Raw genomic sequence first — 72,089 nt, forward strand, 5'->3', positions numbered from 1 at the left:
ATACTGCTACATCTCCTGAAGTGGTGATCTTCAAACCTCTTCAACATCAACCTACTGAACTAATGCAGGCATGCACACATGAAAAAAATCAAGACATTCCAAAGAAAGTTCACTATGATCTCCATCTCCTAGGATTTCGCAAGCGATATGTTCACGAGAAGGAAGAGCTTTTTGGCACTTGGGAAAAATTCTTGCGGACAGAGCGACCCAGCATTCCTTTGTAGGCCTGTCCAACTTTAGGAATATCTTCAAAGGGTGAACTCACATCTTTCTGGAACCAGTGGAATTGTAAACTTTCCTTGATAATACCTTTGAGTTGCATATTGTGGAGAGTAGCGATAAACCTGGCTGACTTTGGTAGTATGGTCTTTACTGACATGGCCCACTTCGGCCTTGAGCTCAATAGCATTCCATCTATCTATCTTGTCTACTACTTATCTACTCCCATATCAGATGGGGCCTTGTTCTTTTGTTAAACATCTCTCACACTACTCTGACACAGGGGACCTCTGTGACGGTTGGGCCTTTAGGGGCATATTTACAAGCTTTTGGAACAGAACACCACTGAAAGCCTTCTTACTACGCTGCCCTGCATCAAAAGAAAAGGGCAGGAATGTGCCATGTCTACAAGATACAGCCCTTTTCTGTTCTCTTTCCCAGTGCTGGTGCACAATGGGCTGCCATGCACCACTGCAGGCACCCTTGCACCATGTTGCAAGGGTGTCTGCGATGCAGGTATGATTGTTTTTTTGCAGGATAGTTTTTGTGCACAAAAACAATTATGAGAGGGATTTTTCTCTTTCTATGTGTGCTGCATTTTGCAGCACACATAGAAAAAGGAAACAATTAGGAGAAATAAAGGTATTTCTCCTTGTTGCACCTCCCTTATTCCTCACCTGGGGAGGAGTAAGCTTTTGATGCATTCCCAGGCTTACAAATCCTTTTAAATCTGGGAATGTGTCACAATCCATGGGTGTTGCATGAAAACACCCACCACAACACCCATGGAATGCCTCCCTGTCGTATTGTGAGTCAACACAGTGACTTGCACTACATTGACTTAGTCCATTTTTACAAGGCCATGAGAAGCCACCCAGGGTAAATGTGGCCCTGCAGTGTGCACCACCGGACCATCACTAAAAGTGACATTCCGGCTGCACAAATGGCCTTGTAAATATGGCCCTCTTAATTTCTCAGATGTTTAATGACTTGGTACAGTTTTGCTGTCTTAAAAAACTAGCATGCTATTTTGTTGAAGATTTAAAAGGCTGAGGCTTATCTCCCCTTCCCCCCACCAGCAGACGCTACTGGTTATTTTTGAAGCTATTCTTATTGTTTCATTGATAATTTTGTGTATGTTTAATTCCGTTGACACCTAAGGCTTGTACCAAGCTTCTCTGGTGCAGACTCAATTACCAGGACACATTTGCCACCCAGCGGATGCAACAAGTAGGTATTGCTTATTGTCTCATTGATCATTTAGTGATTTTTCACTTCTCAGTTTTATCAACCTCTTTTTAGAGAATGTATAGTATATTACCCCAAGGTGCTAACTTGTGATCTGGCATCATTCTGACTGTCTGTGCTGGTTGACCTGGATGGGGTGTTCATGGATTCTGGGTGTGGGCATACCAATGTTGATATGTTTTATGGTTTGGTCCTATTCCAGGTTACTTGCTGCATAAGTAGGTGGCCAGCTGCTCTACCATACTGCCTTTTTCTTGATGGGTGTATGTAACATGATAATTACAATTGTTTCACTGTCTTTCATAGGCTTCTGCCCCCTCAACCCAAAATCCTTTCATGGCGCATGAACACTGAAATTCTAAAATGCGAATCTGATGTATGGAAATTAAGCAAGGAGTTCACCTTCTTTCTAAAACACAACCCGTCTTCGGTCTCCCGAACAGTTACTCTTTGGGATACCTTGAAATGTAATTTTTTTTTCAGGGGCAAGTAATAAGCAGAATGGCAAAGAAAAACAAAGAAATAAGATCTTCCCTGGACATATTATCGGCTGATATCAAATAAACAAATTATATTCAGATGCTCAAAAGACACTTCTGCTCTATCAACCCCCCCAAAAAATCTAAAATATGAATATAATAAAATTAGGAGTAAACATGCACACTTGTGGGTGCAGGTGCAGAAATGTAAGAATAATACTGTACCTAAACAAAGCTGCAAAATCATTAGCCACTTATATAAAATTCCAAAATAACGCCACATTTGTGTGGCCCTTCATTATGGGACAAAGCGTATGCCAGATGACCAGAACATTAATTCTCTGATCTCCCTCCCTGTGGATATTGTAACCACGACAAAAGTGTGGTTGAGGCCTTTCCTACCAATATCTTTATGCTTTGTTGTGGATCTATAGTAGGGTTGGTTACTTTTGTTTCACTGGGAATACTACAGGATAAGACCCATGTCATACTAGTTGTGTGATATGGATGACTGCCTTCCCTATACTTTCTAGCCCAATTTTGATCAGCCCAATGGGATATATCCAACTGCCGGAGCCTAAGTAGCATTATCCTGCATGAAATGGTAGGAGAAATAAGCCATCTGGGAACTTGTGTTGTAGCATATTAAAGTATGGTTGGTTAGTGGTTGGTATGTTTAACTGCACCATACTCTTTAGACTAGCTGAAGATGTCGAAGGATGCACAAGTTGTTCATACTGTAACTAGCTTGCCTCGTCAAACTGTACATAAAAAGAAATTCTAAAAACATCCATGACGAGAAATATAAGCAATAGTTGAAATGATGGGAACTGAAATGCCAATAAAGCTGGGCCCAGATTTAAGAGGGCCTAGCGCCTCCTTGTGTCACATTAGTGTAATTTATTATGACGCTAATGTGGCCCAACAAGGCCAAATTCACTGCAACATATTTTCAAAGTGGTGCAAGGCATGCATTGCGCCACTCTGTACCCCTTGCGCCACATTATGCCTGCACTAGGCATAACGTATGCAAGGGTAGCATTTCCCCATTAGGGGGACTGCAAAAATGGCGCAGTGAATTCTAAGAGATTCTACTGTGCCATTTTTGGTAGCTGGTTTTTTTTCAATGGCCCATATGTACTTTGCAGGATTAGCACCAAACTTTTGTTGCTAATTCTGGGCAGTACAGCAATAGCGTAAAATAAATTGATGTTATTGCCCTACCCTGCGGTGTGGTGCGCCATAAATTAAATACTGCACACACGCGGTGGTGGTAGAGGGTGTAAAGGGGTGAAAGAAAAGTGGCACTGCATTGTTTGCAGCGCCACTTTTCTTAAATTCTTGTCAAAGCTTTTTTTTAAAAAATATCCACTAGACTTCATCAAAGTGAAGATGAACGACATTTTTGAAACCTTTCAGAAATTCTATATTGACTTATACTTCCATTCAGTTTCCACCTCCAAAGACACTTGCCCAAGATTTCTTCAGTCTTTGCCGATAAAAGCTATTTCTAGTCAGGATATTATGACACCGAATAAGCTAATAGAGCATAGCGAGATCCAGAAGGCGATTTAGCTCATTTCATCTGGGCAGACCATGGGTCAGGATGGCCTTCCCATAAGTTTCTACAAAACTTTGAGTCCACAATTATGGTTCCCTTGGAAAGCGTGCCAACCAACTTGGCACCCTCAGGGGTAGTCTCTGGCACTGCTGAGGAGGCCACTATCATATTGATCCCAAAAGAGGTGAAGGATCCCCCGATCCAAATAATTTTAAACCAATTTCTTTCATACCCATAAAAATCATAAATTCTGCTATAATCTTAGCATCCCTCTCAGACAGGCTATTTCAAAGGCAGGTTAGCAAGCACTACTATTTGACTGTTCCGCCATGTTATTGAAAAATCGTCCCTTCCGCAAGCAACATCCCCAGCAGCTATAGCTCTGGCTGCTGAGAAGGTCTATGACAAGGTATCCTGGCCCTTTCTGGTGTCTGCATTAATTAGGTAGAGCCTCGGAGACCCCTATATCAAAATGGTTGTGGCCCTTTAGCCAAGCCCACAGCAAGAATCAAAGTCGATGGTAAACTGTTCCACTCCAACAGAACACCTGTCAAGGCTGCCTACTCTTAACATTGTTTTTTTCACTGGCCACGAACCCCTTGATAGTGATGTTGAATATATCCAGAGATTCTGAAGGGCTAAAATTTGGAGATATGGCTTGTACAATAACTGCTTTGGCGGATGACATATTAATCTTCATGGAAAAGATGGCCTTGGCTATACCTACCATACTTTATATAATTAACAAGTTTTCCTTTTTGTCAGGATACTCTTTGAGTCAGGACAATACAGGTTTTGCCCTCAATGTCCTTTGTACTCCCGCTTGTCTAGGAAACTCTCAGCTCCAGTGGCTGTCTAAGTTCATCAGTTACTTGGGAATCTGATTTTGTAACAATTTGGCCGCGTCTATATCATAGAACAAAAGCAGGACAATCACAAAAATCAACAAAATTAAAGACCTCATAATGGCTTGCTCCCCCAAATTTATATCATGGTGGCGCAGATTAGAAACTCTGAAGATGATGCGCCTAATTAAGGGCCAGATGTAGCAAAGGTTTGCGACTCGCAAACGGGCAGAATCGCAATTTGCGACAGTGCAAAATCGGAAATGGGATGCAAAAAGCCCATTTCCGACTCGCAAAAAGCGATGTGCCCCGTTTGCGAGTCGCACCCGTTGCGACCCCCTTTTGCGACCCGCAATGTGCGTGTCGCAATTTGCGACTCGCAAAGCTTATGCAATTGCAACTCGCAAATTGCGACTAGTCGCAAAAAACCCAGTTTGCAAGTCGCATTTACCACTAACTCAGAGCAGGTGGTAACCATTACCAAAGTATAAAAGGAGACCCAGAAGGCATCTGGGTCACTCAAGATGGCGGACATATACCTGATAGCAGTGAGGAGGAGAGTCTACGCAGCCCAGCAGAGGAGGAGGAGGGGCCACAGACAGGAGAAGATATATAGAACAAGGCAGACCCTTTTCCAGCAAACTGAAGAGGAGATCTATGCTAAATACCGCCTTAGCAGCGCTGCCATTCTAGAATTAATAGATTTACTAAAACCACAGCTAGAACACAAGACCCTGCGTGGCTGCGCCATCCCTACGCATGTGCAAGTACTATGCGCACTGCACCTCTTGGCATCAGGGAGCTATCAGGGGGTCATTGCCGTGGCAGGTGGGGTATCCCAAAGTGCAGTGTCAAGGTTCCTCAGGGCATTCCTAGATGCCTTAGTAGCGCACAGGTCTCAGTTCATATACTTACCAAGGAATGAGGCAGAAATTAACAGCACGAAGCTGGACTTTTACCGCATTGCCCACTTCCCCCAGGTCATTGGATGTGTAGATGGGACACACATTCAAATATGCCCCCCGCTAATCTGGAACATATTTTTCGCAACAGAAAGTGTACCCACTCACTCAACATACAGGTTGTTTGTGATGCCCATTACGTCATCACGGACATCGTAGCTAAGTTTCCAGGCAGTACCCATGACTCCTACATTTTTAGACATAGTGGGATCCATCAACGCCTGGAACGTGGGGAGTTTGGAGACGGATACCTCCTAGGTAGAGCTGCATACACCTTGCAGACACACACACAGGTCACTGTGCACGACTATCTGGACTTACTAACAGTGTACTTTTGTGCCCAACAGGTGACAGTGCATATGCTCTAAGGCCATGGATCATGACTCCATTTTTAACACACAGCAATGAATCAGAGAGGCAATACAACAGTGCGCATAAGAGGACCAGGAACCTGATCGAGCGCACCTTCGGACTCCTGAAGGCAAGATTCCGATGCCTCCACCGCAGCGGAGGCGCCCTCCAATACACCCCCATTACCGCCTTCAAAATTGTGGTCGCATGCGCCATCCTCCACAACATAGCCACCAGACGTGGGCTACCTCTCACCCCTGCAGACCCAGATCCTGATGAGGAAGAGCAAGAACAACCACACCGCCATCATGGGGATAGGAGTCTAGCTAATCAAGGCAGACTGAGACGGGAACACATCGCAACGCAATATTTTGGACGGTACGTGTAAACTCCCACCATACTCACCCATTAACCAGACACTCCTTTTGTTAAGTGGAAGAGAAATAACAGTTTTAATAATGTAATGGATGAACTATATACATGATTCAATTGTCCATGGGCAGGGAAATGCCAACCACTCATGTGGCACATTAAAGCCATGTGCCACATTTGTTTGTCCGGGCTGTTGGCTAACTTCTCCTGCCCCTCCTGCCAGCCTGGCTGGTCCCAGCCGCATCTATGGTGCTCTGCCTCCCACTCCTTAGCACCCTACTGTCAGTGGCAGATACACTGCTCACTGTGGAGCCCTCTTCACTATCTTGGGGTGTTTCCCCGGTGGCCCTCGACATCTCACGTGTCTCCATTAGTTCAATGATATGTGTGAGACGTCCCAGGCCCCTGGCAACATCCCCAGCAAAATGGCCCATCTCAATTTGCAGGCCAACTGTCCTCCTCGACAGGCCTGTTGTGTTGATGGCTAGCCTGCCGATTGATGTGGCCATCCTGTCCAGTCTTAACATAATCTGCCTATCCCTGCGCCGCCCAGCCTCTGCCTGACCCAGCAGTCCGGCCGCCAGTTCCCTGATGGCAGAAGCAATGTCCCCAGTGTTCTGGCACATCAGGTCCATCAGCCTGTTGAGGTGCCGCATGCTTGCCTGGTTTTGTCTTTCAATGCGGTGCAGCACCCCACTGATCCTGCCCAATGTTGTGTTTTGCAGGCGCTGACCCCGCAGCAGATGTGCCTCACTGCTGGTTGGAGGATGATTCCGGATATCAGACGCTCTTGCCCTGCGACGCCTGTGCAGTGGTGGCTGCCCTGTCCTCTCACCTGTATCCTCCCTGGCTGTTGCTGGGGCAGCTCCTGGCGTTGCTGTTGCAGCAGGCGTTACAACTGCAGGAATGCTGCTGACTGTGCATGTGGGGGTGCTGGAGGGTCCTGGGGTGTCCTCCTGGGCCTGGGTGCTTGGGGTGTAGGGGGTGTCTTGCTGGAGACCTGTGGGACATGGGGAACACACTGTCAGTGTCTAGTATCTGTTGCACAATTCCTAATAAACATTTGCCTATGCCCTGCCTATTGGACTACATTTCCCATAATGCATCATTCTGGCTTTTTCTACCCTGAAATGGAGCTAATTTGGTTGTGCATGCACATGTGTACATGGTGGGTGGGGTATGACATTGATAGGGGTACAGGCTTATCACATGGTACTCACCGGTTGATGTGCTGGGCTCTGAAGTGTCCAGGTCCCCAAATCCACACACTGCCTCCGGCTCAAAGGTTCGCTCAATCCTGTCTTCAAGGGGTGTGGGTGGTGGCACAGATGATGGTCCCCCTCCAGTGCCTCTCATCTCCCGGAGCCTTTCTGCCACCCTCTCCTTGGTCCGGGAGCGGAGGTCATACCACCTCTTCCTTATGTCCTCAATTGTCCTGTGGCTCACCCCCAGGGCATTGATTTTCTCCTGCATTTCCTGCCAGATTTTTCTTTTGGTGGCCTCTGGAACAGTGAGGGCAGCTCTCCCAAAGAGCTCATCATGGTGCTGACAACATTCTTCGGTCAGCACCTCAAGCTCCCTCTCTGAGAATTTAATTTTCCTTTTTCGGGGGGTTCCCTCCATGGCTGCTGCAGCTAGCTCAGTGTGCAGACTGGCAGTTGTAAAAGGGTGTGGTCCAGCCTCCTCCCAGGTGTATTTGTTAACTTCCTGGCTGTGATGTCATCATCATGTGCCAGGAAGTGTTTCCAGAGTGTTTTGGTGTGCTTTCTGGAGTGTTCTGCTGCATCTGCAAGCAATTTTGAGGGAACTCGCAATTTGCGACACCAACTCGCTAATTGCGAGTTCGTTTTTTGCACACTCGCAAACAGCGACCTCGCAATCTGCGGACTCGCACACAGGTTCGCGAGTCCGGATGCGAGGCGCTAAATCGGACCGGTTTCTTTCCTGGCATACCAATTTGCGAGTCGCATTTTGCGAGTCGCATTGACTCGCAAAATGCGACTCGCAATTTTTTTGTTTCGTACATCTGGCCCTAAGTTCTTATTAAGTATGTCCCAATTTGCCTATCCACATCGTTTTTTCGCAATGGTAGACACAATTTGCACAGAGGTTCTTTAGAGCAACAAGAGGGCCAGAATGGGTCTCAAGAAACCTATTTCTCTCATCCATACATCTGGCTGAAATCTTTCAGACTCGCTCAGTTACAAAACAGCATTCCTAGTGGCTCAGGGTATATGCTGGATGAAACTGAAGTCCATTGATGCTTTGTCTTGGTTTACGATCAAAAAACACATTAGATACCGATTCCCATTGTAGTCAAATTTGACTATGTTCCGACATAATTTTACCCAGTCCCACATCTTTTTACAAGACAAAATTCAAACCCTAATAACGCAGGATAAACTTCTAGCCTTCAACACTATGAAATAACTTTCCCTCTCACTGTGGAATAATAAGATACTTCGAACGTCTAGCCCTTTGGTTTTGGGCATGATCTGGGCCAAAAAGAGAATTGCCCTTATCTCAGATTTGTACATAGAGAAGGAACCCTTGCCATTTGTTGCTTTACAGGAGCTATATGCATTACCAACTTTGATTTTTATGATTTTCTGAAGGTCAAGGCAACAATCTCTAAACTTGCTCCATGGTAAACTTGTCCCTTTGTTGCTAGAAACAAAGGCCCATATTTATGAAAAATGGCGCACAACTGCGCTAACACAGTTGTGCATAATTTTTTTAACGCCAGCTAACGACATTCCTTAAAGCCATCCGTGAGCCATATTTATGAAATGAGGCACGATGGCGCTTAGGACTGGCTAGTGTCACAAAAAAAGACGCTATCTGGTAGGGGATGGCGTCTGGGGAAATGGGGCTAGTGGGTCAGAAATGATGTTAGGCTGGTTAGCGGCAATATTTATGCCGCTATTCAGCCTATCATCATTTATTGATGGACAAGCACCCAAAAAATGACTCCCAAGTATAAACAAGAGTCATTACCAGCACCCCAATGCCCATTACAGGGGACCAGTGTCCCCTGGGCAAGCACTACATACCCAGTGCCAGGCAGGAGGCCCCATGTAAGGGGCCCTCAGTGGCACACAGCACACATACACAGACACTTACCTGCTACGTACCTGGGATGGGCTCCCTCCTCCTGTAGTGTCCCTGTGGTGTGGTTGGTGGTGTTACTGGGGCTTGAAGTGGGCTTCTTTGTGCCCATTCCATGGTGTTTTCACATGGAAACAGGTCTACCTGCACTTTAATGCCATGTCTGACCAGGCATTAAAAATGGAGCGGAGCAGGCTTAGCGCCTTTGTTTAAGCCCGCCTCCTACCCGCACATCGTTTCTGCGCCAGGAGTTAAATAGGGCGCTGGGGGACTAGCATCATTTTTAGGACGGGAGCGCCTACCTTGCATCTCATTGATGCAAGGTGGGTTCACGCATCCCATAAATGGCGCTAATAGCAATATTTTGATGCTAGATGGGTCTAGCACCAAAATATAGATATAGAGTGAAGTTAGCGCCGCTTTAACGCAAAAATAAATGTCGCTAAGGTGACGCTAAGCTTCCAGAAATATGGGTCAAAATTCTTTGTCCTGCACTCTCTCTACTGGTCCCCATGGAAACATTTTAAACTGGAATTGAAGTATAGTGATTCTTGTTGGTCCTGTGGAGCAATGAGAGGTGATCTGGATGTCATGTTTTTTAAATGTCAGCATCTTAGTAGTGGAATAATATAGCAGCTGAATTAGGTAAATTATTCAACACAATTATCTCATTGAACATCCATGCAGCTGGGAAGTCAATTCTGCTTACAGATAACTCATTCTCTGTGATCTGATTTCTACCATTGCAGGTAAAGCTATCTTAGTTGATTGGAAAGATTTCAAACATCTCTCTTATCACCCTTGTAAGTTTGCGTCACATAACATGGAAGCACACACATTGCCAATAGCAGTGCCAGTGGCAATCACTTCCCATCTAGGCACATCTGGGGATCCTTAAACTCCTTTACCAGTAACATATAGTAATAGCCCTTTGGTCTCTCCCTAATTATTGTGCCAGTTAGTGTGGTAAGACTCTGTCCTGACCGTGGCCCTAGCAGCCTACTACTTGGTTCTCTTCTCCCCTTTCCTGTGCATCCTCTTGGATCCCCCTCTCAAACTCTCTTTTCCTACTGTACATCCCTTTCTCTTTACATCTCACATCCCTCGAATCCCATTGTTTACTTTTCCTTTATGTTACCTCCTAGTCAAAAAGGGTGTTTTAAAAATGGTAAGCAGACTCTTGAATATCAAAAGGCTGAAAGCAGATAACCATACGTTTTCTTATCAACATACCCAGATCATATAGTTTGATTCTACGGGTATTAAGCAATGAGTTTAGTAGGATATCAATATTTAGATGCCAGTATACTAGTAATGTGGTTGTCTTCATATTCATGCTCCTCCACACCTAACACTAATCTGTCCTATAGAGAGTTGTTGTGCTAAAAACCAATACAATTTTCAGAACAAAAACAAACCATTGGACTTGGTATCTGCTTACAATCAAGTATGGTTGCATGAAGACCTGTAGGAGCTGACGTTATTGTCCCCCTCCCCTTGAATCATTTTAAATTCAAGCACAAGCCTTTCGGATTGGTAACGGTGGCATCTGGGTCTCGAACTTGAACACAAAGTACTTTGTAGCATACATGCTGTTTGATTGCATGAAATACCTCCACTAGCTAATTGCTGATAATCGTGTTGTAATGAACCAGAATTGTAAACGTCACACTTGACATTCTGACAGACATCTTGAGAAAGCATAGAATCTTCTGGATGCTTTGCTTTACAGAATTGCTGATAAATGTGAGCCTGCGAATCAGAAAAAGGAACCACGCTATCTCTGTTCCACCACCCTTTTCCCTGTAACAAAAGTGTTGTTTTTGTGACTTTTTATACTTTCACAGGACATATAAACTTTGTTTCCCCTTTTTAGAAATTTGTTTGGTTTTTTAATCAAAAGCCAATTATTCACTTCTACTTTAGCCCTGCATACATTATTTTTCTTATCATAATAGTATTTTTGTTTAATTTGCTTGGCCAGAGCACTCCTCTTAATGGTTTCATATTCTACAGTACTATCGGAGTTACCAGAAGCTAATCCCAACCACTGAGGAATAAGTTTAGTTCTAGGATCTCTGCCTCGTAGAACTCTGAAAGGAGAAAAATTAGTAGTGGAATGAGGTGTTGTTACATATGCCCAAATCTTTTCTTTTAGAAAATTCTCTATATTAACATTCAATGAAATGGCTGTCTGTATACCTTCTTTGAGTATGTGATTGATTCGCTCTACTAAGCAATTAGAAGATACACCATAGGGAGTAACCTTTACGTGTGAAACATCTAACTCCGTCAAGAATGTGTTCATTTCTTTTGAGACAAAATGCACTCCATTGTCTGTATCGATGTAGCATGGAGGACCTTCAATTTGAAATATTCTCTTCTAAAATCTAAAGCTGACTTTGTACTGGACGATTAAACTAAATCATAATAGATCCATTTAGAAAAACAATCTACTAGGACAATTAAGTAATGTTGTTGTCTGAGTAGTATAAAAAAAGGACCAGAGTAATCTAAAGCCACTTTTCCCCAAAGGGATTTAGGCACTTCTACCTGAAATAAAGGTTTGTGTGTGGTTTTCCTACTCCTGGTACCAAAAATGTAGCAGTTCAGTGATTAGATTCGAAGCAAGAAGACGAAGATGAAAGACAGGTTTATGTCTTTTATTTCATAGAGTAGACGAACCCACGACCATGAAGCATCCAGCAAGCAGTCCAGCTACCAGTCCTCTTCAAACTGGATATCTAACTGCCTACCCGATGTTTCATAGAACACAATGACACATTTAAAACATGGTGACATAAGTTCACCAAGCAATTAAAGAGGAAATAGATACTACACAAGGGTATGGGGGTGTGTTGTTGCAGGGAGACAAAGGGGGAGGAAAGAAGTATTGCTTTGTCATTACGTGCATTGAGAAAAGCCAAGTTATATTACTCAGTAATTGAAAAGAAGCACTAGCAGTTAAGTATGCTATTAAGAAATTCAGGATATTTTTGTGGGGTGTAAAGTTCACTGTATGAATTGATCACAAACCCCTCTTTGTGATAGTTAGCTCAAAAGATTTGGACAGCATTTCAGTAAAGATAACAAAATGATTATTTCATTGTAGGAGTACTTCTGTCTGTCTTATTTCATTGGTATGCAAAAAAGAACTGCAGATTGAAATGAAGAGGAGGTTAGGCATCAGTGGGCATGTGTTTGTGAGATTAGTAATTTGACTACTGCTCAGGAGGAAAGGAAAGAGAAAGAGTGTAATGATGGGGCTCAAGTAAGACTGATAAATTAGGTGGTGCTTGAGAAGAATGGTAAAAGCAAGTTTCAAGTGTCTTGGAAGCTGTATAAAATAGTTTGTTATGAGATGTCAGAACAAGATGTTTTGTTAATCAGGGGTGTCAGACTGGTAGTACTAATGTCATTTTATTCAGAAGGTTATTCAACCAGCTCAGCTGTGGACATTTGGGAAATGTTAAGATCAGGGAACTGGTTCTAGCTGATTTTTGGTGGCCCGGTACGGATTTGCAGATTGGGAGAGTGGTTAGAGAATGCATGGAGACAAAGACTAGTGACAAGATTTTGAAGACAAAAGTTCCACCTAGCAGGTTAGACCTTTGTTGGATGTTCCATGTCAAGAAATAACAATTGATATTGTAGGATTCTTAAGAGGAGAGAATGTCACACCCTATTTAATGGTTTTGATCCATTTGTTTTCCAGGTGGCCCATTGGTCAGAGTATTAGTGATATCAGCTCAAATACTGTAATTAGATTTTTAAATACTGTATTTGAGAAGTGAAGCTATATCTAGAGATTTATCTAAAGAAGCGGTCTCCAACAGGTAGCTCTACTGATAGCTCGCCAGCATCCTCAAAGTAGCTCTTAGAGGTGACATCAAGTCCAGTATCTTTTACAGTGAGTCTGTTTTATTATAAAACGCAGCACTGCTCACCCTTAGAGTGACAGTTAGTCAATCCAATGGCACGGCATCATGATAGCACTCAAACCCACACTTTGACGGCCTATGTAGTGTAACACATGACCATCTGCATCCACTCTCAATCTAGCTAAGGCATATGGAAATTGGCCAAGTTGTAAGCGCTGCTCTACCAGTTGCATCACATGTGAGAGAACAATGGACCATGAAAGAGGAGCGATAGCAGTAGCCTGAACGCCTCTGCTGACCCACTGTGTGGGACAGCTGGAGCCAGAATGAAAATTTATTAGATGGGTGCATGATCAGCCTAAGAGCTGAGGAGAGGATGGTAGAAATCGAGAGCAAATAAAAGTAAAAACTTCATCTACATTCATTTATGTGTGTGTCTCCGTGACAATGTTTACCTCCTCAATAAACAGTGTTGCTCTCTTGACACTCTGCCTGGTTCGAGGACCACCAAAAGGCTATTCTAGTCCCTATCATAGAGCTGCACCTCTGGCACAAACGTATTTGTTCATGGCATAACAGTGTAAATTCCATTATAATGTCAACCTTGACTATTTAGGCGATTCATTATCTAGATGTGACATATTGGTGGCTATCATTAATATATTACAAGTTTGACTGGCCTATTTTAAGCCATCCCTGGCATAATGGTGTTTGCCCCATGCATAATAATTGCCATGCCTGGACATTTTGGTGCCCATATTTGGCACAGTGGTGGTCCTGGTGTAATGGTAGGCATTATTGGCACAATGCAGGCATCCTTCGTGGTATCCATGGCCTATGATGAGCATCCATGGCCTATGATTGTAATACCTGGGCATTTGAAGCAGGTTTTGTGTATTTCCAAAAATAAAAACTGCTATTTTAAAAGCAAAAATATGTTTTTTCAGAGCCGGTTTTGTTTCTGGGAAGCTGAATTTGATTCCCCAAAATATAAAGTAATAGACAAATATGTGTATTTTCAGAAACTACTAAGCTGATGAATGTAAACAGTAACAATTCCAAACACATTTAAAATTGATAGTTGAATGATAATTCTTGCTGAGTTAGAGACCTACTGCTGTAGTTATGTCATTCATGCCGGAGGGCATGTGATGATTTGAATGTTACTTTATTAGTCATGTATAGACATTTAATACTGATAAGATTATGTTTTTTCCCTAATATTTATTCTGGTAACCTTTCCTGGAATGTCTGGGTGGTCACTGCTGATAATCCTATTTATGGTGGTCATATTGTAGCATTAACAGATGTGTTCACTCTTTTACAGTGATAAAATATGTTGCTAGCTCAGGAGGATTTTCCTTCAGCAGAAGCAGCTCTCACTATAGAAAAGGTTGGAGACCTCTGACTGGAGTGATTTTTTGGGTAATAGTACACAACTGTGTTCTAAAGAAATGGAGCATTCTTTAAAAATGTATGGTATTTCTCAGTAGAACTATTTGTTCTATCATCTGTAAACAAATGGGCTAATAGAGAGATTTAATAGAATACTGACAGAAGGTATTAAACTGGCAAAGGCCGCAAGGCTGGACTGGAAGAAGGAGATGCATGTTGTTTTGAGGTAGGAGGCCTTGTAGTATGTTAGTACCTCCATGGATGGATGGCAAGAACGGCTTGCCAGTTAGTTATGATGATATGTGGAGGGATAAAGAACGAAAAGCAGTTACTGACAGGACAGAAGATATGATACCCGAATGTGTGTTAAGAAACAGGTAGTTCCCAATGGTACTAAGGAAAGCTTGAAATTTACATTTCTTTTAAATGTGGTTGAAGTCTTTTGTAATGCTGTGAAAACATTGGATGGGAAGATTTGGAATTTAGACAGGGTGGCTAAGTTTGAAAAAAAGACATGAAGGGATCGAAATTAAAGGATAGTGTAGGTCTACATAATGAAGTGGGTGAGTTTAAGGATGTTACAAGTAGACCAAAACGACATTCACATTTGCATAACTGTTTAAAATGTATATCATTTAGAGTGAATTCTCTTTGCACGTAACTTTGGTGGCATTGTGTGACTTTTCCTTTATAGTATTTTTTCTGTTTAGTTTTCACAAGTTTTGTTAGTGCTTAGTCATTTTTTTTAATTCTCCTTATTGACACATTTGTTAATTTTAAGTGGGAAGATGTGTTTTCTTGAAATTCTCATAGCCTTTCCATTGCTTTTCAATGTAGAGAGCACTTGAGAGCACCTTATTAACTTCATGGTGCACTACCTGAAAGCTTCTTTTGTGTTTGATTGAATAGACTGTATGGTTGTTCCATCTACTATACTAACATATGCTTAGGGCACAGCAGCTTCCTCATCAATAACGTTTTGCAAAAACCAATACAAAACAAAACAAGCACTGACGAAACCACAAAACTGGTGGCACACTCCAAATCTAATAGCTTTGCTAATGCTTGTTCACTTGCTGGATTGCGTACCTTTCCTATTTCTTCTCTCAAGTGACAACACAGTGGAAGAAGGGAGAGGAAGAAATAGTGGCCCAATTGCCATTTCAGCCTACGCTCAGCTGCTACCGTAGTTAGTAGAACAGCTTATGCACTATAAATTGCATACACATCATCTGTTTATTCTTTGATCTTCACCACTATGAGGAGCATTGCAGTTAAGTAAACAGTAGAATTAATGTTTAAATCATTCATTACAATGCAATATAAAACTCTTATAGGCAATCCAAAAAATAGGTAAAATAACAAGGAAGATGTCAATGGGAAAAAAGTAAGGCACTTATTGAGTGGTTTTGAGTGTTGTCAATCCCGCACAAACTCCAGTTTCCAAAATATCCACACTTTTCGTGCACTTTTGGCAGGTCAAACCCGACAGAATTGTAGGGTATGTATTTTGACATGCAGATCGTGGTCTGGTAAATACCAAAATCCACATTACTCTCCAAAAACTAGGAATAGGTTTAAAATACCTGCACCTGATAAATACCAAACCTTGGCAGGATGTATTTACCTTCCTTCTGACGCGCTCACAACCAGGGCATAACTAACCTGCAGTGACATCATTGTAGATATTCCAGGGTCATTTTCCCAAGCACCGATTTAAAAGCAGAACACTTTAGTGAGATAGTTGTGATCACAATGAAATGAGGATTAAGTGTCATTTCACTACTCGTGACTTTCTTGCCTTATGTTTTTTGTTACTACAGCATACCCTCTGTAAGAGTGTTCAGCACTTTTATCTTGGTTATTTATGTGTCCATCGTAAAGTAGTTGCTTAATGCCATGCATGTTGAATATAAACTCTAGGAAACAATTATTATTATTTTTTTTTTATTTCTGTCAACTTTCTAGTATGTCCCAGTTTGAAAAGGCCCCTCAAAATAATTTATTGAATAGGATCTAATTTTGGCAGTTCATCAGCAACATTCTCTTTCTCAATGGGTTCCACTAGACTTTTCTTTGTCATTCTTTTTTTTTTAGTTATCCAGAAGCAAAGACAGCACACTTTGCAAGAGTCTAGGGCCCGAAATGATACTTTTGGTGCAAAAGTGCAGGAACGTAGTTTTGCACCAAAAAGTGTAGCGCTGACTTGCATCATTTTGCAATGCCAGCTGGGTGCCGTATTAATAGAATGGCACAAGCCGGTGCTAAACTTAGGGTACCATCTTGAAAAAAGACACTAGCCGGGTGGGGGTGGGGGTGGGGGCGGCGGTAGGAAAGGAGGGGGTTGTGAGTCAAAAAATGACGCTAGCCTGGTTAGAGGCCAAAAAATGCCTCTAAGCAGACTAGAGCCATTTCCTGGTGCACAACCACCAAAAACATGACTCCTGTCATAGGAAAGACAAGAGTCATGCCCACCACCCTAATTGCCAGCACAGGGGACAAGACTTCCCTCGGCATGGCCATTGCACCCTGTGCCATGCAGGGGGCCCCAAATTAGAACCCCCGATGACAGAAAAAATATATTAAAAGTGCTTTCCTGGACTTAGCTGGGATGGGGGTCCCCCATCCTCAGGTGTCCCTCTGGTGGGGGTTTTCCTGGGCCTTGGTAGGGCACCTGTGGAACCATTCAATGGTATTTAACTCTGAAAATGGGTCCACAGGTCCCCTTATGCCTGGCCTGACCTACGTGTTAAATAATGGTGCTAAGCAAGTTTAGCACCATTATTTAGCCCTTCCTCCCACCCGTTCATCATTTTAGCAGGGGGGGGATAAATATGGGACTATGAGGATAGCACCATTTTTTGGATGGGAACACCTACCTTGCATCTCATTGACGCAAGGTAGGTTCACTCATCCCAAAAATGGGGCAAACTCCTATATTTTGACATTAGAAGGGTCTAACGTCAAAATTGTAATATGGAGTTAAGTGTGAGCTGAATTTGTGTAAAAAAATGGTGCAAATTCGGCGCAAAAGGAGTATAAATATGGGCCTAGGTTCGTAACCTACGGTAAGAAAACAGTTTCACGCAGCTGGTTAAAGATAAATAGTTGGGTTACTTGCCAGATATCTTCACTATTGAATGGGGGTTAATGCCCCTCCAGTAAGGCATTCCCTACCAAAAACACGTTTTAAAGCAACACAATGTTTCTGTTTAAGAGCCACAAATCTGGAACAACATCCCTTTGCCCATCAAGACCACCTCGTCTATGCACCGATTTAGAAAGAGTTGACTGTCCTCTGGATTTTTAACCTGTACACCGCACTGCTGCTTTTTGGATAGCCTGCACTTTACCAATAATACATACTCACATTTAAATGAACCTTTTGGAAACCTCCATGAACCCCGTGGGCTTGAAACACAAATAGAAATCACACCCAATTTACTTCCTCAAGTTATCAAGCCAAATTTACACTGATCAAAGGCCAGATAATCTTCAGACTGAGAAAAGGGAATTGAATGAATGGAAGAAGGAAAAGGCCCAAGGTGCAATAATGATTACTGGTAAGTAATCCAACAATTACTTCCTGTGGCCACCTAAATTCTGCTTCCTGACTATACGAATTTGTGGCAATCAAATGCCAGTGATCAGACCTTATGAAATTCCAACCAAAATAAACTAAGGCCACAGACATGTTACCACGCATAACACTTTAAAGAAACAATAGTTCAAACATGACTTAAGGAATAATTAAACTATAAAAGACAGAATACAATATCGAAAGCCAAATGTTAGTACCCCACCCTTCCTTGTTTGGTGGCGGTAAAGGAGGAAGAAAACTGACAACATAGCCCATTAAGCAACTTTGCGAAATTCAGTGATAAAGACACTGCTAGTCTATGCCCACGAGGCAGCCATCTCCATTACCTATCTCCCCAGGATGAAAGAAGTAAAGCTTCCGGAGCATCGGCTTATCTGATGACAGAAATACTCCATCTACTAAGAGAAGGAATGAACGGCTTAAGATTTTTCCTGGATGTACCAAAAGTAACGTAAATATCACAGCAGTGAAATTCAGACAGAGCTAGACAGACAGACTAATAACATCAGTTAGTGAAGGGCCTTTCCTTCTTCAGAAGCAATTTCCGGGGGAACAAGAAGAAAGAGAAATGTATTGTTCTAGAACCTTTAGAACAGACTGAGGACCCAACCTGAGCACCACTCAAAAAGAAATCAGGTGAAGCGATGAAGATAAGGGAAAGAATAAAACTCTCCAAATATTTGGCAGAGGTGATTGTCATGAAAAGCAAGACCTAGAGAGATATGAGGTTTATAGAAATCTCTCCTAAAGGTTCAAGTGGAGGTAGCTTCAAAGCTTTCAGAGTCAGAGGTAAGACCCAAGAAGGGGGTGTAGATATGCAAACTAGTTTACAGTAGACCAACCTTTGCATCAATGTAGAACTCAAGGCTGTAAGGCATCGCATATGGCTAAGCACTGAACAAGCATTATAGCAACAGCCAGACCTTTATCAAAACCTTCCAAGACAAATTATAAGGCTAAGCCACTTTCACAGTACCAAGGATGCAATCCTTTTAAAGAATGTCAAAAGTGACATGGTCCAATGACAGTCATTACCTTTTGATCTGGAAACTCTGAGATACTTTTAAACACCAGAAGCAATAGCACAGGAAAATGTTAACAGTTTAAGACCTAAACTCTCAAGAACCAGACAGTTAATCTGAATGTCTGGGGAAAAGCAATATAAAGAAGAGGAGGCTTTAAGAGACACGGGGACATATTTAAGAGCCCCTAGTGCCATCTACCGACACATTAGCATCATTTGTTTTAAGCTCATGTTTCCTTAGATGGCCAAAATCCCAGCGCCATATTTACAGTGGCTCAATGCATACATTGCGCAGTTTGTATCCTTTTGCGCTACATTATGCCTGAGCCATGCACAATGTATGCACAGGGTGCATTCCCCCGTTAGGGGGGTTGAAAAAATGGCACAAGGAAATCTAAGAGATTTCCTTGTGTCATTTTTTTACCCCTTTTATTGCCTGCTCAGAGCAGGCATTAAAAGGGGGCATGCCATTGAATACAATGGGCCCCTATGCACTCAGCAGGAGTAGTGCCAAAAGATTGGCACTACCCCTGCAGAGTACATCAATAGTGTCAACAAAAATGATGCTATTGTCCCTACCCTGCACCATGGTGCACCGTATCTTAGATACGGCACACACATGGTAGCGGAGCGGTAAGGGGTGCACGGAAAGTGGCGCTGCCCTGGGTGCCGCACCACTTTCCTTAAATCTGCCCCTGGAACCAACAGTAAAACATACTCCACCCCTACTTACATTTTTCTGAGAAGTACAAACCAAGACACCTGGACCAAAAAGAAAAGCAATCAAACCCCAGGATTACAGAAAACTGACTCATAGGAGGAACTTTTGGTCAGAGGGTTTCATGAGAGTTCCTCATTTTGGTATTGAAACCAGGAGCTGTTTCTAGGAAGCAAGGTATTTGCTGGGAGACAAAGTGGTCCAATGCAGGTTAACCAAACCTCATTCTTAACCCTAAAAAGATTTGCTGGGATGAATAGAAGCCCTTACAACTGATGGTTGTCAGTGTCCACCTGACAGCTGTCCAGACCACTGGTCTGGTCAGTAGAGACACAACATTAGATTCTACCTACTGACCAGTCATGGAAATGGAATAGGCTACTGAATCTGGAGGTACTCACTTGGTTCTTTTCAATCGTCGGTGGCAGCATTTTTTTAATAATAAGAATTAATGCAATAATGTGTAGAATTAACATGTAGCCTTTAGACAAAATAAGAATGTTTAAACTCTGTGAAATTCACTAGGCTGACACATTTACACATATTAAGTTTCAAAGTCTGAAGTGCCATTTCCTGTGAAACTGATCTAGGTTAAGAATCTGAAATGTTAAAATTTCTAACATGCTGACATGCTGTGACATCAATGACTAAGGCCCTCATTATGACATTGGTGGTAAATTCCATTCACCGCCATGCTGACTGCAGGCAACATACTGCCGCCGCAGCGGATTACCGCCACCCATATTATGACCCACACATAGCAATCCATCACTATATAGCCACACACACAAGTCCGCCAGCCCAAAGGTCAGTGATAAACTGGTAGTACCAAAACCCATACCGTTATGCCAAGAGAACTACACCCACAGCATTATGACCCATGAATCATCACGACGGACATTCAATGGCACTAAACCATTGGTGAAGCATACTGCTGCGCACAAAATACACACACACATACAACACAACACCACATTGGACAATTCAAACTACACACACCTGACACCCATATATACACCACACTTACACACCACTATAAAACACACACACACATTACCCACAACCCTTTACCATTACAAACAAGTGTGACAAGAGAGATAGCAAAACCACAAACAAGACCACAGACACAAATCACCATCACCTATACACCATCCATGCACCCCACATCACACACCCTAACACAGCACCCCCCCCAAAATTAACAACATGGGAGGAGCAAGTCTTGGCAATCATGCATCCTGAGGGCCTGGCAGGAGCAGGAGGAGGACTGGACTCTGGTAAGTCAAATGACTATTACTATTACCCCTCATACCTGCATGCCATCATAAACCCCCACCCTTACCCTCACTCCCATCACTCCACCACCTCACACACACCCCACCATCACAACTCACTCATCCCAATACCAAACCCTGCATGCAACACCAAAGCATGGACACCCCTTACAGACCTGCATGGACACCCATCACTAAAGTATGCACATTACAGAGAATCACCTAGCCCACAAAATCACTACTCACACAAGGCAAAGCTGCCAGGGCAATAACAACCATACAGGGCAACACACCCATGTGCAAAATGACACACACAGAAACAATAACACTGCATTTACATCCCCACATGTCCCAAACCCAACGTTACCAGAGAGGAGGTGCCAGCAACTTCCAGTCCACCCCAAAGGAGGCCTACAATGATGACAGCAGCTCTGGATGCCTGGATGACCAACCTGGCCCATCAGGGATCTCAGGACAGTCAGTAACCCAGGCGCAGTCCCATACCACCACAGAGCATCCCCCCTCAGGAAACACCACCACAGTACCCACCCAGAGGGCCCATACCTCTGTCCCTCTGGACCTGGGGACAGTGGCAGTGTCCACACGGTTCAGGGGACAGAGGCACAGGACAACAGAGAAGCTGAGAGGACTGCTGTGCGACACGGGGAGGACAGGCCCAGGGAACCTACTCTCCAGGAGGCACTCACCAACATCCTGGGAGCATACCATCATTCCCAGGAGACGATGGGCCAGATACTGGCCAAGTTGCAGGAGACCCAGCGGCAGCAGGAGGGACAGTACCTGGGGATCAGGGAGGACTTAAAGTCCATTAACACCACCCTGGTCACCATTGCAGGGGTGCTGGCAGACATGGCCAACACCATAATGGAGGCAGTGGCACACCACCGGGCCCCTGACACTAGCCAAACCGATGAACACCCTTCCACCTCTGCTGCCACTAATGGACAGGAGGCCCCTCCACAGGAACAACAGGCCACCGGCAACCCACCCCCTGCAGAAGGAGAACCACCCCGCAAACGGTCCCTGCGATCCAGGCAGAAGCCAAAGAACATTGCCAAGACCCCCGCCAGGAAATAAGACTCTCCAGAATGTCACCCTTGTGTCCCACTCTGTCTCCCTGTCCACCTTGAACTGCCATTGCTCCCCTTCCTATGCCCCCTTGGACAATGCACCTGTGATACAAATAGTCTGGACTCTATCATGGACTTTCCTCCATCATCACCCCAGTCCATTACACATCCCCCTCTAATCATTAGCACTTAAATAAACAACATTTGAATAAATACAAGTATGGAGTCTGTCAAATCATTTAACCGTGTGTTTGTTTAACAAGCTTTAAACACTGCAATATAACTGTACAGTATTGTATACATAGAAATGACCTGTAGTTGGCTGCAGTCAACACGCCAGGAGCGATAGTGGGACACAAATATCTGAAAATAGAGATGCCAAAGGGTACAATAAGTGGCCTTAGACGTTGGAAAATCAGCCTGCCAGTGACAATGCCAAATACAAAACTGTCAATGTAAAGTGTAATTACAGAGTCTTACCTGTGTGTCATTGGAAGTACTGTCTTATAATAGCACTTCTGTTGTCCTCATCCTCATCCTCTGCCTCCTCATCTTCACTGTCCATAGGGTCCACTGCTGCCACACGCCCATCTCCAGCCTCATCCTCCTGCAGAAAAGGCACCTTGTGATGAAAGGCAAGGGTGTGCAACATACAGCAGGACACGATGATCCGGCACACCTTCTTGGGTGACTGGTACAGAGATCCACCTATTAGATGGAGGCAACAAATCCTGGCCTTCAGGAGGCTGAATGTCCTTTCTATTATTCTTCTTGTTCGCCCATGTGCCTCATTGTAACGTTCCTCTGCCCTTGTCCTGGGATTCCTCACAGGGGTTAGTAGCCATGAAAGGTTGGGGGAACCAGAGTCACCTGCAAATATCGATGGACAACTGTTAGACAGACACTAACCCTTAGGGCCCACACCATACCCATATACGAACAAACCCTGGGTGGGAACCAGGGCACACCTATTAGACATACCCGGTGCCTCTGGAGTTAATCCATCACATATGGGATGCTGCTATTCCTCAGGATAAAGGCATCATGCACAGATCCAGGATACTTTGCATTGACATGGGAGATGCACTGGTCTGCCAGGAACACTATCTGCACATTCATGGAGTGAAAGCACTTTTGATTTCTGAACCTCTGTTCATTTCTCCGGGGGGGTGGGGACAAATGCAATATGTGTACCATCACTCACCCCAATCATTTTGGGGGTATGTCCCATTGCATAGAAATCAGCTTTTACTGTGGCCAAATCCTCCACCTGGGGGAAAATGATGTAGCTGCGCATGTGTTTAATCAGGGCAGACAATACTCGGGTCAGCACTATTGAGAACATTGGCTGAGGCATTCCTGCTGCCAAGCTCACTGTCACTTGGAAGGAGCCACTTGCCAGGAAATGGAGCACAGATAGGACTTGCACAAGAGGGAGGATCCCGGTGGGCTGACGGATAGCAGATATCAGGTGAGGTTTCAATTGGGCACACATCTTTGTGATTGTGCCCCTGTCCAGTCTATAGGTGAGGATAATGTGCCTATCGTTCATTGTTGCCAAGTCCACCAGTGGCCTGTACACGAGGGGATGTCTCATCTCCTATTCATCCACAGCGGTTGCAATCCAGGGGGCAAACGGTGAGTAGCTGGTCAGTATTTCATATTTCCAAACACTACACTGCATTGCATGTTGTGACTGTAACACAATATTGTTGTATAGGCCCAAATGGTGCCTATGTGTACTGTGATGCAGTTAGGTGCCATGGCCTGTCCCCCCTTGAAATGGTGTCCGCCTGTCCTGTATGGAGGGGCATGTGGAAATGAGATAATTCCGCTGACAGTGTGTGCTGTTGCGGGAGGCAGTCAAGAACCGCAGTGCAACTCCTCATTGGATAACATTGGGCCCTATGGGTTGCCATGGTCAATGGTGATGTATGCGGGTGGTGACGGTACGCACCGACGTGGGCGTGACCTCCATTTTCTATCTGTTCACCCACTTGCTAACTGACCTTCAATAGGAGAGGAACTACAGTGCAAGTGCTGCTGTGACCTGTGTCTGGAACTGACCGCGGCTCGTGTCACTGGGGTAAGGGCCCCTGCCTTCACCACTGCGGAGTTGGAGAAACTGGTCGATGGGGTCCTACCCCAGTACCAATTGCTGTATAGGCCTCCTGTCCAACAGGTGAGTACACTGTGAGCACGATGCATGGGGCATGAATGCATGGAGTACTGTGTGGAGGTCCTGTGAGGGGGGGTTGGTGGAAAGGCCCTGGGCTGCATGCTGCATGTATGGTGGGCAATGTCTGTGCGTAAGGGGATGGGAGGGTTATGGCGGGACATAAGTGTAACAGGCAGGACGGTCTGACTGGTCCCTTTTGCTACGTGTGTATTTCTGCAGGTCAGCGCCCATCAGAAAAAGGATATATGGCATGCCATCGCCAAGGACTTGCGGACCCTGGGGGTCCATGGCAGGCAGAGCACCCACTGTCGCAAACGGTGGGAGGACCTGAGACGCAGGGCAAGGAAGACAGTGGAGGCCCAGCTGGGGATGGCCTCCCAATGAGAAAGAGGTGCCCGTTCTACCCTGACCCCTCTGATGCCCGCATACTGGCGGTGGTCTATCCGGAGCTGGATGGGTGCTTAAGAGCATCAAAGCAGCCACAAGGGGGTGAGTACAGTTTCCCAATATACTACTTGCGTGTGGTGGGGTGGTCTCTGGGTGGGGTATGTGGGTGCCCCTAAGCCAGGCCGGAAATTGCAGGGTAGGTCCCATGTTGGGTAGGGTATGATGTGAACCACCTCCAACCAAGCTAGTAGGTATCTACTACTGGGCAGGGGTCTGTGGGTCTCAGGTATGCTGTTATTGGCGTTAGGTATTACTGTACATGGCCTGGTGACTAGCATTGAGACAGGTAGTGCATTGCCTAATGCGTAGGGCTGTTCCCTGTGTGTGTATGTCGTGTACGGCAAAGGTGGTGTTGGAGCAGCTATTGACCAAGTGTATCATATGTCTCTCCCCCCCCCACTTTTTGTTTTGTCACCCTGTCCTTCTGTGCATTAGCATCATCTGGCAGAAGAGCTGAGGCACCGGCAATGGAGGGAGCTGCATCCCACAAGTCCCAGGAGGCCTAATCCACCGACGGTGAGGGCACCAGTGGGACGGAGGGCGAGGGGAGCACCACAGCGGAGACAGGAGGGGACCGTTCGGACAGTGATATCTCCTCCGATGGAAGCTCCCTGGTGGTGGTGGACACCTCTGTGGCTACCCCAACTACAGGTACAGCCACCACCCCTGTACCAGCACCACCCTCCCAGCAGCCCCTCGGCGTGTTTCCTGTGCCCGCTCACCCAGGAGGGTGGGCATCTCCTTCGCCCCAGGCACCTCAGGCCCTACCCCAGTTAGCCCTGCTGTCCTGAGTGAGGAGGCTATTAACCTCCTGCAATCCATCTCTGTTGGGCAGTCAACCATTGTGAATGCCGTCCAGGGACTGGCAGCCCATTTGCAACAAACAAATGCATTCCTGGAGGGCATTCACTCTGGCATGGCGGCCCAACAGAGATCAATTCAGGCTCTGGCCTCCTCTCTGATGGCAGCTATTATCTCTGTTTCTCGCCTCCCCCTTCCAGCTTCCTCTACCCAATCCCATTCCCCTCAACCCCAACCTAACCCAAGCACACAGGCAGACCAGCATGCACACAGGACAACACACAGGAGTGGTTCAGGCAAAAACAAGCACCACACATCATCCCACAGGCACTCACACAAACACCATCCAGATGGAGACATACCAACATCCACTGCCTCCGTTGTGTCCCCCTACTCCTCTTCGTCCACCTCCCTCCCACTAGCATCTCCACTCACACCTGCATGCACTACATCTTCATCCACTACCTCCATCACCAGCACGCTTATCACTACATACCCCTCACTGGCAGTCACCACCCCCACTTCCATGCACATGTCCCCTGTGTCCTCTCCCACTGTGTCTGTGCCCCCTCCTCCCAAAGTACACAAATGCAAGCACTCAGACACCCAACAGCCATCCACCTCACAACAGCATCCAGCCATGCACATGCACCCAAACGCAGCAGACAGACACCTCCTACAACCACTTTCTCTTCCTCCACTCCCAACCTTTTACCCTCTTCCCACCCCAATGTCCCTAAGAGGCTTTTCCTCTCCACCGTTGACCTCTGCCCTACCCCTCCCCCGTCCTTCACGTTGAGCCAGGGTGGTCAGGACCAGGCCAGCACCTCAGCCACCCAGTCCACGGCCACAGTAGTGTCGACAGCTACTGCAGGTGGGAGAGGATCCCAGGAACCAGCCATCAGCACTGAAAGTGTGCCTGCACCAGGTGCATCAGGGAAAGGCAAGGAGGCACCACCAGCTGTGAAAGGGAAGGGCAAGGGGCCTGCACCTACAGGCAGGAAGGACAGGAGGCCAGGTACTGGGACTCATTCAGAACCCCCACCACCAACCATGGTGGTTCAGCCCACTGCCAGCACCGCCACTAGCACCACTGCCAGCAGCAGCAGCCCCAGTGGACAGCTGTCCAAGGCTGCAGGGGAAGGGCTGGAGCTTACCCCCACAAATGCCAGCACCACTGCCAGCAGCAGCAGCCCCAGTGGGCAGCCATCTGAGGCTGCAGGGGAAGGGCTGGAGCCTACCCCCACCACTGCCAGCACTGCCAGCAGTATGCCACCAGCACAACTACCAGCAGCGGCAACCCCAATTGGCAGCCGTCCGAGGCTGCAGACGAGGGGCTGGAGCCTCCCCCCACCACTGCCAGCACTGCCAGCAGCACCACTGCCAGCAGCAGCAGCCCCAGTGGGCATCCGTCTGAGGCTGCAGGGGAAGGGCGGAGCCTGCCCCCACCACTGCCAGCACCGCCATCAGCACCGCCACCAGCACCACTGCCAGCAGCAGCAGCCCCAGTGGGCAGCAGTAAGAGGCTGCAGGGGAAGGGCAGGTGCCTACCCCCACCACTGCCAGCACCACCACCAGCACCACTGACAGCAACAGCAGCCCCAGTGGGCAGCTGTCCGAGGCTGCAGGGGAAGGGCTGGAGCCTACCCCCACCACTGCCAGCCCCGACCCCAGTCCCGCCACTGCCACCACTTAGCAGCCGTCACTGGGCAGTGTGTAGCCCTGCCTCCATCGGCTGTAGTGCGTCCTGGACCCAGCAAATCCTGTAGGTGTGACACCAAGGTGAGAGACTGTGACTTTGCACACCTCAAGATCTACATCACAGGGCACAATGCCCCCTCCAGAACCAGTGGACGAAGCCATCCACTCACCCCATCCTTCCCAGGATGAAGCACACTGGGCACAAGGCCCCCTCCAGAACCAGTGGAAGAAGCCATCCACTCATCCCATCCTTCCCAGGATGCAGCACACTGGGCACAATGCCGCCTCCAGAACCAGTGGAAGAAGCCATCCACTAGAGAAACTGTGACCTTGCACTCCCCAAGACCAAGCAGTGGGCAAACCACCCACTTGAGAGACTGTGGCCTTGCACTCCCGAGGACCAAGCAGTGGGCAAACCACCCACTTGAGAGACTGTGGCCTTACCCTCCCCAGGACCAAGCAGTGGGCAAACCACCCACTTGAGAGACTGTGGCCTTGTACTCCCCAGGGCATCACACAGGGCGTGTAGCCCCCTCCAGGACCAGTGGTGTTGTACCATCTCCTGGCTGAGGTGCCCCCCCATTCCTTATCCCCCTGAGGTGCCTGTGTATTTTCGACCTGATGCCCCTGCAGTGTTCTCTCCGTGTTGTTGCAGGAGTGAGGTGGGGCCTTCGCCTATGTGATGTGACCCTGTGGCCCATGGACATTGAGGACTGGGCAGTGTCCCTCCATTTTTAAATATGTATATATGTTTGTATTTTGATGCACTTATTCATGTTATTTTATTGTATTACACTCACTTTCTTCCAGTCTTTTTGTCCTTGCATTATTCCTGAGGGGGTACGGGATGTATATGTAATGTTACTGCATCTGGTTGTTTGTATGGTGTTGGGGGTGGGGGTGTTGCGTGCCGCGTGTGTGTGTCACTCTCTTTTTCGTCGCCCATCCCCTGTGTGCTAGGCAGCAGTACTCACTGTGGTCGTCTTTGCCAGCATTGATGTTCACAATGCAGGAAAAGGTAGACGAGCATTGGAAAAATGTGCAACTCGGGCTCCATGGCGTCGTGGTTGTTCCCTGAGTCTCCAGAGGTGAGTCCTTTGACTTCTGTGGTCTGTTTCTGCTGTGCCTTTGATGTCATTGGTACCGCCTCGGAAAAAGTGGCGGATAGGCCTGTCATAATACAGTGGGCAGTATATTGTCTTTGGCCTGGCTGTTCGCGGTTACGACTGTGGTGCTTGTTGATACCGCCGTGGCAGTTGGTGTGTTGGTGGCTCTCTGTCTGAGCAGTTTTCGCCGTGGTCATAATTCCTTTTTTTTACCGTCGGCCTGTTGGCGGTATTACCGCCGCTTTATCACCGACGGCCAGGACTGAGGGCCTAAATGTTAAAGATGTTTGTTTTGACCTTCTTGTGGGCATATTTTCATAGAATACAACAAATATATTAAAATGTTTAGTTAACTCTGCAAAATGTTTCTAATCACACAAAGGCATAGTAGGTAGCTCATGCTTTAGTAAAATGATGCAGAAGCTTAAACATGATATTGAAATTTCTTAGGGAAAGTAAGTAATTAGATCCCTTTTGGATTAATACAAAGTAGTTGATGAGGGTGATTCATTGAATATTGTTGTCTGTGGACTATTGTTTGTTGGTAAGAAGACAACAAAGTGTTCTGTTCCTATGAGGGCACTGAATGCTGATTGGCTGACTAAAAGAAGAAGAAGATACATGTTGCAAAGTTCAGACTGTGTGATTTTATATTAATGCATGTTCCTAAAGTAGGATAAACCATTTAGAACATTCAGACCATTCAGACTATTCCACTTGCAACTTTCCTGCCCAAATCTGTGCTGCTCTGAGATTCTACTGAGTTTCTTGAAATACTCTTTATGGGACTTTTTACTTTGATTAATCATTAATTTTGACTCTGAAGCCTTATACTTTAACTTCTATATTTGGAACTCTTTATGGGTTCTGGCTGACATATTTTCTCCTTCTCCTAAAACCCATCCTTAAGCTTAGAGTAGTGATTTTTCCTTTATATAACATGCTTAATTCATTGATTCTATTATTGATTGTTTAGTATGATTCATTTATAAATGCTTGATTTATGACAATCTGAGATTGAGAAACTAAAAGATTGATAAATAAAGCTTTTGAACTCACACCAACTTTCATCAATGACTGAAAATAACAATTGAAATTGTGGCAGTTGTTTTATTGATGTACAGCTCCTGGGTAATCTCAGCCAACTTCCAAGCCCTATCAGCTTGGGCGCAGCAGGGATTTCTTTCTGAATGAGCTTGTAAACTCTACTTCATGAAACAATATTTCATTGAGATCTTTGATGTGCTGAAATCTGTTTGGGTCAGAACCCGGAAGGCCAAAAGAAGGGTATGAAAATCCAGTAATGCTTGCATCACAGCCCACAATTCCTTTTAAAAGGACACACAATGAGCTTCACAATATGGCCAAATAGCCCATGGTACCAGACTCCCACAAGTGGCAGCTAAGCACTGTCATTTGTAGGGACCATGATCTGAGGAAGGAAGGCGAGTTGAACTTCTGCCAGGAAGTAATTGGAAGTCAGCCCCTAGTCCAACTCCTCCTGAATAGCTTGGAGGACTGGGAACGGGTCACTTAGACTGCCATGAAATGGTGACCAGAACCTGGTAATGGGTTGAACTACAATTTCAAAATGTATGCATGAACACTGACCCATCAAAAGAGTATCTGCCATATTGTGTTATACCTGAAGCGACCAGAGGGCAGGGGCTTCACACTGAGCTGTTGTTCATACCAAATGTGACTTCATTTCTGAATTCCCAATGGGAGAAAAAAAACATCATAGGTCCATCCTGAACCATGTCCCAATGTACATAGGTGAGGTAGAGCTTCTCCCGGTTCAGCAAGTATCTGCTTTCCTGTTGGAGACTGCACACTCAGTCCATGTTTTACTTCTCCAATGAGACTAAAAAACAACCTTGTGTTTTGGCACTAAACTAATAGCAACACCTTTTTCATGCAGAAGCTTTGGAATCTATGATGTTTTTGCAGCCTGCCTTAGAGGGTCAGTACGGAATGGAGTTACCAAAACACCTGTGTTGTTTGCACTGCCTCCAGAACCCAGTGATCACAGAGTGGCACCAGGTGTTGAGGTGAGTTATCTGACCACTGGATGGATTAGGTGGAGACTTCTAAACCTTGGAATAGACTGGAACAGGAAGTTGTGGCTTGAAAAGAATTAGAATGTTATTTGTACAAATGTCTCTGTTGTTACTATTTACCTAATTGGTGACCCTTGAAAGAAGAATGGGAAAATGTTGATGCCCTGATAGAGTAATAAAAGGAAGAAAAACTTGCAATATCACATTTATGTTTCCTGGGAATAGTGAGATGTTTAAGCTTCTTGAGGGCATGGGCAATATTTCATCCAAGTGAGGTCCAAACTGGTGCTGCCAATTAAAGAGTAACTTGAACAAAGATGACTTCTGTTTATCCGCCGCTTTCTAATTTTTCTTTCATATGTGACAACGATCAGCATTAGTAGTATTAGAAGCATGAGTTGATGCATTTACATGACCAAAAGAAGGGTCTAACAAGAACAGTGCATGAATTTCCATGTCAAAATAGCTGTAGGGCCCTCCCCATTTCTCATAGCTAATGAAAACTTCTGAAAGTCTTTAACAAGGGACTCAGTGCATGGGTGTCATAAGCATCTCCCTTCACAGCCAGTCCTACCCTGACTATGCCTTCGTCAGGAAATAATTCTTGAGGAAATCATCCACCTCATGATCTATTGATTTTGAAGGTGTAGAATGCTTTCCCGATGCTGAAGATTTGCCAGTCAAATATTTTGCTGGGGAATTCATCTTGACACTTTGAGAAATTTACTCTCTTCATCTTTCAGGTCAAAGAGATGGAAACAGAACACTAGCATAGAGGCATTATCTAAAGCCTCCTCATTCTACATTGAGGAATGTGGAGGTGAGGTACCAGATCAATATGGAACCGGCGGAATTGCCCCCCACTGCTACTTGGAGCAGATTCTGAATAAGGAAGTGTCTGACTCTCATGGCGATATTCGTAAATGTAATCCAAATCCTCCCTGCTGTGCCTGTAGAATCTCCTTTAGCAGGATCCTTCTGGTGAGAGGAGGAGAATGATGAAAAAGAAGAAGTCCCTGAAGTGTCTATGACTCTTTTTCTCCACCCTGAAGAAGAAAGACTCTCTTTCCTTTTCAATTTCATATTACCTTCTGCCCCAACACCCAGGGCATCTTTCTCACCTTCAGGGATCGTGATAGTGGGGTTTGATGAAGCTCCAGGTTCTGATTCTGAGATCTCCCTAGATGTTAACTCTGCCTCCACCCTCTTTGGAGAGTTACTGCCCATGATGACATAATACGTGCATTAAATTGCGAAAGGGAGGAAGCATAAAAAATGACCTCCCTAAATTCTCGAAACAGAGGCCAAACTAATTCCGGTTTAACACACAAACCTCTCAGCTACGAAAGGAGCACCAATGTGCACTTTTTCTCTTTGCAGATGCTGGACACCAGTGTAGAGGTCCACGGTCTGGTTACCTGGTTCCATGTACCCAGGGCATTTCTTCAGAGATATCTGTCTCAGAGAGTCACTGAAAGCAGGTTGGTTCTGGTTCTTGTGTATGGGTCAACCCTCATAGCATGGGAAAAGAAAAGGTTTATGTGTAAAAATAAATAAAAGTGTGTGTATTTGGTAAGCAGCACCTGACTGGAGGTGTATTTCTCCTATCACTTCACATGTTCTCCCCTCCTCCTACCCCTGTGCCATAGACTTCAAGGACTACTTCCCTTGCAATTCTGCTTAAGCCTATATCAGCTACACACTCTGGTTCAAAACATCTTCTGTCACCATTTCTTTAAAATGTCTCCTTATTAATACAGATTCTCAAGCCAATCATATCATGGAATTCTGGGTTCAAATTGATTCAGATACCCTAGACTTTGCTTTTCCTAAAAGAAACCAGGCTTAACTTTACTAAAATAGTCAAAAAGTAAAAGATTCATAAACTTATTGGTGGAGAGGCTATCATTTCCTGCTTACTGTCAATTGTTCCATTATTTCAGCAAAAGTCAATGGCTGGACTAAGTATCTTACCTTGAAATGTAGCTCTCCCAAATACCTAGCCTTAGGAGTGGCTTTGGTGTATCAGTCCCCAGACATTGGAATAACTTAATTTCAGGGCAAGACTAGGATGAAAAACAGGCCCTGCCAGCAAAGTAAAAGTGACCCCATTAATGAATAAGATAGCTAAAAAAGTGACCCACATCTGGAAATCGGGGCAGTTTTGAACTTATAAAGATAAACTGAATGGCTGTTTTGCAATACATGGCAGAACTAGATGTATGTGTGCTTGTTACAGCATTGTTTGTGGTATGATCAGGGAAATAAATAGCATACCAATCAGACCAAAAAACAGGCCAGAAACAACCACAAAAACGGCCCAAACTCCCACCTGTTGAATGAACCCCTCCTGTACTAGCAGACTGCAGAATAGGGCAGTCTGACCCCGCTTCAGTTCTAACTATTGAAACTCATTTCACTTCTTGCGCTGACTTTTCAGTCATTCATGGCACTTAGGGTCCTCCTATTTCATCTGGAAGATGCTCCTGATCCGTTAACCTCTTAGATGACTTAAAAGGGTTGGGTCTCTCCCTACATGTTGAAGGAGCCACCGATCTCAAGGGCCACATTCTTGACTCTACCTTCATAAATGTTTCCCAAATTAAGGAAAAGAGGCCTTTACCCCATGCATGGACAGATCATTTTTATATTATATTTAATGTCCCCTTCTTCAACTTACAAATGCATTGCACCACTTTGCAATCCCTGACGCCACATTATGCCTGCATCTGGCATAATGTATGCAGGGGACACAGGGTGGCCTGAAAAAATTGCAACATTTACACTGCACCATTTTTTCCATAATTTTTTATGCCTGCTCAAAGGAGGTGTTAAAAAAATTCACCCATTTTATTCAATGGGCCTCCCTGTGCTTTGCTACACTAGCGTAAAAAAATGGTGACGCTGGTAAACTAAAGCGCCACATTAGCATAAAAAAGTTTGAAACTATTGTCCTAACAACTGCTATGGTGCAACCTTGATGTGGTTAGGTGGGACATGGGTGATGTAAGAAAAGTGGCACATCGGAATCAATACACCACTTGTAAATATGCCCCTACATATTTTGTCTTGATCATGAACTCATTGGCTGCATGCTCACTACCCTTTTTAACCTAGGCTAAAAAGCCTTTTGCAGATCCCATGGCCTTCTGCAACGACAAATCTATCACTCCTTCTTCCTTACCCAACCAAAGTCCTGGCAAAACTAGGCAACCAGCAACTCACCAACTACCTCAAGTTTCACCTTCAGCTCAACCCCTCACAATCTGGCTTTAGACCAAATCCTAGCATGGAAACTGCTCACTTTGCCGCCACAGATGACATCTGATTTATCATCGATAACTGCGCTACTGCCGCCCTTACTCTATTAGATATTTTTGCAGCATTTGACACTTTTTTTGCACGCCATTCTACTCAGCTGCCTTTTTGATGCTGCCATCAGTTATTCTCTTTTTTAATGATTTAATTCTTTCCTCTCACACCAAACCAAATCAGTATGTCACCCATCATTTCCATCTGATGCGTCCAATCTTTTGAAAAGGATCCCCCAAGGATCTTCCCAGAGCTACACCTTGTTTAATGTTGATATGATACAGTTAGATCTTTCGTTTTTATTATTGTCTCTTATACCAATGAAATCCGCTTATCCTCTCTCTTTGGGATGACACAGAAATTATGGGGCCTCATTTCGCCTGATGTGTGCATGTGGTTAGACTGGATGATCTGTTATTTCCTATAGCTGAATGGTGAGAAAACCTAAGGTATCCTATTTGGTAGGGACACCACTCTGGACATCATTGTTGATGGTCAGCTTTCAATGCAAACCAAGTCACTACGGTGTCTCTCTACTGTTTAACACTCTCACAATGCTCAGTACATGTTTAAATGTCTGTCTCTGCACGGAAATGGTGACCCAAGCACTCATTACCAGTAGAGTGGACTAAGGAAATGCCCTCTGTGTTGGCATTTTGGCATGTCTTTTCAAGAGAATTCACGTGGTCCACTGTTAGAAATGGGGTTTCTGGTTGGCAGTCAGGTTACCCTCTGTCCAAGCAAGAACCCTCACTCTAGTAAGGGTAAGTCACACACAATCCAAAATCAGCCTGTGCCCACCCTCTGGTAGCTTGGCACGAGCAGTCAGGCTCAACTTAGAAGGCAATGTGTAAAGCATTTGTGCAATAAATCATACAATACCATAATATAGCACCACAAAAATACACCACGCAGTGTTTAGAAAAATATATAATATTTATCTGGGTATATGCAGGTCAAAACGATCAAAGATGCGATATAGGGGCATGTGTGCGCTACATGTCAATTTTAAAAATGCATTTAAAATGCATTTTTTAAATTTGCACATGGTTACCACCAAACCTTTGTTGGTGGTAAATGCATTTCCTAAATGCCCAATTCGCATTTAGGAAATGCTTGATACATGTGCTTAAGAAATCACAAATAAGGATTCCTTATTTGCGATTTCCTATTTAGAGAATCCTAAATGGGGTCGCAACTTTAAGGATTCGTTATTTTAGCGATTCCTTAAAATTGCACTGCGAATGCCTTTCACACATTCTGAAAGGCATTTTTGCATTCACAAACGGCCGAATTTTGCAATTCGCACCGTTTGCGAATGCAAAATCGCTTGATACATCTGGCCCAAAGTCTCTTTCAAGCACAAAGTACCTGGTTTGGAGTGGAAAATCTCATTAAGGACCGCAGAAGAAGAGATACGTGGAAAAATGGTGTGTGTGTCGATTTCTCCCCAGCACACACGGACTTGCGTCGTTATTTTTCACGCGGGGAAGTTGTGCGTCGTTTTCCGGCGTGCGGACAGTCTCTTTCTGTGGGTGCGTGGATTCTCCTGCTTGTTTTCCGGCTGCGCGTCGTTCCAAGGGGCTGTGCGTCGAAGTTTCACTCTCACGGCAGGCGTTGCGTCAATTTCTCCTCTGGAAGTCGGGCGGCGTTGTCCTTGCGAGGCCGTGCGTCGAAGTTTCACTCTCACGGCAGGCGTTGCGTTGATCAGCGTCGGTGTGCGGCGTTTTTCTCACCGCGGAACAAGCTGTGCGTCAAAATTATCGGCGCACGAAGAGTCCAAATGAAAAAGAGAAGTCTTTTTGGTCCTGAGACTTCAGGGAACAGGAGGCAAGCTCTATCCAAGCCCTTGGAAAGCACTTTTACAGCCAGACAAGAGTTCAGCAAGGCAGCAGGCCAACAGCAAGGCAGCAGTCCTTTGGAGAAAGCAGACAGGTAAGTCCTTTGAGCAGCCAGGCAGTTCTTCTTGGCAGGATGCAGTTTCTGGTTCAGGTTTCTTCTCCAGCAAGTGTCTGATGAGGTAGGGCAGAGGCCCTGTTTTATACTAAGTTGTGCCTTTGAAGTGGGGGTGACTTCAAAGAGTGTCTAAGAAATGCGCCAGGTTCCCTTTCAGTTCAATCCTGTCTGCCAGGGTTTGCATTCACAAACGGCCGAATTTTGCAATTCGCACCGTTTGCGAATGCAAAATCGCTTGATACATCTGGTCCAAAGTCTCTTTCAAGCACAAAGTACCTGGTTTGGAGTGGAAAATCTACGTAAAGGACCGCAGAAGAAGAGATACGTGGAAAAATGGTGTGTGTGTCGATTTCTCCCCAGCACACACGGACTGCGTCGTTATTTTTCACGCGGGGAAGTTGTGCGTCATTTTCCGGCGCGCGGACAGTGTCTTTCTGTGGGTGCGTGGATTCTCCTGCTTGTTTTCCGGCTGCGCGTCGTTCCACGGGGCTGCGCGGCGAAGTTTCACTCTCATGGCAGGCGTTGTGTCAATTTCTCCTCTGGAAGTCGGGCGGCGTTGTCCTTGCGAGGCCGTGCGTCGCAGTTTCACTCTCACGGCAGGCGTTGCGTTGATCAGCGTCGGTGTGCGGCGTTTTTCTCACTGCGAAACAAGCTGTGCGTCAAAATTTTCACTGCATGAAGAGTCCAAATGAAAAAGAGAAGTCTTTTTGGTCCTGAGACTTCAGGGAACAGGAGGCAAGCTCTATCCAAGTCCTTGGAAAGCACTTTTACAGCCAGACAAGAGTTCAGCAAGGCAGCAGGCCAACAGCAAGGCAGCAGTCCTTTGGAGAAAGCAGACAGGTGAGTCCTTTGAGCAGCCAGGCAGTTCTTCTTGGCAGGATGTAGTTTCTGGTTCAGGTTTCTTCTCCAGCAAGTGTCTGATGAGGTAGGGCAGAGGCCCTGTTTTATACTAAGTTGTGCCTTTGAAGTGGGGGTGACTTCAAAGAGTGTCTAAGAAATGCGCCAGGCTCCCTTTCAGTTCAATCCTGTCTGCCAGGGTCCCAGTAGGGGGGGTGTGGCAGTCCTTTGTGTGAGGGCAGGCCCTCCACCCTCCCAGCCCAGGAAGACCCATTAAAAATGCATATGTATGCAAGTGCGGCTGTGTACCCTGTGTTTGGGGTGTGTCTGAGTGAATGCACAAGAAGCTGTCAACTAAACCTAGCCAGACGTGGATTGAAGGGCACAGAAAGATTTAAGTGCACAGAAATGCTCACTTTCTAAAAGTGGCATTTCTAGAATAGTAATATTAAATCCGACTTCACCAGTCCGCAGGATTTGGTATTACCATTCTGGCCATACTAAATATGACCTTCCTGATCCTTTCAGATCAGCAGCTGCCACTTCAACAGTGTGTGAGGGCAGCCCCAATGTTAGCCTATGAAGGGAGCAGGCCTCACAGTACTGTAAAAACGAATTTAGGAGTTTTACACTACCAGGACATATATCTACACAGGTACATGTCCTGCCTTTTACCCACACAGTACCCTGCTCCAGGGGTTACCTAGGGCACACATTAGGGGTGACTTATATGTAAAAAGGGAGTTCTAGGCTTGGAAAGTACTTTTAAATGCCAAGTCGAAGTGGCAGTGAAACTGCACACACAGGCCTTGCAATGGCAGGCCTGAGACAAGGTTAAGGGGCTACTGAAGTGGGTGGCACACCCAGTGCTACAGGCCCACTAGTAGCATTTAATCTACAGGCCCTAGGCACATATAGTGCACTCTACTAGGGACGTATAAGTAAATTAAATAGCCAATCATGGATAAACCAATCAATAGTACAATTTACACAGAAAGCATATGCACTTTAGCACTGGTTAGCAGTGGTAAAGTGCCCAGAGGTCAAAAGCCAACAACAACAGGTCAGAAAAAATAGGAGGAAGGAGGCAAAAAGTTTGAGGATGACCCTGTCAAAAAAGCCAGGTCCAACATCCGCAATATAGCCACCAGACTTGTTCCTAAACTCTGCCACTTACATAATCTCCCTTGATTGTCTTCCCCTCTACAAGCTTCTTACACATACCTACAATGCACTTCACAACCCTGGCTCTTCCTATTTCCTAGTCGCATATACTTCAATATTCATTCCAGACAATTCCACACCCCATCTCGCCTGCTCGCTCACCAACCTTGCATCTAGTGTGCTGAAGGAGGAGGGGGGCTCCTTTTACTATATGGCTCCCAATGTTTGGAATACGTGTCCTCTTTTCTTCCACTGGATCTCTCCCACGATTTAGGGGAAAAACTTCAAACCTGGCTGTTCTAGCTAGCTTAGTTTCGTGCGTCCAGGAAATAACGTTCTATTCAGTGCCAGGTGACACTTACTATTGAGATGTGCACATTGCAAATACAAATAAATACAAATACAATAACTTGACATGACATTACCCCCGTATGGTAATGAATGGGTTGAGGACGTGGCCCAAGAGTTAAAGATCAAAATCATTAGGATGTGAAATTCATGTTGATTCATGTGGATGACTGTGGAAGTTTTTCCAGTTGTTGAGTGGCTTTTACTTCGCACTTCATAAGCCTACACAAAAAAGACAAGTCTACTGGTCAATCAGAAACATCTGCAAACAACTGAGATAATTATCAATTACGTGTTCGAAAGAACATATTCTTGACTTTCCTCCACATCACATAAGACGCACCTATCAATCACACTAAATGATCCAGTATAAAAGTGCTAGTATTGCATCCTATAACATGATAACAGCGCTTCCGTGGTCCTAACGCACGACTGGGAAATAATTTCCCACACGGAATCAAAAACAACGACAGCTCCCTTGTAGCAAAACACCCTACATGGTGTAGCATGCTGCCATTCGGTGCCCCACATAGGTATAACAAACTATTTTTAATGTTGTAATGTTCAAAAACACATTTGTCAACAGATCCATTTGCCACTGGCAAATCTGACTTTTCACCAGTGTAGGTGAGGCTCATGAGACCAAACAAGAAATCCATCATGTTTTCGCCTCTTGCAATAGAACACTCAATTGTGCTTGGGCGTATACTAAGGTTATACCCAAAACGTTCAATGTCACACACAAACTAGATCCTCGTGCATCACGCTTACCAGAAACAAAACCAGAACTCACAGAGCAGAGTGAATTAGGAGTGTAGCTTCATGGGGGTGGTTGGGGTGTTACATCTACTTATTAAAAATATTTTCTGATGAATAGTTGGGTACAGATGCTTTGTGAGGTATCTGTCGGATTTCACACGGGATTTTTGTTTACACCAACTGACAAAAACACACTCTCATGTGAGTTTCGAAAGTCCCCAATGTTGGTTATTTTACAAAATATTGTATTTCTCTCACTCAGTGCTCCTATCAATCTGCATTACACTCTCATGCAGCCTGCTTCCCCTATAATGTATTTTACATTACATACCAGTCCCTGTCAAGAAAAGATTGGCAGGAAGCCAGTGCTGGAGCCACCGAGAGGCCCCTCCACTTCCCACGACAATGTCATGGGCTGTGTAGGGTCCTCTGCCCAGCACCCTTGGAATGCACACTGTCTGCTACAGAAGAAAGAGTGTATTCTGAGGGTGCTGGGAGCATCCTCTGTGGGACGACATTGGCCTGCACTGTGTGCACAGGGCTTACCCGCAAAACTGCTGTTTATGTATATTAGTTGCCAGGGCCGACTCCAAGGTCAATAAGGCAGAGATAGGGGGTGATTCTAACCCTGGCGGTCGGTGATAAAGCGGCGGCCAACCCGCCAACAGGCCGGCGGTCCAAAAAATGGAATTCTGACCCTGGCGGGAACCGCCAACAGAGACCTCCACATTAACACTCCGACCGCCACGGCGGTACAAACAAACAGCGCGGCGGTCACCGCCAACAGACAGGCGGCAGACAATGTACCGCCCACCCTATCACAACTCACCAATCCGCCACCTTTTCCGGGGCGGGAGCACCGCCGATAAAAACACGGCGGAAACAGACTACGAACGGGAAAACGCTCACCTCTATGCACTCCACGAGGACGGAGGACAGCATGGAACCCGAATTAAACATCCTACCTGCTCTCGTCTACCTGCTCATCTACCATGAGTACGAACTCCGGCGCAGACGACAACGGTGAGTATTGCACCTACGACACAGGGGAGGGGGGAGGAGGAAAGGTTACGGCACACACATATGCGACCCCCACCCCCCCCCAAACTATGTACACATCAATGCAGAGCAACAAGTCACAGTGACACCACCCAAACCCCCTCGAAAAATGCAAAGACATAAATAAATTGTGAATCAAAATTTATGTAAAAAATAGCCTCTGATAACTCATGGTCAAATAGCAATAAAAAAAAAATAAAAAAAAATAAAAAAATTCTTCAATCGAGAAACCGAGGCAATTAGTCCTGCACATTTGATGGCATTCTAAGTGTCCGTGGGCCAAAGTGTATAAACACAAGGGCAAAGCCCACACAGGAGACCTGAGTCCTTTGGAGAGAACACTGCAGGGGCACCTGATGACAAAACTACAGGCACCTCAGGGGGAAGGGAAGGGGGGGCACCACAGCCACATGAGTCCACGACGCCAGATCCACGAAGGGGACACCATGCCCACTGTTCAATCCTGGGGAGTGCAAAGCCACAGTCTCTCAATGTCTCTACAGTGGGTGGCTTGCCCACTGTTCAATCCTGGGGAGTGCAAAGCCACAGTCTCTCAATGTCTCTACAGTGGGTGGCTTGCCCACTGTTCAATCCTGGGGAGTGCAAAGCCACAGTCCATCAGGTGGATAACAGTCTCCACTGGTCAAGGAGGAGGCATGGTGGGCACAGTGAACCGTGAACAGTAGCTCGACACAGATCCGGCACTGTCATTGTGCCAGTGGTGCTTGACAGGAAGGGCCCAGCGGAGCGGTGCTTGACAGGAAGGGCCCAGCGGAGCAGTGCTTGAGACGGCGGGGCCCAGCGGAGCGGTGCTTGACAGGAAGGGCCCAGCGGAGCGGTGCTTGAGACGGCGGGGCCCAGCGGAGCGGTGCTTGAGACGGCGGGGCCCTGTTCAGCGGTGCTTGACAGGAAGGGCCCAGCGGAGCGGTGCTTGAGACGGCGGGGCCCAGCGGAGCGGTGCTTGAGACGGCGGGGCCCTGTTCAGCGGTGCTCTTCTGCATGGCGGGGCCCTGTTCAGCGGTGCTCTTCTGCACGGCGGGGCCCTGTTCAGCGGTGCCTATCTTCACGGCGGGGCCCTGTTCAGCGGTGCTCTTCTGCACGGCGGGGCCCTGTTCAGCGGTGCCTATCTTCACGGCGGGGCCCTGTTCAGCGGTGCTCTACTGCACGGCGGGGCCCTGTTCAGCGGTGCTCTTCTGCACTGCGGGGCCCTGTCCAGCGGTGCCTATCTTCACGGAGGGGCCCTGTTCAGCGGTGCTCTTCTGCACGGCGGGGCCCTGTTCAGCGGTGCCTATCTTCACGGCGGGGCCCTGTTCAGCGGTACTCTTCTGCACGGCGGGGCCCTGTTCAGTGGTGCCTATCTTCACGGCGAGGCCCTGTTCAGCGGTGCTCTTCTGCACGGCGGGGCCCTGTTCAGCGGTGCTCTTCTGCACGGCGGGGCCCTGTTCAGCGGTGCCTATCTTCACGGCGGGGCCCTGTTCAGCGGTGCTCTTCTGCACGGCGGGGCCCTGTTCAGCGGTGCCTATCTTCACGGCGGGGCCCTGTTCAGCGGTGCTCTTCTGCACGGCGGGGCCCTGTTCAGCGGTGCCTATCTTCACGGCGGGGCCCTGTTCAGCGGTGCTCTTCTGCACGGCGGGCCCTGTTCAGCGGTGCTCTTCTGCATGGCGGGGCCCTGTTCAGCGGTGCCTATCTTCACGGCGGGGCCCTGTTCGGCGGTGCTCTTCTGCACGGCGGGCCCTGTTCAGCGGTGCCTATCTTCATGGCGGGGCACTGTTCAGCGGTGCTCTTCTGCACGGCGGGGCCCTGCTCAGCGGTGCCTATCTTCACGGCGGGGCCCTGTTCAGCGGTGCTCTTCTGCACGGAGGGCCCTGTTCAGCGGTGCTCTTCTGCACGGCGGGGCCCTATTCAGCGGTGCTTGACAGGAAGGGCCCAGCGGAGCGGTGCTTGAGACGGCGGGGCCCAGCGGAGCGGTGCTTGAGACGGCGGGCCCTGTTCAGCGGTGCTCTTCTGCACGGCGGGGCCCTGTTCAGCGGTGCTCTTCTGCACGGCGGGGCCCTGTTCAGCGGTGCCTATCTTCACGGCGGGGCCCTGTTCAGCGGTGCTCTTCTGCACGGCGGGGCCCTGTTCAGCGGTGCCTATCTTCACGGCGGGGCCCTGTTCAGCGGTGCTCTTCTGCACGGCGGGGCCCTGTTCAGTGGTGCCTATCTTCACGGCGGGGCCCTGTTCTGCACGGCGGGCCTTGTTCAGCGGTGCTCTTCTGCATGGCGGGACCCTGTTCAGCGGTGCCTATCTTCACGGCGGGGCCCTGTTCGGCGGTGCTCTTCTGCACGGCGGGGCCCTGTTCAGCGGTGCCTATCTTCATGGCGGGGCCCTGTTCAGCGGTGCTCTTCTGCACGGCGGGGCCCTGCTCAGCGGTGCCTATCTTCACGGCGGGGCCCTGTTCAGCGGTGCTCTTCTGTACGGAGGGCCCTGTTCAGCGGTGCTCTTCTGCACGGCGGGGCCCTGTTCAGCGGTGCCTATCTTCACGGTGGGGCCCTGTTCAGCGGTGCTCTTCTGCACGGCGGGCCCTGTTCAGCGGTGCTTGTCCAGTAATTCAAGGGAGCCAGACCTGGCCTGGACTCCCTGCTCAGTCGCCCTCCGACCGTGCAGTTGCAGGACCCTTTGGTGACGGAGTCCTGGGCCCTTTGGTGTCCTCCCTTACAGCCGGGATGGGGCTTGTGGGGCCCTCCTGCTCCGCGCTCCTGCTGGCTGACTTCTCCGCCCTGCTGCCCTTTCGCTCCTTAGAAGAGGCTCTCTGGCCCTTGCCTCCCCGGGATGTTGTGGCAGGTGAAGTGGCCGAACTTTGGTCCTTGGGGGCAGCCGTGTCAGTCCTCCCACGGCGGCCCTTGACTTTCCTGGTCCTCTTGCCTGGGGGGGGGGCTGGCTGTCCCCTTGCTGCTGAGAGAAGTGTCACTGCTGGCAAAGGGTGGACTCCAGAACCCATGCACCACAGTGACACTCGAAGCTGGGCTGGTGGTGGCTGAGGTGCTCTTGGGACTCTTAGCAGATGGAGGGGGTGGGTCAGGGGAGGGAAAGAGGTTAAGATTGGAGAGGTAAACTTTTTTAGGACCAAGGTAAAGGGTGGGAGTAGTGGTGATGGGAGTGGAGGAAGAGGAGGTGGTTGTAGGAGAGTCAGGTGTGCTGTCTTTGGGTGCAGGTGATTGTGCCGTAGGCTGTCGTGAAGTGGATGGCTGTTGGGTGGGTGGCTGCCTGCGTTTGTGTGTCTTGGAAGAGGGGGTGACAGACACAGTGGGAGAGGACACAGGGGACGTGTAAATGGCAGTGGGGGTGGTGACTGCACATGTGCGGACTGTACTGGAGGGTGTGCTGGTGATGGAAGCACTGGCTGATGGCGGTGTGCATGCAGGTGTGAGTGTAGACGTCACAGGGAGGGAGGAGGGAGACGAGGAGGAGGGGGACACAGAGGTGGTAGTGACTGTTGGTATGTCTGCATCTGGGTGTTGCTTGGGTGAGTGTTTGTGGGATCTGTGGTGCTTGTGTCTGGATGAGCTGCCCTTGGGTGTTGAGGTGTGTGCAGGCTGGTCTGATGGTGTGGATGGGATAGGCTGAGGAACAGGAGACAGAGACAGGGTGGAGGAAGTTAGAAGAGGGAGGCTGGAAACAGGGACAATGGCTGCCGTCAGTGCTGAGGCCAGAGCATTGAACGATCGTTGACGGGCAGCCTGACCCGAATGAATGCCCTCCAGGTAGGCATTGCTCTGATGCACCTCCCTTTCTACCCCCTGGATGGCATTCAAAAGGGTAGACTGCCCAACAATGAGTGTCCTGAGGAGGTCAATGACCTCCTCACTGAGGGCAGCAGGGGTAACTGGGGCAGGGGCTGAGGTGCCTGGGGCGAAGGGGACGCCCGCCTTCTTGGGCGAGCGGGCACGGAGCGTAGGCTGAGGGGCTGCTGGGAGGGCGGGGCTAGTGCACTGGGTGGCGGCTGTACCTGTAGAGGCGGGGGGCCCGGATGTTGCCGCCACCGCTAGGGAGCTCCCTTCCGAGGACGTGTCGCTGGTGTCACCACCGGTCCCCGTTGTGGTGCTCCCCTCGCCCTCCGTATCACTGGTGCCCTCGGTGTCTGTACCACGGCCCACCGGGGCCTTGTGACTTGCAGCTCCCTCGTGCTCCGATGCCAAATCTCCTCCGCCTGATGATGCTAATGCACACATGCACAAGAAGATGAAGAAACAGGGTGGGGGGAGAAATAAAAACAGGTTGAGTGCATGCATTGTCAACACCGTTGGTGGAGAGGACAGACACAGGAGCCTCATGCACTAAGCCGCGCAATCGGGGTACACTACTCAGTACTTCTGACTAGGCCAACAGGTATAGGGACACCAAACGCGCACATGGGTGATGCAGGACCATGGATAGCTGTACTTGGCACCCTACAGAGGTGGGGGGCGGGGGCACAGGGCCATGCCTAAAGGAGAGGCCTACACTACAGAAAGCGCCCTGGCCTAATGACACCCACAACCCTCCTCCCCCACCCAGACACCTCCACTGCGCATAAAGATAGCAGAATGTGCTGATACTCACCCCCTTGTGTCTGCTGTGATGTCCTCAAGCGCCCATCCAAATCAGGGTAGGCCACCGCCAGGATCCGGGACATCAGGGGGGTCAGGGTACGACTGGCACCCCTCCTAGGTTGGGAGGCCATCCCCAGCACTGACTCGGCGGTCTTCCTGGTTCCGCGGCGGATGTCCTCCCACCTCTTGCGGCAGTGGGTGCCCCGTCTGATGTGGACCCCCAGGGCCCGGACTTCCTTGGCGATGGCACGCCAAATGTCGACTTTCTGATGGGCGCTGACCTAGTTGACATGTACAGGGTGGGAAATGAAATTCCATCATTTTTCTGCATGTTAGATGTGAATGCCCCCCCCCTCCCCAACTTTGCCATGTGGCACATGCTCTCATCTGTCGTGCGTTGCACTCCTCATTCGCTCCCCACCCCACCAACTTACATCCACCCCACTCCACACAGGCATAGCCCATTCAATGTGCACCCAGTGTACTTACCTGTTGGTCTGGAGGACCGTAGAGTAACGCATACTGGGGGAGGACCCCATCCACAAGTTTCTCCAACTCTTCAGACGTGAAGGCAGGGGCCCTTTCCCCAGTCGCAGCAGCCATTGTCACTTCCAGACCGAGGTCACAGCAGCACTTGCAGTATAGCTCCTCTCCTGTGGAAGATCAGGTCTCGAGTGATTAATCAGATAGAAAATGGCGGTCACGCCAGTGGCGGTGCGTACCGCGGCGGTGCGTACCGCGACCACCGGCGCACCTCGTCATTGGCTCCTGAAACCCATAGGCTTCAATGTTAACCAATGCGGCTTCGTACAGCGGTCTTCGACCGCCTACCGCCACGGTGTGCCACGCCAGCGCATTGACCTCACCTCCCATTGTCCCACTTCACAGGTCAGGCAGCCGCCATTTCAAGGGCCCACATGGCTTAATTTCAACTGCGTCACACAGGCCTAGGCCTTGCATTGCCACACATACACGCCTTTCAATACATAGATAATCGTGTGCTATGCAAGCTGTGGTGAACGTACCTGTGATTTGCTTGACTCTGTACTCCATGTTGTCCTTCCTAGGCACCGTCCGCTGGGACTTGCGAGGAGAAGGATGAATCCTCGCGTGTACCGACCGCTGGTGGACCTGTCGACAATGGAAGAACGCCATATTATACTACGATACCGACTTGACCGAGCCACTATACATGAACTGTGTGCCCAGCTGGAGCCAGCCCTGATGTCCCCCATCAGCCAACCCACAGGGATTCCCCCTTTGGTGCAGGTTCTGTCAGTACTCCATTTCCTTGCAAGTGGTTCATTCCAAACAACAGTGGCCATGTCATCTGGGATGTCTCAGCCTATGTTTTCTAAGGTTTTGTCAAGAGTGTTGTCTGCCCTGACGAAATACATGCGGAGCTACATTGTATTCCCTGAGGAGGTTGATTTGGCCACTGTGAAGGGTGATTTCTATGCCCTTGGACATATCCCCAACATCATTGGTGCCATTGATGGGACCCATGTGGCCTTAGTACCCCCAAAAGACGATGAGCAGGTGTACAGAAACAGGAAAAATTACCATTCTATGAATGTGCAGGTCATCTGTTTGGCAGACCAGTACATCTCCCATGTAAATTCCAAGTTCCCTGGGTCAGTGCATGACGCGTATGTTATGCGTAATAGCAGCGTCCCGTATGTGATGGAACAGCTACAGAGACACCGTGTGTGGCAAATAGGTGACTCTGGTTACCCCAACCTGCCTTGGCTATTGACCCCAGTGAGGAATCCCCGGACCAGGGCAGAGGAACGGTACAATGAGGCCCATGGGCGAACTAGGAGGATCATAGAAAGGACCTTCGGCCTTCTGAAGGCCAGGTTTAGGTGCCTGCATATGACAGTTGGATCCCTGATGTACTCACCAAAGAAGGTGTGCCAGATCATCGTGGCCTGCTGTATGCTTCACAATCTGGCATTGCGACGTCAGGTGCCCTTCCTGCAGGAGGATGGTCCAGATGGTGGTGTTGTAGCAGCTGTGGAGCCTGTGGAGAGTGAAGAGGAAGAAGACGACGGGGACGACACAGACAACAGGGACACAGTTATCCAACAGTATTTTCAGTAGCACACAGGTAGGAATCACCCACGCCATTTAACATTTCCTGAAAGACTCCTGCATCTTTACTTTTTGTATTTCCCCCCAGTTCTTTTAAACTGATGTTTGATTTTCCCTTCCCTTTTCAGTGCTGTATGACCCACTGCGTGACTTCTGCTTGGTTAGCCCATGGACTAATGCTTATTGACATCGGTATGTTTTCATCACAAAGTTGACTGAACATGATTGAACAGTAATGTGTTATACATTTGTAAATAATACAGGCTGACTCCTGAATGATTTCAGTGCAATGAGTGATTTATTTTTAGTGCTAGATATTGGTACATGATATGAAAACGGTGATGGGTGGGGGTGGAGTAATGTCCATGGCAGAGTCCAGTTCTCGGTCGCACAGGTGCATTGTCCATATGCCTGTGGAAGGATGGAGCAGGGGCAGTTCAAGGTTGGACAGGATGACGATGTGGGACAGTGGAATGACATCCGGGGGGATCTTAGGCTGGCGGGGGTGTTGGCATCCTACTCTGTCTTCCTGTGAGATCTCAGGTTCCTCTTGCGGGGTGGTTGTTCTTCAGCAGGAGGTGGGGTTCTAGTGGCCTGTCGTTGTGGTGGGGCCTCCTGTCCACTAGCGCCGGCGGAGGTGGTAGGCTGTTCCTGGTTCTGGCTAGTGACAGGGGCCCTTTGTGGTGCCACATGGTCCCGCAATGTGGTTTCTATCCGGTTGAGGGCCTGGACTATGGTCCCCATAGCGGTAGGGATGTTCCGGAGTTCATTGCTGAACCCCATGTACCGTTCCTCCTGCTGTGCCTGGATCTCGGTGAACCTGGCCAGTACCGTCGCCATCGTCTCTTGGGAGTGGTGGTATGCTCCCATGATGGTGGTGAGGGCCTCTTGGAGAGTAGGTTCCCTGGGCCTGTCCTCCCCCCCCTGTCGCACAGCAGCCCTCCCAGTTGCCCTGTTTCCCCGGGCCTCTGTCCCCTGGACGGTGTGCCCACTACCACTGCCCCCAGGTCCCTGTTGTTGTTGGGGTGTTGGGTCAGCCTGGGTGCCCTGTAGTGGCGGACACACCGCTGATTGACCTGTCCTGGAGACAGAGGCATGGGCCCGCTGGGTGGGAGCTGTGCTGGTGTTCCCAGAGGGGGTTGGGTCTGCTGTGGCCTGGGTCTGTGTGTGGGGAACCCACTGTCCAGAGGTCCCCGATGGTCCGTGCTGGTCATCAGGTTCAAGGTCGACAGAGCTGCTGTCCTCACTGGGTGCCTGTTCTGGGGGTGGGATGGAAAAATCTGGACCCTCCGTGGCGGTGTGTTGGCGTTCGGGCCCTGCAGGGGTAAAATAGTGTGGTTATTGTTTTTGTGTGTGCCATGGTGTGCATTTTGAGTGCCCTTGTCCCCCAGTGCTGGCATTCCCTTGTGGGAGGTGTTGTGAGGGTGGTTGGGGGGGGTGTATGGGTATGTGCAATGGTCATGCTTTGGTGATCGGTGTCTATGGTTTGTGTTGGCATTCAGGGGTTGGTGTTGTTTAGGGTGGGTTGTGCTGGTGAGACATTGGCAGGGAGGATGTGTGCTGGGGGTTTGAGATTGGGGGTGAGGGTGGGGATGTTGGTTGGCATGCTGGTGGTTGGGGGGGGTGAAGTAGTTGAGATTCGACTTACCAGAGTCCATTCCTCCGTGTACTCCAGTGAGGCCATCAGGATGCAGGATGTTTACTACCTCTTGCTCCCATGCTGTGAATTGGGGTGGAGTGGGTGGGGGTCCGCCGCCAGTCTTCTGCACAGCGATGTTGTGTCGCGACACCATCGAGCGCACCTTCCCCCGTAGGTCGTTCCATCGCGTTCGGATGTCTTCCCGATTTCTGGGATGCTGTCCCACAGCGTTGACCCTGTCTACGATCCTTTGCCATAGCTCAGCCTTCCTTGCTATAGTGGTGTGCTGCACCTGTGTGCCGAAGAGCTGGGGCTCTACCCTTATAATTTCCTCCACGATGACCCTGAGTTCTTGGTCCGAGAACCTGGGGTGTCTTTGGGGTGCCATGGGGTGGTGTGGATGAGGTGTGGGGTGGTATTTGTGGTGATGTGCGTGGTGATGTGTGGTGATGTGTGCGTAGATGTAGTGTGGGTGATGATGTTGTGTTCCTGTGTGTGTTGTGCTTTGCGTTCCCTGTGCTCTCTCTCAGTGTATTGCGCCTTCTCTCAGATATTCGTGGTTGTAGGGGTTTGTGGGTGAAGTGGGGGTGTGTTTTATAGTTAATTGGGTGTGTGGGAGTGGAGTTTGTATGTGTATCAGGTGTGTGTATTTCAAATTGTCCAATGTGGCTGTGTTTTGGAGCTGTGTGTATATTTTGAGCGCGGCAGTGTGTACCGCCAATGGAATACCGTGGTTGAAAGACCGCCGCGTGGATTCGTGGGTCAGAATGGCATGGGCGTGTTTGTGTTGGCGTGGCGGTGGAGGTTTGGTCATCTCCAGTTTATCGCTGCCCGCTGATGAGGCGGCCTTCCGTGGATGTCGGGTTTTTGGCGGTTTCACAGTTGGTGGTCAGAATGACAGTGGCGGTTTACCGCGGCCGCAGCGGTAGAATGGCGGACTTCTGACCGGTGGTAAGGGCCTTTTACCGCCGAGGTCAGAATGACCCCCATAGTGTCTTTGAATATTTTCTTGGAATAGCTGTATGTTTGGTATGACATCATCAGAGTGGATAATAATGTGAAAGGATGGCAGATGGAGGAGTCCACATCAAACCAAACAGGTTTTTTAATGGGTTAGTTTCGAACCGTCATGCTCCTTAAACTGCTAATAATGCAGTTTGATAATAAGCCAAGTTGGGAAATTACAGCCTCCTAACTTGGTAGGCATTCTCAGTTTTTTAAGGCTGATCCTGGATTTTTTATTCTCCAAGTGGAATTTGAGACAACTTTGTCAACTTTGAGAAAAACATTTTGGGAAAGGTGCACCAGGAGCATGTTCAATAAAAAGAGGAAACAGGTGTGATACCATTATTTTGATGGGTTCAAGCCTACCCCCACCATGAGATATGTTTAGGTGGCCACAAAGTCAGTATGTCCTTTAGTTTATTTAGAGTTTTGCTTTCATTGATAGTGAGAGATTCAGACATGTCATTACAAAACCATATTCCAAGATATCTAATAGAGGATTTCCATTTAAAATTAGATGAGCCATGAATCGAAGCCTTACAGTGGATATTTAGAGGAAGAATCTCAGTTTTTTCTCTTTTCATGGAGTAGCCAGAAACATAGGAAAATCAATCAATGATATTTAATTTCTCCATAACGGCTTGGGAGGCGGATTCTGTAACTATCACAATGTCATCTGCATACGCAGATGTCTAACATGGGTTGCCTTTGAATGAGAAGCATTGGATATAATTTGATTCCTTCAACATTAGTAGAAGAGCGTCAATGGTGAGTAGAAATAAAAAAGGTGAAAGCGGGCAGCACTGGTGAGTCCCTTGTTGTAAAGTAAAGGGTTGGGATAGGGTGTCATTAACCCTAATTCTAGCCGATGGATTTGAATACAGGGCAAGGTCATCTTGATGTGTTTTTTTCCCTGGATTGTGTCGAAATAGGACTGCCTTGAGGTATGGCCATAACACTTTGTTGAAAGCCTTCTCCACATCCAGGACAATGGCAGCTGCTGGGAGGTATGTGGATCCGAGGCTTTTTCAACAATATGATAGAAGAGATGAAAGGTCGTCGCTAGCCAAGTGTCATTTGATGGAGACAGACCAGGTAAGGTGAACTAATTTGGGGATCATTGGTTCTCCTATAAATTGTTTCTTTAGATTTAATTATGGCTGTTAATTGGTCGAGAGAGAACTTAATTATTTTATTTTTCCGAGACTAAGATGTAGTCTATTCTGGAGAAAGTATTGTGCAGGGAGAATAAGAATGTGAAGTCATTACCAGACATCAAATAGTTTATGATATTTACAGAGGGCATGTAGTGGTTTGTGGGAAGAGTGACTGAGAAAACTGCATGTTCATAAATTATAAGCTGTGTTGGATAAGGGAGGAGTAATAAGGTGCCTCTCCTAAAGTTGTCCAGTGTGCATTTATAATTGCAATTGTAAATTGTATTTATATAGTGCTTACTACCCTATATGAGGCATTGAAGTCCTTGGAGCAAGTAGCACATTAGTCCAAAACCCCAGTTTAGAGTTAATTTGAAGATTAGTAATGTATGTTTATTCGCATCTGGATTAGATGTGGTAAAATTGTGCTTGATTTCTTGCATGTTTAGTAGTGTTTTGAGCAGGGATAGAATAATGTGATTGTGTAAGAAAATGGAAAGTTGTACATTGTTATTGTTAGTAGTAGACATGTGTGTGCCACTTGGCGAATCGTCACAACATTTTCAAAACTAATTTGCCAGTCACTTAAGCTGCTGTCTGGAAAGTTTTGGGGTAATCTGTCAATTGGGGCCTGGGAAAAAGGGGGTCATAATAAGAGTTTCCCCCCTGCAATTTCTCACAGGGATTTTAGACATGACTACAGCTTGAAACACTGAACACAATTACACTAAATTTGGCAGAAAGCTAGTTCTTTGACCAGAAAAAGTGGGTTTTGCAATTTCATGGAAATCTGTTCAGTAGTTTTGGAGTTATTAAAGTAATAAGATTTATGTACATCTTGAGATGTGGATCCACCCTGGATCGGGGTGGATCAGCAGATCCATGCACCAATTGTAATGCCATGATTGGCTGGTTGCAACCTGAGAGGTGCATCAGGAGTCAGTTCCCAGTGGGGAAAATAAAATTTAAAAGAGATAGATGGGATCAGGGTAGAGGTACCCTGACCCCATAGGGCTGATGTAGGGGATCTGTGAGGAACCCTCATGGGCAAGAAATCGTCCAAAAATGTTTTTTTTTATGTGCAAGGATCCACAAATCCACAGCAAACCTTTGGATCCAGACCCCAATTAGAGCCCCACACACACTGACATACCTACTCATGCACTCACACAACCACTTAAACACCCACACAACACTCACACACCCATACAGCTACCTACACACCCACTCACAGACCCACAAAAATACACACACCCACTCACAGGCCCACACAACCACTCACATATCCATTCACACACCCTTACTCACCCGCTTACACACCCACACAACCACTCACACACCCATACAGACACTCACATACCCACTAACAGACCCACAAAATAACTCACACACCCACTCACAGACCTACATAACCACTCATGCACCCACTCACACACACCCTCACACACTCAAACAACTACTTACACACCCATACAGCCGCTCACACACCCACAAGCAGAAACAATTAACCACTCACAAACCCACTCACTAAGCCACTCACACACCCACTTACAGACCCACACGACCACTCACACACCTACCTACACATCCATTTAGCCACTCACAGACCCACAAACCACTCACTCACATTTATAGACTCACACAATCACTCACACACTCACTCACACACCCTTACAGCCACTCACACATCCACTCACAAACCCAATCACACACCCACTTACACAGCCACAGAAACACCAACACACCCTCATAAAGCCACTCATGCTTCCACTCACAGACCCACAAAACCACTCACAGGCCCACACAGCAACTGACACACACTTACACACCCAGTCACACTCCCACTTACATGCCCACACAACCACTCACACAACCACTCAAACACCCACACAGCCACTCACACACCCACTCACACACCCACAAAACCACTCATTCACAGACCCACACAGCCACACACACACACACTCACACACCCACTTACACACCCACATAACCACTCACACACCCATTCACACACTCACACACCCACTCATAGACACAAAAACACTTACACACCCACACACACACCCACACAACACCTCACACATCCACTCACACACCCATACATCCTCACACCCACTCACAGTCCCACAAAACAACTCACAGACCCACTTTCAGACTTACACAGCCACTCACATATCCACCCACAGACCCCCCTAAACCACTAAAAAAAACATAGGTTACAGGGACGGTATAGTTAGTAAATAGAATTTTTGAAAAAAACTTAAGAATTCACTGAAAAAAACAAAGGTTATAGGGACGTTATAGTTAGGTTCAGAATTTACACAGACAAAACCAGAGAAATTCAGGCGTTATAGTCACCTGAGCTAACTATAACTTATGCCCCCCGCAATGCACTGCTTATGACCTCACATATTACATCACTCATGACATGGTCAGTGGCATCACTGATGACATTACTTATGACATCTCAAATTACATCACTGATGTCAAAAGTCATGCCAAAGATAACTATAACTCAAGCCCTTGCCATGCACAGTAGTTTTCTCATCAATAATTTTACTGCAAATGTTACAGTGGTATTATCAATGATGTCAAGAGTGATGTAATATCTGGGGTAATTAGCAGTGCATGGGGAAGGCACAAGTTATAGTTACCGTAGGGCATAGTTATTTGAAATAATTCTAATTATAACAGCTGAATTCCTATGGTTTTGTGTGTGTAAAATCAGAATCTAACTATAACGTCGCTGTAACCTTTGTTTTTTTACTGAATTTCTACTGTTTTATTAATTCTATTTCCTAACTATAATGCCCGTGCAAGCTTTGTTTTTTCAGCGAATTTCTAGGAGTTTTTTTAACATTAAGTAAGATGTCCATTGCAATGCACGGGGGAGGTTGATGCAGGGTCTGGCCTGGCATTGTGCTGCGCCTGCCAAGATTGCAGCTCCTGCCCCCTCCTCCTTGCCATCCATTGTCCAAGTCCATACCTCTGCTCCCTCTTTGCAGTCCTCAGTGGCTGTTGTTCTGCAATTGCCCTTCACGCCTGCCATGACCAGTTAGCTTGCTCCCCATCCGCCTCCTCCCTACCCTCTGGTGTTTGTGTCCATGAACCAGCCCCCTCCCTCTTGCCCTCCACGGTCCAAAGTGTTGCCACTGCCCCCGCTTGAAATTCCTGCTTGCTCTTCCTGCCATCCGTTGACCAATTCTATGCCCCATCATTGCCCTCCTGATTAGCTTCTGTGCTTAGCTTGCTGTCTCTACCCCCCTTCCCCCTGACCTCTGATGTCTGTGTGCTTGCCCCTGCTCCCTCCTTTTAGCCCACTATGTTCCATGGACCTGCCACAACCCCTCCTATCTCCTCTGAGTGCTCTGTTGAGCTAAAACTGCCACTCCCACCTGCCTAGCATGGTCTGATGGCTGCCACATGTTGCTGCCGCCTCCAACCTGCCTCTCCAAATTCCATGCCCCTATACACTCCCTTCTGTCTTCCATGTCCATTTTGCTGCTGCTCCTTACTGCCCTCCATACTCTGTTGTGCTGCATCTGCACCTCATGCCTTCTCTGCATGGCCCGTTGTTAAGCCCCTTCCCCTGCCTTCTTTTGTCTGTGTCCAGCCCCTACCCTTCCCTTCTATCCTCCTTGGTCTTTTGTACGTGCACTTGCCCCCTTCCTCTTGCCCAGCAAGTCCATTGTGCTGCTACTAATCCTCCCCTTCCATGCATAATCTTCTGTGCTGCCACAGCCCCTCCACCTGCGCTGTGTGGTCAGCTTGCTGCCCCTGACCCCCTCCCACCTTCCCTCAGTTGTCTGCGTGTATGTCATTGTGCTTCCAGTGCCCATCCTGCCTGCCTTACATGTCCAGCTCGTTTCTCCTTACCTGCCCCCTGGCCCTCTGCCCTCCCCTTTAGGGCCCCTATCCTCTCCATCCTGCCTCGCCTGGTCCGCTGTTGTGTCCCTACTCCCTGCCTCCTGCCTTTCATGGTCAGTTATTCTGCAACTGTCCCTCCTGTCTGTCCAGTATTGTCAGCTTTTTACCATTGCCTCTTTCCCCTCTGCTTTCTGTTGTCCATGTGCAATTGCCCTGTCCCTTCCCTATTGCTTCCCATGGTCCATTGTGCTGCACTGCTCTCCTGCTTGCCCTGTGTGGTGTATTGTGCTCCTGCAACCCCTGACGCCTGCCCTGTAAAGTCAGTTTGGTGCCCTTGCCCAACTTTCTCCTGCCCTCTGTTATCCAAGTCCAAGTCCCTACCCCATTCCTTTTGCCCTCCGTGATCCAATGTACCACACCTGACAACATTTTGAACTTGATAAGAGGGAGATTTTGGAAAAAAAAGTCCTGAGAAATTGATTTTCCCCATTGACTTACATTGGAAAAAGAGGACATTTTAGGCAGGAGATAGATAAAATAAAGTCCTTTTGGGCCTAAAAATATCAGGAGACTTCTACCTGAATCAGGGCTGTTGGAATGTATGGTTGTACTGCCACTGCCTCCTCCCTCTTTTGGCAATGATCTGCTATATTGCCACAGTCTCTCTTGCCTGGTCTGCATGGTTGTTTTTTTTCATCCCTGTCCCCCTTTTCCTTGCCCGCCATGGTCTGTTGTTCTACCACTGCTACTTCTGCCAGCCCAGCGTGGTCAGCTTGTTGCCTCTGCACCCTCTTCCCTGCCCTCAATTATCTGACTCCGTGCCCATGACCTCTGCTTCCCAATAGTATACTAATGAACAAATAGATTGCTAACATTCTATATTTGTTACGAAAGTGTGACACACCGGACATCATCTTGATGTAATCAAAACTGTAATACCTAAAGTATTTCCTTTAGAAATGCTAAAAATGAAGAGGGTCTTATTCCCATGCAAATTATGGTAGTGATCTAAAGAACTTAAATGAGGACATATTTTCTGACCTCTCAATTAGTGACAAAGCACTTTTAAATTATTTGCTATCTTTATGTTTTTTTTTTTTTATCCAGTTGATCTTTTGATTATATGTTACACTTTGGGGAGAGGATGTGGTGTTACTGCCAGAGCTTCAGACCTTGCCATTGGGGAATCAGTTTTGAGCTTTTGGCATCACCTCAACATCCTGTGACTCTGGGCAAAGCACTTAGGGCTACATGTACAAAAGTGTTGTTTTGCAACTCGCAATTTGCGAGTCGCAAAGCATTATGTTGAACAGTGTCAATTACACTGTTTGCGATTTGCAAGGGGGTCGCAAATGCCCTACCTCATGAATATTCATGATTTAGGTCAATTTGCGACCCCCTTGAGAATGGCCGCCTTCACAGGGATGGTGGCCTGCTGGAGACAGCAGACCACCATGTCTGTGACTGCTTTTAAATAAAGCATTTTTTTTTTTAAATGCAGCCCGTTTTCCTTAAAGGAAAATGAGATCCATTTAAAAAAACAAAAAATGAAACACGGACCACTGCCTGCTCTGAAAAAATGTTTTTACTGCCATTCACAAAGGGGAAGGGTTCCCATGGGGACCCCTTCCTGTTTGCGAATGGGTTAGCATCAGTGTGACACTGGTGCTAACTGCGATTGTTTTGCGTCCGCATTCACGGTCACAAAACAATCATACATGGGACTGCGACTCGCAATTAGGACGGGAACACGCCTTCCTAATTGCGACTCGCAATCACTTTTTGCGATTTGGTAAATAGTTTACCGAATCGCAAAAATGGGTTTGAACATGGCAAAGTGCATTTTGCACATCAAAAACGGCCCGATTCGCTGTTTACGATGTGCAAAATGCTATGTACATGTAGCCCATAATCTCCTCATGCCTAAAACCAAAATTAATGTGTGCTTGTGTAATGTAACTGATGCTCTTTATAGCACGCCATTCACTTCGAGTCAAGCCTGTACTATATCAAACTGCAAAAAAGTTAAGTATTTTGCATATATATATATATATATATATATATATATATATATATATATATATATTACATACAGCACATCTTTTAATGTTTTGCTGTCATTTATATACTGTTGTGCTACTATGTTGTGAGCATAGCGGTCATATACGGAAGAGCCATCTCTTGATTAATCTTCTGAAGCTGAGATGGTTGGCAATGTTTGTGGGTAACAAATTCCATAGTTTGGCTCCTTGAACAGAAAAAGATTTTCCACCCCTGGTTTTGTACTTGTATGTAAGAATATTAAGGGGGGTGTCATTCTAAAGAGTAGGTTCCTTTGCTTTATCTATTTGATGATTTTCTTCCTGATCAAATGTGGTCATTTGACATGTATTGCTTTGTGGATGATACTAGGTAGCTTTAGGCTAGATCTTCTGGCAGTAGGAAACTAGTGTAAGGCTCTCAAAGCAGGAGGTATGTGTACATGTGACTTTACATATAGGATTAGTCTAGCAGCAGAGCGCTGAAATCTTTGTAAACTTATAGTTGATTTAGGTGAATGTTTATATAGACCATTAGCGTAATCCAGTATTGATAGGCCAAGAGAGATTGTCGCTTGGACCTGAGAGAATCCTATGTTTCGGAAGATTTTCTGCAGTGTTTTCACTGTTAAAAGTCTTGATTTGACTACCTTATCCACTTGAGCATTCATTGAGAGTTTGGTGTCCATGGTAATTCTGAGGATTCTTACCGCCTAAGATAATTTTGACTGTGGTCCTTAGTCATCAGGCAAGGCACAGAGAAAGTCATAAGTTTTCCAATCACCACGGGTGAGTATTTTAGTTTTGGAACATTGAATTTGAGGTCGTTCCATGTCAACCATTGATCAACAGCCCAAGGCAACTGAAGACTTTGGATGTTCCATTGTCCTTTGGGCTTTCTAATTGTCTGTTCTCTGCATAGTTATAGCAAGGGAAGTCAAAACCTTTGGTCAGATCTGGTAATGATTGCCTATAGAAGTTAACACAGCATGGGTGAGATGATTGAGCCTTGATGGACCACTGCTTTTGTACTTTCTGGTTTGAAGAGAATGGAGATTTATGGATTATCTTTGTTCTATTATTTAGGTAGGTGTTGATCCAAGCAAGAGATTTGCCTTTTGTTCTGGCTTTCTTGCATCTTTGGATTAATGTGTCATAATCAACTGTGTCAAATGCTGCTGAAATGTCCAAGAGAAGAAGAACAGCAACCCCGTTCTGGTTTACTGTGTTTCAAGGTCATTCCAGATTGAGATTAGGGCTGATTAATCGTCTCTTCACAGATGGAATCTAGCTTGGAAGTCAGAAAGAAGGAGAAATTGTCTTCAATGAATTGCGACGTGGGTGATGGTTCCTCTTTCTATAAGGTTGACCAAGAATAGTCCTTTTGCTATAGGTCTGGGGTCTTAAGTATCTAGATTAGTTTTCTTTAATTTAGAAAGTATGTATGCATTTTGTATGTCATCTTGGAAAACTCATATGGCTAAGTAGCTGTTGATAGTGTCCTGACTGGGATGACAAATAAAGTTGTCAAACAAATGTTTTTTAAGATTTGGGGTGGACAAGGATCAGAGATTCAGCTGGCTGGCTTGCTTGTTTGACAAGATCTAGACAGGCAGTTAGTGATAGTCCTTTAAAGGAGTGTAAAGGCTGTGTTACTCTTCCGCTGGATGGGGGGGTTGCAAATGGTTGTGGCTATTGTCCATTTTTGCTGGTTAATTACGAATCTAGCATGTTTGCTTTAGTCGTGTAAGGATTTGCCAGTTCACCACAACAATCTGGAGAACCAGAGGTGGTACCTTCTGTTTATTTTGGCTTATGGATTTCTGTGAGCATTTTATAAAATTATTTCTTGGTACATCTTGTATTGTGGATTTGGCTGGAATAGTATAGCTGTTTAGTTTGATTAATTGTTGATATGTATGTTCTTTTATATTTGTGTAGGTACATTGGGCCAGATGTATGAAAAAAGGCATTTGCGAGTCGGAAATAGCGATTTCTTAAAAATCGCTGATGCAATTTGCGAGGTCCAAATACCGAATCACAAAAATATTTACGAGTCGGTATTTGAAAATCGCAAATTGCGAAAACGGTCACCTGGCACAGCCTGATGACATCACAAGCAGGAAGTGAGTCAGCCCATGCTTTTTCCAGGTACCACCCCCACAGGAGCAGTCAGACAGTCACAGACCAGCCCAAAGGAAGCAAATTTGTGAGCAAGCCAAGACCTGACATCAACATGGCCAATGCTGGTAATGGGAAGGAGAAGGGAGAGAGGAAGAGGAAGCTGAAATTCAGTGAGCAAGAATTGGAGGTGCTCACTGAGGAGGTTGTCAGGAGCCATGACCGGCTATTTGGGAAGAGCTCACTCCAGGTACCAGAGAGTGAGAAGCAAAAACTTTGGGCTGACATCCATACCAAAGTCTGTGCAGTGGGGGTTGCGCAGCGCTCAGTGGAAGAGAAACGCAAGAGGTGGTACGACCTGCATTCTCGTGCCAAGGAGAGGGTGGCCAGCAGGCTAAAGGAGGCAAGGAGCACAGGAGGCGGACCATCCACCCAGACACCCTCCACCCCCATGGAAGACCTGGTGGAGTCCACACTGCTTCCAGAAGCGGTCAGTGCGGTCACTGACATTGACACTTCCGGCACATCCAGCACCAGTAAAGGTAAGTCCAAAAATGATGTGTAACCCCATATGTGCATGTACAAATGCCCCTTAGGAAATAGCAAGTAGTGAAAAGCATTGTGATAAGTAGTCCATTCCACATCTTACATGCAACACAACAATGCCTTATGGGAGTGGTAGTCGACAACCCAGAGCTGTAAATAGCACATAGAATGCAATTAAGTTGAGCGACACCGAGAAGAACTAAACACACAGTTCATAGTGATATGGGGGGTGATTCCAACTCTGGCGGAAACCGCCATTTGGCCGCCACGTGGCCAAAATTCCGCGGCCCCCATTCTGCCGGCCCAGCGGGAATGAGGCCGCAACACAGGAGCCGGCTCCGAATGGAGCCAGCGGTGTTGCGGCGGTGCGACGGGTGCATTTGAACCCGTCACGCTTTTCACTGTCTGCCATGCAGACAGTGAAAAGCAGGCCGGGGCCCTGTTAGGGGGCCCCAGGACACCCGTTACCGCCAGCCTCTTCCTGGCGGTGAAAACTGCCAGAAACAGGCTGGCGGTACGGGGGTCAGAATCACTGCTTGCAGCGCTGCCCTGGCGGATTCTCCCAGCCGGGGCAAAAACGGCGGATGACCGCCGGCCCCGGCAATCCAACCGCGGCTTTACCGCCGCAGTCGGAATGGGGATTGAAGCACCGCCAGCCTGTTGGCGGTGCTTCCGTCATTCGCGGCCCTGGCGGTCCAAGACCGCCAGGGTCAGAATGACCCCCATGATGTAAGTGTACATTTATTACCATTGTGCCACATTTGGTGATACATACATAAATTACATGCTTCACATTGTCGTGGCAGATGGCTCAGGCCCAGCAGCAGCAGAATGTGCCAATGTGGGGGATGCAGAAACACAGCCTATGTCTGACTCCAACACCAGCGAGTCATTGTGTATAGCACCAATCAGACACAGGGCAAGGGTGTTACCTCTCCACGATTCAAACCTGGACTCCGACGAAATGCCGGATGAAGGCCACACACCACCCCCAGAAGCTAGATCCACAGGAAGGCAGCAGTCACTCAACTCCCCGCAGGAGGCCTCACAATGCAGGCACACAGCACACAGATGGAGGTGAGGGACCATCATTCTTTGGTGGCCTTGAAGCGTCCATGCTCAAAGTGCACCGCCCTGCAAAACAAAAAGATGAGGGCAATGCGCAGGCAGATGCAGTCACACAATGGCAATATGGGGGGGCTGCACAAGCATTTGGAGTGTCTGAATACTAACATCTGCAAGCTGCATGAGGGACAGCAAACAGCTGCGGAGAACACCAAGGAAGTAACAACTGCCATTAGGGAACTCTGTACTGAGATCAGGCATGAGCGAGTTAGCCACCACAGGCGCGAAAGACAATTCATGGGAATGTTGAATGGCTTTTGCAGATCTGTAAATCATCTTGCTACATCTACTGCCCTGATATCACGGCATGCTGTGGGCGCACAGGTGGAGGCAGCACATAGCAGTCGGGATGTTGCCCAGGGATTGGTGCAAATTACCAATGTTCTGGATGCTATACTGACAGCACGTAGTGCTCCACCCAGCGAACTGGGAGTTGGGGATACTGAGGAGTCATCTAGCCTCAGCAGTCTTGCAGTGAACGTGATGGATTCTAGGCGTCGCAGTACCAGGCACAGTACTGCCTGTGAGCCTGATACAAGAGGTGCTGGCAAGGCCACTGCGCACTCAAGTGGAATGCGTGGTCGTACGAAGTGACATTAAGGGCCACAGGGAACTACCTTCACATGTAGCAATACAGTAAACTATAATGACAATAGTGCGACACTGTTAATGGCTCATGTTAGACTCACGTGTATTGCTCTGTCCTAGTGACACGTATGTTACCTGAAGTCAAGGTAATAAAGGTGCTAACTAACGGAATACATGTTAGTGAGGTTGTGTTGTCATAACTTACATATTAAATGGTTGTGCGTGATGTCAGCACGCCTTTGCCTGCCCTCTGCTGCACTGGTCCTGTCTGCTGGCTGTAGGGGTGGTATGGGATCATCATCCTCATCTGAGTCTGGCTCCGATAATTCCACAGGTATGCCCCTGGTGGTAGCTATATTGTCCAAAATCGCACATGTGGCCACTATTCTACAGGTCGTGTCCGGTCTGTACTGTAGTGCCCCTCCACTTTTGTGGATGCATCGGAAGCGATTCTTCAGCAGACCAAAGGTGTGCTCCACAACATTGTGGTTTGCCTTGTGTGCTGAATTGTATCTCCGCTCTGCTGGTGTTGCAGGATTTAGGTAGGGCGTCATCATGTAGGTGCGCACTGCGTAGGCACTGTCTCCTGGAAGGAACAGAGGGTATAATGAGTAGCTGTGCCATCTGACATCACACTGCCATCAATGCACCATTGTAAAGAGGGAAATTACCTAGTAGATATCCTTCAGCAAATTCCCCAACTAGCAGTCTTGTGTGAATCCAGCTGTGGCGAAAGATGTACAAATCATGTGTGCTCCCTGGGTACCTGGCCACGAGATCAGTTATGATGTAGGAGGCATTGCATATCACCTGTATGTTCATTTAATGTTGGTATTTACGGTTGCGGTACACATACTCTGTGGCCGATGGTGGACAGATTGCAACATGTGTCCCATCTATGGCACCTAGAACGTGGGGGAACTGTGCTATCTTGTAGAAATCTATTTTTGTCTTCTGTATTTCCTGTGGGGTGTGGGGGAATCTGATGTACTGGTGTATCCTGCTCAGCATGGCATTTAGAAATGCATTGAAAAATCTAGAGAGGGAACTCTGAGATACCCCTCCAGCTGCTGCTATTTCCCCTTGATAGCTCCCTGAGGCAAGTAGGTGCAGGGAGAAAAATACCTGCACATGGGTGGGTATGCTATTGGTCCTGTGTGTTGTGCGCTGCAGTATGGGTTGCAGCTCCACTATCAGGTCAAGTATCATGGCTGAGCTCAACCTGTACTTCTCAAATATTTCCTCCTCAGTCTGGTCAAAAAGTGTAATTCACACTCTGAAAATGCGCTCCTGTCTCCTCCTCCCTCTCCTCAGACCTGCCAAGATCCTCATTCTCCTCGCCATGACATAGAGTGCAGCCATTGTGAAAAAGAGGCTGAGGCATTCTGGGCCTCTTTACATAGGTTGCACCTGGTTACCACCTGGTTTCAATCCGTGGTAATTTGCATGTGCAAAAGGCCATTCTGCGAAAATTCGCAATTTGCGAATTTTTGATGCATCGAATTGCGACATGGTTTTGCGTGTCGCAATGTGCGTATCACGACGAGAAATACTGAATCTGTATTTGCGAGTCCCTATTCGGACTCGCAATATTCGATATGCAAATAGCGATTCGGTATTTCATGTCACAAAATGCGATACGCACACTGCGACATGCAAAACCATGTCGCTTCACAAAAAATCTAAATTTTTGCGATTCCTTGTTTTTAGCCTGCAAATGCCTTTCATACATCACAAATCACGTTTTTGCATTCGCAAACTGACGATTTCTGCGAATCGCACCGTTTGCGAATGCAAAAACGTTTGATACATCTGGCCCATTGTGTCCTGAGAGTTCTCTGTTTTGAGTCAATTACATTGAAGCTTAGCAATTTGTATTTTAATCATTTTAAATTCTGCATCATCCGAGGGATGTGTTTTCTTTTGTTATGTTTCTTTGATTTTTCTTAATACTGCATTCATCCAAGGCGTGTGTTTAATTTTGTTATATGCAGATATTTTTAATGGAGCTTATTGTAACCAGATCTATGTTGGAGGTAAGCAGGTTTTCCAAAACCAGCTAGTTCCAAGGTCAATATGTAGTTGTGGGTAAGGTATGTTCAGCCAGGGTGAATTGTGGTGTCTTGTATTGGAAGGCAACCAGTTAATAGCCTGTCCACATGACTGGAGTAATCCTTTGGAAAGTGGGTATGTCTGGGTTGCCAAAAATTACCTCTAATGTGTCTTCTGTGATGTGTGTGGGAGTGGAAATTAGAAGTATTAGGTTGTGTATGCTTACTGCTCAAACTGAGAGTGAAGAGAGGGATAACCAAGTAGGAAAACCACAAGAGAAAAATGACGCCAGAAGCCCTACAAAAGGAATATATAGAGTAACCCTTCAGCCAGTATATACGTCTGAAGGCAAATGGGATGCTCTCAATAGGCAGAACATACTAAGGCTGACTTCTAAAATCCCAAACCTGGGAGATCTGAGGTCCAAAGACCTTGAATATATTGACTTTTAGGCCCCTTGGAAAGGGGGAATACTGTGAACAAACCGAGATAAGATTGAAGGAAAAATTATTGGTGCATAATTTTGAGCAAAACTGACCCCTGCTGACCTCCTAGGGAAGAAATCTTTAATGCCACCGGAATGACCGATATCCAGCAATTCTCAACCTCTTCCCTCACCAAACAAGAAAATATTGCTGAAATGATCCAACCGTGGGGAAATCATTTTCAATATTATAGAAAGTCAAAGGTGCACAAGAAGAGAAGTGGACTACAACTGGTCAGGAGGAGGCACATTAGACTTCTAGCACACAAGGGCAGAGGAGGTGAACCACGACAGGTGAAAGAAAGGAGGGAGTACACCTCTAGTGCCGGAGCCCCACAAAGACAAATCACCAGTTTCGCCAGATAACCTCAGGATGCAAATTAAAGTCACCATGCCGATAACGGATCAGTTAAACGTGATTAGGGGGAACAATGTCCAGGTTGAGGGCAAGAAATAAGCATAGCCCAGATTAAATCGCCCCTTGAGAACACAAATTGGGATTGGCTAGCCAGGTCGGTAAATGTGTGCACATGATACTGAACAGAGCACACATTAACAGCGCAAAACTCTAAAAGTATGCTTTTGGGATGTGAGAGGGTTTTTTGGGCATTAATATTTAAAAAAAAGATTTAGAAGATCTAAGTACATACAATGTGATATGCCTGTAGAAGACATGGAGGCTGGAGGAAGATCCATTGCAAGATTCTGTGGAATTCAGTGCCCCTGTGAGACTCTACATATGTGGTGGTACCCAAATGGAGGCAGATTGATACATATAAAAACTAACTGTGCCACTAACATCACCAAAATCTGGGCAGCTAAAGGAAATACTATTATTGTTAAAATCACTGCATTAAAATCTCTCAGTGGTCAAAGCCGAACTCAATCATAATTGGAAACATTTAACTCCACCCTGCACTGATTAGGAAGTGGGACTCAGCAACTGTCCTATTGGAGAATCTGGAGGCCATTAAGGCAGAGCACATGAATGGAATGTATCTAATTGACGGCGACTTCCAGTCAAACATTCTGCGACCAAGTACCTCCAAAATATGGAAATAAAGAGAAAAAACAACTGAAAAATCCCTGAAACATCTCAATTAGAACAGAAAAAGATGCTTTTGGTACATTACTTGCACCACGTTTGAAACCCTAGGCCTCCGGTGCCTGAATGGTAGGCCTATAAGTAGGAAGCTGGCCTGGTGTGTGGTGGACAGCTATGGTGTTGGCACCTTACACCAGGTCCAGGCAACCCCTATTAGTGAATGTAGGTAGTGTGTAGAAAGCCAGGGCTGTGTGGGTGAGCAGCCAAGACTTATCTAGGAGACATGCAAAGCTTATGCAATACCACAACAGTCACACAGCAACTTATCACACATTAGAGGACCCACACAGTGTTACAAAAATAAGGGTACTTTATTAAAGTAACACTACACTAGTATACTTATAGATAGTCCCCAAAACTGAGGGTAACTACATACTATATATATTTATATATATATATATATATATATATATATATATATATATATATATATATATATATATATATACACACACACAATAGCAATCTGGAATTAGCATAGAAACAACAAGCGTTGGCAAGAATTGTAGAAAATAGTGTTGGCTGTAGGGAAGGGCCAAAGCATACACTAAAATATTGGAATGCGAAGTGAAGTCCCCTACCCAAGGACATGGAGTCATTAAAGGGAAGATTGAAGAACTAGGGACCCCAAGAGGTAAGTACCTAAGGGACCCTCAGCGATCAGGAGAACAGAGGTAAGTACCTGGTCTTCCCAAGGACTAACAAGAGGATTTAGAAAAAGGATTGTGCAAGAACAAAACCAGACTAGAAGAAACCAAAGGAAGATTCTGGAAGAAGATGACCTGCAAAAGAAGAGGATGAAGTCCAGTCCACAATGGAGTGTCTAGTGGGGGCAGGAGCCCCTACCCACCCTTTTGTGGATGAAGATCAGGGTCAACGAGGGAGGAAGAGGACCAGCTGTGACGCACAGGAGCTTCAGAGGAGTCCTTGCAGTGGTGCAGATGGTGTCCCATATCAGTTGTAGTGTTGCCGATGGTCAGTGATGTAGGAGAACCATCAACAAGCCTTGGTAAATACAAGAGGAGCACAAAAAGAGTTGCCAGACTGAAACAGACTAGCAAAGTCCATGGGACTCAACTCTTGGAGGAGAGCCAGGGATGACCCTCAGCAGTTGGATGAGCCAACAGAAGCAGTCACAACTCCCACAGTCAACCCACTGGCAACAGGCACATTAAGTTGCAATGAGGCCCAATCAGCACACCTGGAGAGGAGTTCCACATTGCTGGAGCAGAAGAGAAGAGACTGTGCTTGGCAGGATGAAGTGCTGGGGGCCAGGGTTACTTGGAGCCTGAAGATCCCTAGGAGCAAAAGACAACAAGCTTTGGTAGCTGCAAAAGTCGTGGTGCACAGTGGCACTGTCCTGAAAGGAGAGGCCAGGGCTGACTGTCTCCCAAGTTGGATAGCTGGCAGAAAGGACTAAGAGGACCACTCCAGACTACCACATGTGATGCAGGATCCACGCAGTTCCAGAGGAGAGCAGATCCACACAGCCGGACGTCGTTGCTGTAGGTGTCTGCAGATGCATGGGAGTGACTCCTTCACTCCAAGGGAGATTTCTTCTTGCTTCTTGGTGCAGGCTGAAGTCTATCCAAGCCCAGAGGATGCACAGCTTGGGAAATGTTGCAGTTGCTGGAAGGAGCCGCAGAAACAATGTTGTAAGTCGAGGCCGTCGCAGCAGTTTCAGTCTTGTCGATTCCAGAAGAGTCCAGTTGTGGTTCCAGTGACCAGATGTAAAAGTAAAGTCCTGGTGGAGTCTTGTACATCAAATCTGGGGACCCACCTGCAAGGGACTCCCTGAATAGCCCTAAAAGGGGGTTTGGTAACCTTGCAAGGTGGCCTCCTATCAGGAGGGGTCTCTAATGTCACCGGCCTGACATGGCCAGTCAGATGCTTCCACGGACTTCTGCACATCTTGATTTCAAGATGGCAGAATAGTGTGCCACCTGGAGTAGCTCTGGGCACTGCCCTTGGGGTGGTGATGGATAGGGGAGTGGTCACTCCCCTTTTCTTTGTCCAGTTTTGCACCAGAGCAGGGGCCAGAGGTCCCTGGACTGGTGCAAACTGGTTTATGCAAAAAAGGCACCAAATGTGCCTTTAAAGCAAACCGGTGGCTTGGGAAGGCTACCCCTTCCAAGCCTTGCAACACCTTTTTCCAAGGGAGAGGCTGTTGCCTCCCTCTCCCACAGGAAATCCTTTGTTCTGCCTTTCCCTGCATGGGCTGATCAAGCAGTAGGAGGGCAAAAACCTGTCTGAGGGGTGGCAGCAGCACGGGCTGGCTGGAAAGCCCTAGAAGACTGGTAGGAGCAATACTGGGGGGTCCTTTTCGGAGCCCCCAGAGTGCATGGAAGCATACAACCAATACTGGCAACAGTATTGGAGTATCATTCTGACATGTTTGATACCAAACATGTCCAGGTTCAGAGCTACCATTATGTAGCTGGACACAGGTAGTGACCTATGTCCAGTACACAGGTAAAATGGCTTCCCCACACTTAATGATGTCCAGTGCAGCGGAACTGAAGCTTGTAGGGGCACCTCTGCTTATGCAGGGGTGCCCTCACACACAGTGGCCTACACGCTGCCCTCTGGGCTAGGAGGGCCTACCATAGGGGTGACTTACAGTGACCTGGTGTAGTAACCTGTAGTGAAAGTATACATGCACCTTTTCACACAGGCTGCAATGGCAGGCCTGCAGACACATTTTGCATGGGCTCCCATGGGTGGCATAATACATGCTGCAGCCCATGTGGAACCCCTGGTGTCCCAGTGCTCTGGGTACCTAAGTACCATATACTAGGGACTTTTAAGGGGACACCAGTATGCCAACTGTTGAGTGCACAAAGGTCTTGGGTAACCAACTTTGGAGGGAGAAAGCACAAACACTGGGTTCCTGGTTAGCAGGATCCAAGTGAAGACAGTTTAAGCACACTGATAGCAGGCAAAAGGTGGGGGTAACCATACCAAGAAGAGGGTAGTTTCCTACACTACGTTGATATCCTAGCAGCCTACACCAATGTATCTCCATAAAGATTAGCCACCCTAGATGATGCCTGGAGCTCAAAAGATCATTTTCACCTGATGACTTCCACATATGGCCAAAAATATCAAGTGATCATGCAGTATTATCCTGGGCCATCTGCTACAATTGGCTGCTGGAGGACATTGAAAGCTGTGCATGGTGCACTAACCTCTGCTTTGTCAGATTCCCTGAAGGGATGGGGGGCACATTCATGAAGTGTTCTTGGATTGATGGCTGAGGTGAGACTCTACACTCTGAACAGTTCTCCATGTGCTTCATAACTGAGAGGGTACACAGGATTCTAGGTAGAGGGACCCCCCCCAGGCTCTCTCCATGACCCATAATAGTGAGATTCTGAAAATGTCTGGACTGTGACATGATTCTCTGAGAAGTGAGAGGCAAAGGTGAAGTCCGCCAAAACAACTCCAAAAGTATGGTCTTCTCAGACTACACAACTGAGGTACAACAATAGCGCTGCACCTTTGTTTTAGTAAAGACAAAACTAAGGGCACTTCAGGTGCAATACATGTTGTTGTTTCCAGTAAAACTAAAAGTCCTGTAGCAGGGGGAACTCCTCTTCTTCCAGTCACTGTAAGAGGCCTGGGCATGGCTGGAAGAGTGTCCTTGATTGACGATGCAGGAGGGAGAATAGACTGACCTGCATCCACTAGAGGGGAAAAGGCTCTCAACCAAAGGATGAACAGTTAACGCTGAGGAGAAGGGGTCCTGAGGTGATGCTGAGTGGCAGCAGGACTCTGCATCTGGCGATGATGCAGGGACGACGATTGGGAATATCTATACCAATTCCTGATCGGATTGTTTGGGATAAAGTCACATATGATATTTACGGCCCAACGAAGGTCATTCAAATACCATATGTGTTGAAACTTTCTATAAACGATGTAATACTACCCGGAGTTGTTTCTGAAGACTGGGATATGAAAACAGTTGATTCTGTGATGACTGAGTTGCAGTATTCTACTGTATTTGAAAGTGAGGATGTTTCTCAATTCAAAGAGAATTATGGTGACATGTTCTGCTATAATTATTATGGACACCATTTCATTCACAGAGCGAGTACCCCAAAGACAATTTTTAACTATACACAATGGAAACATTGTCCAACTCCACCACAAGGGATCTCTAAAACATATTCTGAAAAATGTGCACATTTTTCTGGGCACAATGTTAAAAATGCTGAGTCCTATTATTTTAAATTGCCATTTATGAAAATGTACATATATGGTTGACAGATACAAAATTCATTTATTCAGATTCCTTTGTCTCCTGGTTGGCTATAGAAGGCTATGAATATTGGTTGAAGTCGATTGACTAAATAAAAGTGTGTGGGGAACAAAACATTGGCAAATAAGGGGAAAGAAAGCTTTATTCAGAGCATGCCTGATACCTGTTCAAATTATATTTTTAAGTGAAACTGTACAGCAGACAAGCTGTTTAGGCTTAGCAACAATGAAGGATTTGAATGCCCTTGCAAAATTTTACAAATGGCAAAAGTATTTAAATGCAACTGAAGATCAGCTCGATGAATGGGTCCAGAATGGCACGTTTAATGCTTCACTTTCACGTTCTGGTGGGTGGTTATTGTGGCCAATAGATGTCAATGGGTGTCATAAACATTTTGTAAACTCCACGGGGGTTTTTAGAATAAGTAGGCCTGATCCTCGTATGTGTCATCTGAATATGGGGGTATAGTAACAACATACAGTGTAGGAAAACTATGCCAGCAATGGTTGAAGAGTTCCTCACTAGATGCTGTTAGAGGACACCTTAGTTTCCTGTCTAATAATACTGACTTACAAGATTTCCTGTTAGGCCCCAGAAAACAACATAGAAAGCACTTCTTATATGCAGTCTGTAATGAAATTTGGAAGCTTTCACAACAAGAAGCTGCTGCCCAGTTAAGGCAAAAGGATCAGGAAAACTTGCAGAAGTCATTAGCTGTTGTAGCTAATGGGATAAATACCCTGTCTGACCAAATATACACCTTAAACAACATTGTTTCTTCTGCAATAAACATAATAAAAAGTGACATGTCCTCTTTACACCATGGACAGAGTCAACTAAGGTCCGTTATGCAGTTAGGGTGGACACTACAAACACTGAAGGCAGGTTGTGTTCTCTGGCAACACGTTAGCGCAAGGGACATATTTTCCACATTCAATTTAACAAGACAACAACAACTAATGGCTAAAAAAACTTATGTCATGTTAAACATTGAGAAATTAGAAAAGTTGCCTTTTACTGTTGATGAAATAACATCTGCTGAGTGGTTAATACACGGGGTCATCAATCTGTCTATTTCAACACTTCAATTCACGTCCTGCTTAAAACACATTCCAGTGGGCAGATATGAAAGGCTAGGATGTAGTTACATCCACGAAGTGTGGGAGCTACCGTTCTCATGCAAATGTCTCAGTGGCATGAAAGAGGTCTTTCTTATTGATAGTGAATGCGAGACTTCTGTCAGCCATTCAATGGTTTGTAAACAGCTGTCCTTGCATGGGGCATGCAGCGCTTCGGCAGCGAACTTGACTTGTTATCTGAAGGGAGTCCCAGTCCCCTTGATCAGACTTGCGTTCCAGGTGCTCTCGAATGGCAGCTATGTTCTCTTCAGTAGTGAGAGCTGTTGTGGGATGTGAGCCAGAATAGTTTATGTCGTTTTGGTCTCCAAAAGTGTTACATGCTGCAGGAATGTACTTTTTCCTCCTACACGACAGAGGGAAGTAGCTGAGATTTGGCCCCACATAGCTCCATTAAATGTGAATTTTGACAAGTTGAGCAGACTCAAGACTTTATTGTTTCAAAAACATGTGGCGCTTACATCTTCACACGAGACCTATGCGCCTCAGAATGCGAGATCATCAGCAGACATAGAGCCCCTTTTAAGTATCAACTTTCCGAAACACTTTGGTGAACTCGTAGGACAGATATGTAATGCGTCCAGTACTACTGTAACTATACATTTCTGTAAGGCTGTTGGTTCTGGTTTCATTTACACCTTCTCCTCTATATTTGGCTTAATACCTTCAGCCATCCACTCAATATTCTCCAGTATTTTCGGGGGATTTCCAATAACTTTGGCTATAAGAGGTGGCATCTTGCTATTGCTACTTTTTCTATGCAGTGGCTGTCCCGTTACAACAAGGAGGACTGAAAGCGCTTCCACCAGTTCAGCTGTGCCATGAACGCATAATGCAATACTTTGGAGCACCACTCCGGGGGCGATTGGAGTGTGACTGGAATCTGTCATTCAGACTGGTTTTGCATTGTGTGCAGCCTGTGTTTCGGTGCCTCTGGTGCTCTTTCGAATGTGCACTGAAAGTTTGTCTTTCTATACAGCACTTGCTTTCATTGGACGCTGATCTGTTGATGTTCTGGTTGAGGACTCATTACCAGACATGCTCATTGAGGGTGCGTTTGCTACGGGAAGCTGTTTATGAGTTGTCCTTTCTGGATCATGCAGCTCTAAACTCACCGTTGGGCACACCACAGAATGCTGCTGCCATGGCTGGAGCTTAGGCTTTGGAACATGAATGCTCCTTGGTTTTCCTTGGCGATGAACTTCCTAATTTACCACCTGCTGAAGTGGAAGATTTCCTGTCTTCAATTATCCCCGATTTAATTGGTGACTACCAAAATGACTCTGACTTTTGAAATTCGGCCTTTCCTTGATGCCCCAATTAACATATTAAACTGTCCTTTTAATACACGCTCAAGTGTCTTTAACTTGTCATTATTGACATTCCTATATATATATATATATATATATATATATATATATATATATATATATATATATATATATATATGTCTTAGGATGAATTGTAATAGCTTTTTAAATAATTGGGCTTTGAATCACCTTTGAACCGGCAAGGGGAGGGTGTTGTGTAGCCATTTTAACTAGGCCTGCCGCTGTGCACTTTAACCTAGATATATTTTATTCAACTTTGTTTTCATTATTTGAACAATATCTACATTTGCGGTCTTGTTTTATTTTCTCTATCTAGCTGTTCTTAGCCTAGGTCAGCACTACGTTCTTAAACAAGACATTTCTTTCACTCTGTGCTTTTCTCGAGGCTGCAGTAAGATAGATTGCCGGCAAAAGTGGTACGCTTTGTCTCCAATATTCACAGAAACATACACACACTTATGTGGGGATCCTTTCTTGGAACATCAGCTGTCCTATTATTAAAACACTACTTTGACCCATGTACGTTAGAGGGAGATTCCAGCCAGATGACGATGACTGCATGCTGATTGCTGAGTGCTACGCTGCAGCTGCTTATGTAGACTACAGGCCTCTTGCTCAGGTATGAGGGATGTTGTCTTCCTAGGGGAAGCCTGAAGGGCAGAATTAGAGCTTACCATGCTGTGCTCTAACATAACCTAGGTAGGGACTATTCTTAAAAACTGTAGTGACAACATGGTAGCATTATTTTTGTGTTTTACTCTCCTTGTCACAATTTTAATCCTATTGTGCTTCATCGTCCTAGTTATTGCAATTAATGCTTTATTATCTAAGATGCAGTTACTTCAATAAAACCTTATTGAACTCTATTCTGCCTCTGATTGTCCTTGCATATGTGAGACTAATGTAACTGAGAGAAACGGATAAGATCTTAGTGACCACGATTCCCCTGAGGAGTCATTTGTGTCAAGCGCCCGGTTGTCCAATCATCCCTGCTCTTGGGTGTAGTTGAGGCACTGCTAGTTAGCCGGAACAAAACCTGGATTAGGCCAACAGGCATCACATGGTGCGGGATCAGGCTCAATCTCCCGCAGTACAGGTTATTCT

This window comes from Pleurodeles waltl, chromosome 3_1 (assembly GCF_031143425.1).
Source record: "Pleurodeles waltl isolate 20211129_DDA chromosome 3_1, aPleWal1.hap1.20221129, whole genome shotgun sequence".
NCBI classification, from domain to species: domain Eukaryota; kingdom Metazoa; phylum Chordata; class Amphibia; order Caudata; family Salamandridae; genus Pleurodeles; species Pleurodeles waltl.